We start from the raw sequence: 72,089 nt of genomic DNA on the forward strand, positions 1-72,089 counted from the left end.
GACACAAAAAGATATACACATTCAGACTTGTTTTAATCTAACAATTACATGCAGATTAGAAAACCCAAATAAATGACACAAAGGAGAAGAGGATTCACTTATATATCATTTATAGGCCAAAAAGAGATATAGTCATGCAAGATTGTAGAGATCCACAATACACTAATGAGAGGAAAATAGGTCTTTGCACAATGCATCAATTTCTAAAGAGATAAGGTAGGATGTCATATAGGTTGAGAGGCAAAGGTAATTTACAGTGAATTTTGCATAGCAATATCAAGAAAACAGAGAAGAGTCGACCTTGCCAAAATTTACCAAAATTGCCTTTATAGCTCAGGCATAATTGAGATATTTCTAATTGGAGTTAGTCCACAACCACTATCTTAAATGCTTTAGAGAATAATCATACAACCTTGGGGAAAATCTAATCTTAGTACAGATTCAAATACAATGAATTCCAATATTTTGCCAAAACAGAGCCTTGAGAAGATAGAACGACACCATTAAATCATTCTAACCAAGTAGATGGATAAAACCAAAGATGGTGGAGTGCTTTCCTTCATTCACTGGGTGTAACATTCAATCTAATCTTAGTACAAATTCAAATACAATGAATTCTAATATTTTGCCAAAACAGAGCCTTGAGAAGACAGAATGATGCCATTAAATCACTCTAACCAAGTAGATGGATAAAACCAAAGATGGTGGAGTGTTTTCCTTTGTTCATTGGGTGTAACATTCATTGGAAAGTGGTTGGAATCAATCATGAAGATTGGATCGTGCAAGAAACCCTATCTTTCTTGTTTCTGGCTTTACAAATCAGTGAGGTCAATAGGTCAACTCAGTCAAGCAACCAGAAACCTCCATGTGGACCAACCATATCATTTCCTTTTGCCGCCTCATGGAGTCCTCATAGGTTTTGACCACCATATCACCTTGACCACACCACCCTCGAACTTAACCGTGACAACTTGCAATATTGTTGATTTAATTGCGATGTTAACCTAACTACACCTACCAAACTGGGCAGATCGAGACATGTGGTGAATCCTCGCTATGTCGCTATGACTAAAGATTGAGAAACTTCCTATAGCGACATAGCGAGAGGCTTTGATCTCCCACCATTTGACGGTCCCAAAAAATCATCAATCTTGCCAGTGCACCAACCAATAGAAGCATGGTCCTTTGCCAACTTGTCTGACACTGACCCACCACACCATGGCCCACAAAGGAATAGGCCCACCTACCATGCGTCAACTCGTCGCTTTGTCACTATGAATAAATATTGAGAAACTTCCTATAGTGACAAAGTAACCACCATTGATTTATTTGCATTGGACGGTGGAAGGTATAAACTGAGAACATGTGGCCCACAACCTAGACACATCAGAGGCTCAGCCAATGAAGATTCCACTGTATACCATCTTAGTTTGACTCACCAAAGAAACTCGGACCCACACGGACACGTGGTGTGATGTCGCTATGTCACATGAAGTAATGGGTGTGCAACTCCGCATAGCGACAAGGCAATCACCCTGGATGATGAAAGATCTGATGGTGGGCAAGGTGCAGGTCTGTGGAATATTAAAGTGCGCAGTCACTTAGGAAATAAATTATAACTTGAATTTTTATATAAAATATTTTTGCACCCCACTTTAGTTGAATTTTAAAATATGTAGACTTTACCACGTTTAAATTCAAATATGGCAATTTTGGTGGGAAGGCAAAAATGACCAACATGAACTTTGGATTTAGTTGCATCAATTAGATCTACCATTTTATTTTGATAGTACTCATTGAGCTTTAGTCATAGCATAGATCTCTTGCAAATTACTCTTTATCTTCCTATCCACATTAAGAATATCCTAAATCCCACAAATCTGATTTGGGTCATTCCAATGTATGTGTAAAGTGATGATCTACCATTGATCATCTCTTTAGTCATAACATAGATCTCTTGTGAATTCCTCCTCATCTTCATATTCACATTAGGAATATCGTAAATCCCATCTTTAGATAGATCTTCTATCTATATCCCATTCATTCTTTTGGGTTACACAAATTTGGCTTGGGTCATTCCAATGTATGTATAAAGTGATGGTCTACCATTGATCACCATCTTACATTATATACATACTATTTAATACATTTTTAAAGAAATGAACACTTTTCTCATATGTATGTATATACATATGTATGCATATTGATGTTTCTATGTATGTATGAAATTCACTTTTCATACCAAATTAAAATTAGGTTATATTCTTTTATGTAGAAATGTTGAGAATGTGAAGTTGTAAGGATAAGTTTATGTGAGATCATTACTTACAATGGTTCTTATAATTTTATCGTAGGTATGAGAGATTTAAGAAGAGGTGAAAAAATGATGTAGATGACCTTTACATCAATATAATTGCGGTTGTTAACACAATAAAATTTTATGGGAAATGTTTCACTCAATCCATTATTCCATTTTTATACCATTTCATTGTTGTAATTCATGCAAATACAAATGTATTCAAGTTGATTATCATTTGAATGTAACAATTTTGGGTAGGGTCATGAAGACCACTACAAGTTCATCAACCACAAATTATAGGTAAAGTCTTTTTGAATTTACTAAGGAAATGTAATGATAACAAAACAAATTGCTCTAATTTTTTGTTGTTGGTTTTGTGAAGCGTTATATGCTTCTCAGTTCTTTAAGGTGGTTATAAATTGCTATTGTTTATCATTTGATCTAAATTTTAATATTTTGTTCTATAGTGCACATAAGTGATTACCTAAAATCATTCAACACCTCACTATAGTCATTCAAAAAAAATAGTAAAATTTGAATTTGTCAATTGTATTTTGTAGTTACCTTTACCATAGTATTTAATCAAGGTTTTCATAAAATAGACAACTCTATATTCGTGCATGTATTAAATGTATGCATTAGTCACATGTAGAGAGATATACGAAACATAAACATGCAACCATTCAATATCTTACATAAACATATTTGATACATGACTAACATTCAAACACGAGACACATTGTTGGAACCTCATATTGACTTTAATGATTAGTGATGTGCATACACAAGATCAAATCCACCATAGAAGCACATTATCCATTTTTTTATCATATGACAATTATACATTGATATGATCTGCAAAAAAAATCCCAAAATTATGATGTCCCATTGATCAAAAATTCAAATTTATGACTACTCTAGTCATTTTCCTAGGAATCCTCTCAATAAGGATGAGGCACGTCATATATAGAGGGAAAAACATCTTGTCCACTTTTAGAAATCTTAAGTTTAGGAGAGTTTTGTATCAAACAATACAAAGGACTTGTTAATGTGTTTCTCTAAATAATATTCAACTCAATTTTTAAATAACACCTAGGGGGAGTCCCTTGCAACACATTATTGATTCCTGCCAAGTACAAGATTAAAAAGGTGCAACCAAACTAGGTTCTTAGATGGTAGAGGTTTGTTAGGTGTACTCTCCTCATTGCCTTTTTGGGAGGGTGGAGGTACATTCTACGTACTATTGTATTTGTCTTTTTTATATTTTAGTCTTTTTAAATGACCTTGGTTTTCCTCTTGTGCTCTCTTAGATTGCATGAAATAAATTTAACATGTTTGTCACTTGTGTCAATCATTTCCTCACAATCACCGCCACCTCTTTTCTCTCAATTCAACACATTGGTTAAGTACTCAACCACCTTTTTTGGATCACCATTTGTTGGGGATGACATGTAAAGGGAGACTTCTTCATTGACCAAGTTTGTAATAACTCCAAGATTAGTGGTTCACTCATTCAACCAATCAAGTATCATGGATAAAGTTGGAAAAGTCAATCCTTTTATACTATCAACAAGTTACACAAGAGCATTGTTCTCACCTCATGTTTTTGCTTAACCATTAACATCTTCATTAGGATGACTATGAGTTTCTACCTTTTAGTTGATCTTCCCTTTTGTACAGGTGCCATGGTAATAAGTTAACCTATACCTATAATAAATACATGTATTTACAAACCATAACTATGATTTTACTTGTTTAAGTTGAAGAGTGCACAATAACATATTGTAAGGTTACTTATATATATAAAAGTAAAAACTAGAATAAAAATCTAGAGATTCTAAACCACAATGTATTGTCAATACATTTTATGATTTCATGATGTAACTATGAAAAGATTAAAAAAATTGTAATGATAATATTTCTAAAATTGGATTGCTATGTATAATCACCCAAAATTGGCCTCCTAAAACATGGACTTCTAATCTCAAATATTGACCATAATCATAAAAATCCTAACACAAAATGTGAGTCAATTCTATCATTAATTTGATATAATCATCGAGTCGCAAAATCATCAAAATCAATTAATTCTTAAACATAAACATCATCTAGCAATGAAGTCAATTCAAATAAATTAACTTAATTAAATGTCCTACCACATTATTTAAATTGAACCCATTTTCCATTTGTATATAAACAAGAATTAATTTGAAATTAAAATCTAAGATTACTTAAAAAGTAAAGATAATTGATGAAAACAAAGAAATCAAAATTAGAGCTAATAAAAGCAAAGAGATAAATCATAAGTGGAGGTGCATAAATAAAAAAAATAAAAAAAGTTGTTGCGCATAAAGGTTATATCAATCAATTTTATCTCCTTAAACCGCTCAAAAAGCAATCAATCAAATTCACTTGCATAAATTAATTAAGCTTTGAATGAATTTAGACTCCTCATCACAAATAAATCTTGATTATTGATTCTATTAGGGTTTCTGTGTAAAATTTGGGTTCCCCCTCATTTGATATTTGCAGTTGGAGACTAAAATCATGATGTTTCTACTCTTGAGCTGTTGTGCATCAAATCAATTCAATTTTTTTCACTTTATTTAGTTCATAATTACATATCATATTTTAGCATTGTGCATTGTCTTAGCTTAGTTTTCTTATTGTTTCATATCCTATTTGCATTTAAACATTCAAAAAGAGAGATTAATATGCATTTCATAGAAACCCTCCAAATTATTATTTTCTATAGTCACTTATCATACCCAAAAAAACTGAGAGCATTATACTCGCATTGGTAAGAAGGAAATGAATCAATTTGTATGGTTTTATGTGTTCATTCATCCAATATTATTTGTCTAACCATCCATGTATTGATCTATTGTGTGTATTTGATTGCAGTACTTGTGAGTACAAATTTCACACTAATACACACACACCAATGTTTATTAAAATATGAGCAAATAAATACATCAAACTCAAACCCTTGATGACATACATATAAATTATGAAAGATACACACAATATTAATACAAACACATTACATTTCATATTATATAGTGAGAGAAAGCAAATAACTCAAACCTTTCATGACATGCAGAAAAATGGTGAATGAGTACATTGTCTACAACTACAAATAGGTTGTTTATAGCAAAATGGAATAAATTCAAGTGGAGGAACTACCTAAAAATGTATGTTCCTAACATATAACTATTTTGGAGGAGATAAATACATAACTAGGATACAATTGAAAAAATGATAATAATACAAGTTCTAGAATTGGATTGCTCTAATGATTCTTAACATCTAATGGAAACCACTACAACTTGTATGCATATAACTAATGCATACACTAAATTTAAACATATGATCAAGATTTATGAAAGCATGAATTAAATAATATGTCAATGTGCATTGAAGATATGACAATGTTACAGTTTCTAAATTAGTTGTGTTGAGTACATTGTCACTTTATTGAAAACCAATGTAATTTGTAAGACTATAAGTAATGCATATATTTGATAAAACATCCTAAGATTATTAACTACTCACTGAAAACTTTATAATTAACATGCTATAATTTACAACTCCAACATTGGGAGGAAGCTTTCATTAAATCATTCAAGATCCCATTGTAAAAAATGCACATAATGAACACACATGTATGCAAGCATGAATTGAATAGTATAATAAATGTAGCAACTTGAACAAGCACCCTAATGAATGTGGAGACAATGCTTTAACTCTAAAATATGCAGAGGATATTCAATGCAAACAAAGGAAATTTTCAACGTAAATGACAAAAAAAATCTCTTTTGAAATCATTTGAACGTGGAAATGAGCGCATATATTTGTTGTTGACCATTTTTAGTTTGAAAATAGAGAGAGAGAGAGAGTCAATAATTTGATACAACACTTTCTTTGCCATTTATTTCAGATTTTACAATGGCTTCATCAATTCAATTTTATATTTGATTTTTTACTTTGTCCATTTGTTTACTAGGGAGCCTTATATAAGGCGCTATTATTATAAATTTTGTAAAAAATGAAAATGATTAATTATATTAACAATCCACAATTAAATATAATTTTACAAACACTAATTATAGTGTCAACCAAAAAGCAATTTTTCTAAAAAAATGTCTTAAAATAGACTAAATTAAGAAAACTAAGCAGAAAGCCTAAATGAGTATTAACTAAGATTCTAGAAATTGTTAAAAAATGCAAGAACTTAGGAGACAAAATATCAAAAATATTTTAATAATAATATGGGTAGGTACCATTAGCACTTGGAGTAAATACATGGAGATGTCATAGTATGTGCATTGGGATGTGCATATTGAAGCACACTAAGATTAAAATTATTTTAATTGTAAAATATAATGGACCAATAATTGTAATGATTTGTGAGATAAGGTGCATACGAGAGCACAAGAAACTTTGCTATTATTTTTTTATTGTATCATGCAATGTAGCGATAGTTGTACACATTTATACCCAAACAAAATATTTTAAGAGTTTTGGGTCACTTGTTTGTGGTACTATTCATAAATACTCAAATGATGTTGTGAATAAATAAAAAATCTCTTTTGTTCAACTTCAATTCTACTATAAACATAAATGCACCAATAGCTATACAAATGAAATACATTCCCCTTAATAACATAAATACACATAACACAACAACGAAAAATACATAATAAATTGCAAGAACAAAAACACTATTCTGAAAATAATATCTATGACATGTAGATTTTCATTACAATAATCTACAAGCCAAAGCTACCATATGCCACATTAGAACCATCCCTATCGAAAATCTAAACAATATTTTTAGGTGATGTAAAATTACTCTTATACCCTAGATGCTCATGCATCATATACGCTTGTAGTGTTCAATCATACATAGCATAGTAAACAGTTAGGACCCGTTTGTCTACTAGAATTAGACAAGAATTGACATTTTTTATTCCTAAAAACTTCTAATATGTTGTTTGGGTGCGCAAAATCAAAATTGGAATTGGAAAAAATAGAATTTGGTATCCCCATTTACCCTTAAATCCAAGATTTGGTCTTCCATCTAAATAGGTGGAATTGTTCCAATTCCCCTTTAAATTCTAATTTTCCAAAAACTTAGATTGCATATGAATTAAAAGAGATGTTTTTTTTTAGATCCGCTTTACATCTTCAATCCATCGACAGGCCAGAAAGTGTAATGGAGGAAGTTTTTCCAATATTCAAAAGAGATGATTACCTTTGGAGTCAATTGTATTTTTTTGTATGGATGTTTTGTCAAAAAAATATACACTGTTCTAGAAATGGTCCTTTTGTAAAAATGATTTGAGAAAGAATTGCTCATAAGTAATTGTTTTTAAAAAACAATTTGAGAAACAATCGCTCATTTATAAATAAACCTTTTTCATAAATGATTTGAAAAAGAATCTCCCAATTGATTCCTAGAAAAAACTATTTTACACAAAAATATACATGATTGATCTCATAAATAATCATTTTTTTAATACTACAAGCTGTAAAACATATGTCAACTATTGTTAGCAGATTTTCCTAGTTATTATCTAATGTTTGTAAGTTGTAAACTCTCTGTTGCCTTTTAGAATTATCAATCTCAGTCAATGAATAAGAAACAAAATATGTAATATTTAAATAGAAACATAATTTGCAAGGGTTGTGTCAGTTGAGGTGCCCCATATGTCCCTTTGTAAGACAAACGTAGACTGCCTTTTAACTGACCTAACTTTGATCCACCATTAATAACATGGTTAAAAAGGTTCCTTAATCCTTACAGACAAAAATGCCTCAACATTAGGCATGTGAATTGTAAACGATTGGATGAAATGTTTCTTTCTCTTTCACCATTGGTCAACACGAAATTTGTTTAAATGATTGCCTCACAGGTTTCTTTCTCTTTCTCCCATAGATTCAACTATTTTGGATATGGAAAGTTAGATTTCTATTTTTGAACCAAACAGGTCCAAAATAACAAATTCAGAATATCAAATATTTTTGGGTTTGAACCAATCGGTCCAAAGCTAAATTCTAAAACCGTAATCTAGATTTCAAGTTTCCAAACTCCAAATCTAGAATTTCAAATTCCAATTTTGATTCCTGAATCATATTCTAGCAACCAAACGGGCCCTTAGTGGTATGATGCAATTACGGATTGGATAGTTTGTGTAGTAATTATTGAATAGCTATATGAAATTTTTTGGGGGGGGGGAGGGGGTCATGTGCATGAAGCATACAATTGTTGGAATATGGACTGTACAATTATTGAAACAAAATAGGTTGTTGGTGCTCTTCCCCTAGGGAAACATTTGGTTACATGCTAGGTTGCATGGGTACACATATCCACATACCCAAGTACCAGGTACATGTACACCAAGTATCGAGTACTCTGTGGAGAGCATCATAGCTAAGGACCTTGGTCAAGTGTTAAATATCTCAGGATTTTGTATATGTTGTAACTTGTAATAGCATTTGTAGATTTTATGTGTGTTTCAAGTTACCTTCTCAAATCATATGTGTATGATTTTAAGAGGCAAGTCTTTGTAGAGACATGTCTCTTTATAACTACACTAACATTAACACTCTCTCTTAGTTAGGAAGAATAAACATGTAGATAAATATTACACCATTGACGATATTAAGGAATGACACATCAATCAAATCTTTGATCAAAAGATTTCCATTATATGATATCATATGAGTATTGACCTATCAGAATATCAACACATGATATTCACCAAATATTATTTTGATATCGTATTATGTAACATGAGTATTGGCCTATCAAAATATCAACACATGCTATTCACCAATGACTCTGAGTAATGGCCTATCGGAACATCAATAATTGATATCCACCAAGTACTTAATACGATAATGGCCTATCAAAATATCAAGACAAGATATTTACCAAATGCCTATCATATATCTATACAAACAACTTATAAACAATCAATTTAATGACATCTAACACTTAGTTGTTGATTTACTAGATATAGCCTTTCACGGTCTATTTCAACATTTACATAAAATGTATATCATGATTTAAGTTATTGTAAGGTTGTCACCTTCCAATAACTTTTGCAAATACAAGCGATAATCATTTGGAAGTCGTCACTTCCTCATGATGTACACAAGGGGGCAGGCCAATACAAACATGATATCAAAAATTTAAATGAAGTCACCATGAATACGGTCATGTAGTGTTCTCACAACATCCGTCGAAGACCATGAAACATATCAGAGAATAATGTTTTCACCTCAAACTTATCTCTCATAGACAAGAATGTATTACAAGGGATTGCACTTGAAAATTCTTCTTCATGAAGAAACACTAACCTTTTGACTTTCCTTGTCAAGGTTACTAATAGAGTGCCAAAACTCCTTCCGAGTTTTATATCAACTTTTTAGACCTCTTAGTATAAGGTTGTCTCTGATGAAGTGTTAAACTCCCTCTGAATCAATTATCATCCTTCTAACTCCCTTGCAACTAGTCATGTCATGCTTCCATAATTCCATGCTTGTTTATTACGAACAATTATAATCTCAATTCAAAATATAAACTGGAGTACCTAGTTTGTTGATTCAATGATATCTATCTTTGATTTCCATCTTAATTCCATATGTCAAGCTAACCTGAAATTGTAATCATAAGTTGTGATGGTTCTTTGGGAGTATGGGGTGCATTTATTTGATACTTGTCATCTCTCATAATATGAATGCCAACTATCCGAAGCATGACATACTATGCATATAGAAGCTGGGAGAATCCGTGCTCCCTCACCACATAAGCTACGATGAAGTGGATAATAACTAATACTTAGGGAGATGCATGAGCTGTTACAAACAGTGATTAGTAAGGCATATAGATGCAGAGGAAGCAAGTGAAATTATGAGAAAGCAATCACCATTATAAACAACATGAAAACTGATTGCATTATCGTAACCACCGCTACTGAACTGAAGTCAAATGCTAACAAGTTTTGTGTATGTGATGAATGGGCATCTCGATAAATCTCTGTAGCACGATTTCTCGTCATTTCTGTAACATCAAATAAGCCTCAAATCCCCCAAAAAAACTAATTACTTAGACAACCAGTACGTTTGCTTGCTCAGATTAAAAACAATCCGCTGAAATGTATTTTTGCTTAAAATGTTTTTCCTCCCGTGGAAGAAAAATTTGCAGTTTTAAATAGTTGTTTTCTTTTAAAAAATTCCAGTTTGATGGGAATCAATGACTTTGTTATCCACCACATCATTATCCAAACATGCAAAAATCGACAATAATAGTATCTGATTGATATTCATATTGACCATGATATAATTTCATTTCATTATTTCATAATTGTTACTTTCTCTGATACCATATCTCATTTCATTATTTTAAATATCTCAAGATTTTTCATATGTCGTAACTTGTAATAACACTTGTAGATTTTATTTATGTTTTAAGTTACTTTTTCAAAGCATGTCTCTTCTCTTTTAACTCTCATTAGTTATCAATAACATTTGTTTATTGTTAGAAATGGGGAAGGAGAAGGATGAATCTATTGGCAAGGAAACAATGCTTTCTTTCCTTCATATTGCTAAGTTTAAGGCTGACTCCTCTCTTCAAGGTGACTCCTGGATGTACAATGAGTTAATGAATTTGAAAAGAAGAATGAGAAAGATGCAGTAGAACTAGGAAGTTGACCGAGCTAAGATCATTCAACTGGAAGTTCGGGTTCGTAATATCCCAGATAAGCTAAAGAAATATGAACATAAACTCTGTCTTTTGAATAAAGAGAGTGGCAACAAGATGGAGCAGGTCACTTCAAACATGTGCGCAATTGTTGCTAACTTAAGAAAGAGAAATAATGAGAAAATCATGTCTCCTAGCGAACCAAACAAAAGAACAAGACAAAGTTCAAGAAAGAAGGCTGCTGAGGTAACTGGGGGATTTGCTACTGATACCATCCAAAGCACTGCGGAGGTGAGCAAGGAGGTGGTGAAAATGATCAAAGAGCTGCAATAGCTGCTATTGGTGATTCTGGTAATAGGTCTCTGTTCTAGTGGTGGTTCCGGTAACTGGTCTCTGGTCTAGGTTTTTTACCTGGTTTTTGATCCTTTTGTTCAAACACTAAGTTCCAAGTCCTTGTAAAACCTGATTTTATTTTTTGGTCTTATTTTGTGATTTTAGGTCCTTGTAAAGCCTGATTTTGTAACTATTATACTGCAGGTTTCAGGTCCTTGTAACACTTGGTTGTGCTTACTAGAATATCTTCTACTTTTCTATTAAGGGTTTTGAGTCCCTTCAAAACCTATTTTTACCTTAATCTAAAACATTTGTTTATTGTCATGATAAAGAGTAAGACATATGCTTATATATATGAAGTGCATTTTATTTGACTGAAACTACACTAACATTAACACTAGCACTTGCACTAGGGCAGGTGCAAGTGTACAACCCATAGGTTTGGGGGGGCGACTTGCTTTGTTTTGGTTATCTTTGTGTGCATTAAATATCATTAATATTCACTTTAAATTTGTACGCAAAATATGTAGACACTTTTTCCATAGATTCTCTTTGAAACAAACAAAGTTGAAAGCATTATAGGGAATAAATAGATATAGCACAATTTGAAGGGCTTTCCTTCCATTCTCCTATCCGCTCCCCAAAGAAGAACTTGTTAACTACTATTTTCCTTCGATTCTTGGTGGAGTTTCATGTTAGTTCATATCACATTTTTGTCGTTTGTAGGAAACCAAATTAGTCTAAGGGTATTATATATTGGTTATAGATTATGGTTATATCAATATTTAATAATTAATTAATAGATAGAATAGGAATAATATAAATAGTTATGATGAAATTTAGATTTATCCTTCAATTATTTAGAATCAACAATGAAATTACTATATTTATAATCATGTTATCATGCTAAATGATAAGTAGTTGATATGTGTTCGTTATACAAGTTAAATTGTGAAATTGTAAGAATTTTTAAGTCTTACTTACCATTTAATATTTTGCTTTAGACATTCCTTTAAATGATTATTGTAAATGAAGCTTTTTGAAATTTCATAATATATATTTCTTGAGTGAAATAATTTCTCCATCCTTTTAGGAATCTCTCATCTTTTTAGTTATTAAAATATTTACTTAGTTGCTATTGTGAACTACAATTTTCATCTTAGAAAAATAGTAATATATATTTTGAACTTTAATTATAGTTAATAATCTTATAAGTTTTTTAATAAATTAAGTAGCATATTTATGAATAATAAACTATAAGATGTAATCATATTAACAATTAATACTGTGAAATCATTTTTAATTTAAAATCAATAAAATTAAATTGTTGACATATTCTTGAAATTAATTATTGATAAAATTTGAATAATTACGATTAGAATCAAATGGAGTTAGGTTATGAGACTTTAGACAATTTATATTTTTAAAAATATTTAAATGATTACTGATTCTTATTTTTTTAATTGAATAATAATCTCTCAATTATATTTAGTTTAAGATTTCTGAAATCTTAAATGATGAAACTGTTATTATTTGATTTATGCTTTGTGACAAAATTAAGGTTATGATGGGGGTTTACTATATTCAAATCTTTTTGTGTTATTTAGGTATAATATTTCTTGATTTGACCATCATTCTATATGCACACTTGTAATGTATATATCTTTCCATGACCCAATTGTCACCTGTGGAGATAACAAAATGCGAAGAAAGGCTTCATCGGGATAAAAATGGATCATCTGAATAGTAGCATCTGGATGCCTCGAAATTGGCCGGTTGATAACTTCTTTTGCTCCATGCATTGAACTCTAGAGATCATTCAGCGTCTATCCCATTATAGTTTTGGGGACATGGGAGCTAATACATATAGAGTTTTCAAAATACTCCATCACAGGCTCTTATTGTTCCCCTAATTCTACCCCTTTCACTGGGTTTTGATTCTGGTACTACACCACAAATTTGGGCGTTGTAGTTGGAGGATCATGACATCTTCTCTAGGGGATATAGCTATTCTCTAAGAGCTTCTTCTTTATTGGTATTTTTGGTGGTTTTCATATTTACTCGTGCATTTCTAAATTGCCAATTCTTATAACACATTTGGCTTCTCATTTATTTTTTTCTTTCCTATATGATAATATGGCATTTGGTTTCCTAGAGCTATTGGTAAACCACAAGCTTTTGTCTCCAATGAAGCTCTTGATGAATTACAAAGAATGGTATAGAATAGTCACTAAGGTCATGAAATCAATCTTTGTCATGACCATTTTCGAATATCCACAACGTAGAATGATGTGTTGTTGAAACTGTCACCTTGTTCCTTATACTAAAAGCTCTGTAATGCGAAGCATATTTTTATTTAGATTAAGAGGAAAGTGCAGTGAATAATGAGCAAGGTGTGAACGGCCTTTTCTTGCTGCTGTTTGAAACAAATGCTTCCGTACTCAGCTCTAATGAAATTAGTAACGACAACCATTCTATTCAAATTAAATTATCTACGGTCGACTGAATGGTGGAATAATATGTTGCTACGATGGAGTCTAATACGGATATCTGAATGCAGGTTTTTGAATGAATGGTGAGCGCCAACCGGTCGATGGTAGAGACAATCAACATCGGACATGAGTAAGACATGTTTTTCCCCGAGTGTTTGGTCCATTTGCGCGATCAACATCAGCGGTAAACATGAATGACCGGGAAAAACATCCCAGTGACTTAGTTCCTGTTTCCAAGCTGCAGTGTGAGGAAATTCCGGTGGGCTCTCGCCCACAAGTGAAAGCCTTTTGGCAATTAAGATTTCTGATTTTGTTTTTGATTTTTTGTGTGTATGAGCTTGATGTTTATCAAGCTTAATTCAATACTTAATCAGTATGAAACATTAATTAACAGTAAACTTTATCATTGTTCAAGTCAGAAGTTTATCAGTTGAATTTATAATCTTCTTGTTCATGTTCCGTACCTGTACCCTAAGTAACCAAGTATCCGTGTCCCATGCAACCTTGGGAGCTATACAGTATTTGGAAAGTGGACTGTACAATTATTGAAACATGGTGGGTTTGCTGGTGGTCTTCCCCTAGTGAAAAATTTGGTTGCATGATATAATTATATTTATAACCAAGGCTATCATACTTTAATGCTGCAAATGGATCTGGCAATGCTCTGAGAAATGAAACGAGAAAAGAAGGTGAAGACAATGCTGGAACAGCAATGAAAATTTTAAAAACATATGCTTTATGAGAGGATTCTGATGAATTACATGGAGGACATAACAGAAGATATTCGGCCCGAGAAAAGATATGCGCATTTGTGGAAACGGGCCAATGCCTAATGACATCCTACTAAATTTTACTAGCAAAGAAAAAACCCAAATACAGAGGAGGGTAAGGGAGGATGAAAAACCTCGTAAGGAAGCCATGGCAGAATAGCCAAAAGGTTCACAATCTCTCTTGGAATGTATGAAAAACATGCAATGTCAAATAAATGAAAATCGTTTTATCAAATGTTCAGGGCTTACAGCACAAGCCAAGACATAATATTCAAAGGCAGAAACATATTCATGCATATATAAAAGAGCTTGAATGCATTTAGGAAAAACTAGTTGTCTACAAAAATACAAAATTGAATTTGATGGTAGCAAATTAGCAGTATGTCAAGGACAAGAAAGACTACTATAGAACTAGAAAACGTTGCAACAAGTTAAAAACTTGCATTCATGGTTTTACTTCAGAGTACTTCAAGTTAGATTTCTTGCTTGCAAATTGAACATTTGTTGTAGTTTGAGTTAATTGTGGGCCGGGATGCATTTGTTTGATAATGAACTCTTTTAACCATAACATTAAAAATTTGAATAATATAAAGCAAACCTTGCAAACTAATAGGAGCTGCACATAAAGAATTTCTTGGTGCATTTAGAAGTACCTGGTTTGCATGAAAACACCCATGTCGTGTGTCAAAGAACTACTAATTTCTGTGCTTACCTCTATTTCCACATATCATCTAAGAACTTAAAAAACATATAAAAGGACACTCAAGTAGGAAGAAGCTTCATTTGAAGCTTATTATTATCATTTAGGCAATAAACCTTTCTGACATAATTATTTTGAAAGAAAAAAAATGTGCATACAAAGGAGCCAAAGCTTATAACATGCATAGAATTCAACGCACTGCCTGAAGCTCACCATCTACCACCTCCCTGAGATATGCTTCAACATGCAATCCTTTCATCATACAAAGGAATACTGCATCCTTTCATCACATTCACATGGAAGACATACCATGTGAGGTTCTTTACAAAAGGGTGAAAAAAATCAGGATCTTTAGATATTTACTTTTTGCATTAAGCAGTAACTGAAATGAAGAAACAAGCATCTAATTTTTGAAAGCTTGCTTCTAAATATCATACTGAAGATCTCAAGTGAGAGCTTTTAAAAAATTGTGGAGCTGATTTACAATCTGAACAATTGATTGACTTTTAAGATCTTCCCTTTATGTCCTGCAACGTTCAGAAGCAGGCTTTGTATCAGGTATGAATGATATCCAAACTAATGGAACCAATGTTGCCATTGATTGGATGAGAATACCCAGCGGCAACCGGGAATAGTTTTCAGATGAAACTCCTAGAAACGATACAAGTGCTATACCCAAGTAACCACTCATTATGCTAGCCAAGCAATGCATTGACATTACTAAGGACATGAGGGAACCTTCAGAGCCAGCAGGGCACAACTGTGCAAAAAGCACTGTAAATGGGAGTACTTTGAACTGTGCAACAGCTTCTACAAAAGCTGATGCCCCAAAAATAAAAATTTCATTTGGTATCCCCATTTGGATATTCAATTGTTTTACAAGGATAATATCCGACAACATACATACTGATAGAAGAATCTGCACAGAACAAATTAGCTTTCTAAAAGGGAGCTTCTTTAAAAAGCGGCTGTAGAAGATACTTCCTAACATAAGACCAATCTGTCCAACCACCTTTGAAAGTCCAAAGATACTTGGATCAATTTTCAAATACTGTGTCTGGTAGAAAAACATGGTTCCTGTGAGAAGTGGAATCGTCGCATAAGATACAGCAAAGAAAATAAGAGGGTATGCAATTTCTGGTTTCTTTACAATTTCCACAATGTCAGAAAACTTTCTTGAAAGACTTGTCACCATGGAATTAATCCTCCATTCTAGATCAACTACACTATTTGTCGATGCATTATTTATTGAATTCTTTATAGATGAGAAGCGGTGTAACTTCCTCTGAATCAGGTTTGGACATTTTGTAATCTTAGTTTCCCTGACACTGGCAAGACCAAACGATTCTTCCCTCACAGTCAAGGAAGTACCAACTTGAATAGTCAATAATAAAACAAAAACATTGAACATGGTCCTTGCATCAACCTGACTCACAAAAATCCCACCAAACAAATTACCCAGAACACTGCCAGCAGTCAATGCTGTCCATGCAAATGATTGAAGATCGCCTGATGAAATACCTTTCTGTTTTTTCCCACATTCTGCTACCAAAGCATCAGTGGCCACCTCCACAACCGAGGCACCAAGATTGCTAAGAATAAGAAAGGCTGTCATTATAGCAATGGATGACCCCACAGCTGGAACTAATGCAATTGACCCCCATGAAACCACTTGCAATAACCCTGGAAATTTAGCAAAGCCAGAGTGGAACCTTTTAAGCACACCATCTTTTGCAAAAATCATTTGTCATGAAAATATTCAAACATAAAATTTGCATATAAGACAACTACATAAAAACCATAGAAAAGCTAATTAATCAGATTTTACTTGTAAACTATTTAATAGATGAATCTGATGTTTTGCTTTTCTGAGTACTTGCAAGCTATATTTTATTGACCATGCCACCATTATTAGCAAGAAAATGTTCTACTCAATGGAATATTGTTTCACCCAGGTCAATCAACAAGTCATTTCGAACACTCTTAAATCAGCAAGGCATGTTTCACACCAAATCAATCAATCAATCAAACAAGGGGGTGTTCAAAATCCGATTTCTCCAATGCATGCTTTGAACTACATAATGCAATCAGCAATTCAAATACATAATCTTGCTCCATGTTATGAACATTTGGATTTATTTTAAATACTTTTACAAGATTTTTATGATGCTGTTTCAGTTTTAGATAATGGAAGCTTAATGCATGCACAATAAGATGGGTGATGCATTTACTTATAGTTCAACTATTTTAGATGACCTTGTTCATTTTACTTTAACTTCATGGATGAAAAATGTACCCACGACCCAATATAAATATTGAAATTGTGATATTGCTATCACGATTCTGACAGTGTAGTTTTTGAGTCAAACTCATTGATCCGTAGTTCATGAGTAGTGGCTAACAAGGACCCATCTCTCATGAAAATGAATGGAACACTTATCAATAAATATTGGGAACCAACTAATTGGAGACCAGAACACTCTAGCACTACTGGAACAGAACTTTCATAGGAGCAGGACCATAAGTTGATATACCTGTCATTTGAGGGAAAATCTCCATTAAGATAATTTAGCTTAATTTTGAGACCCAACCGGATTTGCTGGAAATTTGGTAAATATAGGTGATACATAAAGTTGATAACAAATATTGAGTAATTAATCAGGTAACTTATCATGCAAGCTTTCCTAATCTTTTACACCTTTACCTGCGCAAATGATACAGAATGTCACACATTCTAAACAAGGTCTGTAAAGGTGAGGATAAAAGAAGCATTAGCTCTTCTTTGTTCCTCCAACAACTTGCTCATTCCATTTATTGGCCATGTTAAGATGAAAAACTCTTTCATAACTCAAGCCCATAGAGTCAACCTCAAATCTTTGAGCTGACTATTGAAAAGCATGGAACTTATTATCATTAGTCAAGATATTCTTCCGTAATCTTAGAAAATGTCCATGAATCACTGTGCTAGTTTAGGACAAAGCTCATTTGTTTTATCTTGTAACTACTCCTTCCATCTGGCAGCATCTAGAAAAGAGTTCCATAGGCTTATGGTGGCTAATATATGCTGCTATACTCAAAAGGTTGAAGTAGAATGGAAAAGATTCTCTAGTTGGTCACAATGGGTCTGTGAGTTCCAAGGCAGATGAGACAATTTTTTTAGGAGTCCAGCAGAGTTTTGCTGTGGTTTCCAAAGCGTGCCATGAGTAAGTGAGCATTGGACATATAAGAATGTGGTTTCCTTTAATCAATGCCTTGGACATAGCTGCATCAGGACTGCATATGGACTCACTGAATAATGCTACCTGGCAATTCCTTTGTTCTTGGTACAGTCCTGTCTGATAAGGATGCATTTGAGATTCTGAACATGAGTGGGACTCACTGACTGAGGTATGGAGTAGGCTGAGTTTAGCTGAGGATTGTAACAGGTGCCACATTAAATAACGTTTGCAATATCAAATCTTTGGCATTTTCTAGGGGGTGCACTGGTAAGGAGTGTTGATCTAGGGGTTCAGCCTAGAAAGTTAGATCCTGCTTGGAACTCAGACAAGCCATGGATTTTTTAATGGGTTGGCAAACCTGTATAAGAAAACACGAGTTCCTAGTTACAATTGTCTAGCAAGGATTGTCCTTGGTTAATCTTCAGTGTGGATCATCTCTACAGGATAAATCCTGCCAGCGTTGGGGCCATAGCAGAGATTCAGGACTAAGAAGAACAGGCATGGTCTGACAGAGAAGAATGCGTGGGAATCTTACAGTGTGAACTGGAATTGTGCTGAGCATACAGATTTATTGTTGAGAAGGTGAGTGTCTGGAAGTTTGGAGAGCTTGTGGCAAGTATGCTAAGGCATGAAAGGGAGTTGATTGCAGAAAATGAGATTCTCGTAGTTGAGAGCAAGGTTAGCTATCCCAGAGGTCTGTTTGTGTGGCAACACTGTGAGGAAGACGAGGTCTCCTGACTATGGGACAAACTATCCTCTGCATTGGTACAACCGAGAGAGGAAGCTGTGGACCTAATTGGAGAGCAAGGTTGAATTTGGAGCAAGCATTGGATGCAAGGTGGAGGATTATCATTTGAAGAATGGGATCCAAGTGTTCCAAGAGATTCAAAATTAGCATGAGGCTGCAGATCTGAGTGCTAAGTGAAAGCTTTAAGATGGAGGATTAATTTTTGCGAGTGTCGAGCATTATTGACAGAGCCCAACCTACACACAGGTTTTGGATAGTGAATTTACAATTTGGGGCTGTTCATAATTGGATTTTTGTGTGATTCAATGAGACCATCTTCCCCCTAAAATTGGTTGTGGATTCTTGGGTGGCATTGTTGTGTGTGCGCTTGGATTTCCTTTCTTAGTTACTGTTGGTAGAGAAAGAGCTGTAGTTCGTTGTATGGGTGACTTGGAAGAGTTGATAGCACAGTTGGTGCCCGATGGGATAGACTCTACATGAGAGTTGCTGACACCATGACAGGGCTAGTGGCAGACAAGAAGGATTCTTTAATCTGGTACTAGCCAACGAGTTGATGCAGAAATCCTCCTATTGAGTTTGGTGATTAACCTCGTATACCAATATTTTACAAGTTGTGAATTTTCCCGGCAAGTTTTATCATTATTTAACACTTGCCTTAAGTTGTTTTACAAGCTAGAGTACTACTTTCTCCATTGAGATAGAGATTAAGTTGAAATCAATCCCTTAGTAACATGGGGAGTTGTTTTATGACTTACAGGAAGAACTCCTATGTGGTTAGTAAAATTCTTTCTTGTTAAGTGGTTATTATATCTTTCTGATCTTATGATATTTTTTCTTATTTTTTACCATTGTTCACATATACACATAATAGAATAGGTCAATAATAATGTACATCATGGTTTGCAGACTCAGATTTGGAGAGTACTCATCAAGCCCAACGTTTTCAACAAGGCAAAAACTCAAAGAAAACTTGATGAAATTTTGGCAACTTAAAGAACTAAAAACTAAAATCTCTTAAGTATATATTTTTTTTTGTAAAATTCAACTATAGAAAATATTAATTAAAAATTGGCATCTTGAAAGAGAAATGCATGATTTTATAGCAATAACATGTGAAAAACACATTTTAACCAGTGTTTTGCCTGCATCAATCATATTACCCATGGTTTTATGTCTATAAAAATGCAAGAGTTAAACTTGAGAGTACTCGCCCAGGAAAAAAAAAATAGAGTACTTAGCATCTCGAGGAGTACTCGAGAGTTTGAAAACTATGATGTACATAGTTCACTTTGTTCAACCAGCAAAAGTTTTTATACTTTCATATTAAAAAAATAGAGAGTACTCAGCATCTCAAGGAGTACTCGAGAGTTTGAAAACTATGATGTACATAATTCACTTTGTTCAACCAGCAAAAGTTTGTATACTTTCATATAACCTTATGAGAGTATCTGTTGAATCCAATCCACCAAAATAGAGGATCTATGATACTGCAGAACCGCATCAATGTTCTTTTGATAGAATATTTTTTCTCTAACAGGAAAAAGGAACTTGGGAACAATAAGACATACTCACCAAAACAGATCAACTAGATCCTATGAAGTTTCTTGGTTTGTTATAGGTATTTCAATCATCTTCTATGCTTAATGGATTGACCATTGGATAAAAACAAAACATATCCATCAGGGACCATTCAAATTGAAGAGGAGATCATCCTACAATAGACATTATTTATTTAAAAAATTATACCAGTTTTATAGTTATATTTACAGACATATCAGGTTCTCTTTCTTTTCATTAATTTACAGTTATACATACATTTAAATCATAGAAGTTACTAAGTTACTATTATTTAGTTTCCTGTGTACTCTGACCTTACCCACTGATCCCAAAGGATCATATACTAGTCAGGCAAGGACAATTCAATGCCACCAATTCCACATTATGTCCTTTCCTGACATTTGAGATTCCAACACGGAGCAGATTCATAGCTGTTCTTTTCTGCAGTCGTTTCATTTCCACCGAAGTAAACAATCAATTGATTGAGCCAGACACCAGTATGGTGTTTATGGTCATTAGAGGGCATCAGCTCTGTTACCAAGATAATTTCAGCATATGGGATTTTAGTAATGCCTGTAAATGAATATAGGGAGCACCAAATAGTCATCCATGCTTATGAGGGGCTCCATTCTACCCATACAAATCAACTTGAGGAATACTCATTTTCATGTTTCTCTATAGGATGCTTTTCATGCTGGATTTTACACCACATTAAACACGAGTCTCTAATAATTTGTATATTGTTTCATCTCTGCTTATGGTTCTGAACTATTCAAGCAGTTGCAGTTTTAAAATTCCTTGATATTCTGATGTAATTTATATGTTTGTGAATGCACATTCATTACCAAGCAATAGATGAATGTTTGCAATTTAGTTTGTAATCAATATTATAGTGTAAAATCAGTCTAATAAGAAAACTCAGTTTAGGTAGACCAGAACATATTGGAGTCCTCATTTCAGATTGTCAGTGCTATCACAAAGAGCAGGGTGAAGTAAAAAAAGTAAAGGAAACTATCACAAGCTAACCCCAAAATTGGATCCCTAATGCAGATGTCCTATCTTCGAAGTTCTAAGCATGCAATTTGGTGATAGAACACATTGAGTGCCAAGAATAATCTGAGAAGACCTCAAACATTAAGAAATTCCATTCATTTGAGCAAAAAAAACAAGTATAACTTTGGTCCAGCCAAAGAAGTGGATGCAGAAAAGTTCAGCAAGTGATTGGACAACCTAGAGTTGTATTTTGATGTGTATGAATCAGAAAAATGGGGATAAAATAACATATTGAAGGATAAGAAAGGTAAATTATGATCTTGAGTGAAGGAACTGTGTAGCTAATCTCTACTGCATAATAGAATCTCCTATCTTTATCTAACAGTGTTTTAAATCAGCCTTCGGAAAGAGATTTTAACCACTTGACTATGCAGAAGTACCAAGGCTAGAGTGAATTGGCATTCAGAAAATGTAAGGACACTCTGTCAAAAAACTATACAAGAGAGTTCCAAAGATTGCAAAAAGGAATGGGGAATATTACACACAATAAATGTCATATAAGCTGGTATAGACATGGTGTGATACTTAAATTGTAGTGTTCTTGTTCTTTCCATCAAGGTTCAAATCCTGTTGGGGTGCCATTATTGATTGTTTCAATGGGGATGAGGTCCTCTGTTTGTGACCCCACAGGTTAATAGATCAGTATCAAAAACATTTACTCCTTTAGAAACAAAAACAAAACCAAAAACAACCAAATATGTCATCAAAGTTTATAGTGTGTTGCCTGTTGGACTACAAGAAATAAGCAACACTCTTTGAGCCAAAGAATGTTGATAAGCTGCATTGAAGGTGGCACGCAAAAGTAGGTGGAGAATTCATCCAATTCTCCAACTGAATGAAATGGATGCAAAAAAATGGAAATGGACAAGAATGCAGGAAAAACCCAAGAAAGGCAAAAAATAAGCATGTGTATATCTTCCAAGCATGCAAAGGCCACAAGGTCCATTGTGAGGATTGCGGTATTGATAGCTCAACCAAAGACAATTGTTGGAAATTATATCCACATTTCAATCCTTACAAGAAGAGGACACCTATACTGTCCATCCAACAAAGTGAGGAGAAATCAAAAGCAGTACTTATTTGGATGAGATCATATGCCCATCCATGCCAAGAGTAGCCAAAAATGCCATTTGCAAAATGATTGAACACCCTTCCAAAAACCAAACTCCCCCTGCCTCAAATCAAGAGAAAAGTGCAGGTGCAACCAATCTTGAAGAAGGAACAGAACTTTGATCTTTTCTAGCATAATCAGCCCCAGGACTTCAAGAAGAAAGATAAATCATCCTTGCAATCATCTAAATTGACCATTAGAGAAGCATCACTGGAAGGAGAGAAGAGTATCACTTCTATTCAAAGATTCAAGAATATAAGTGAAGAAAAAGAAAATAAATGCACCCGTAGAATCTTCTTCCCAAAAAACTTCATCCTAAGATTCATTTGGTCAATCCATGCTTTAGATTCATCACAATTCACATCCATACCCATTGAATGATTCAAAGAGCTAGTTCTGAGGATATGTTGATAAAATCACACCTGATATGGTGCATCTTGCTATGTGTCAAGTGCTATTTGGAAACCCTTAGTCATAGGAGAGCAATGCCTCCAGAAGACAGTTTAACAAGTATGGGTTTGAGAAATATGGCCAAACCCACAACTTCAATTTTTACAAACACAAGAAAAAAAAACTTTGGCATTCACAAATCGAGCCAAGAGATTATCAGTGAAAACAAATTTATTGTTCTGTTTTTGACAAAAAACTAAAGATAAAAGAGTAGCCTTTAATGGAGGTATGCAGTTGTTCCAACGAGCAAATGAGCAATTATAAATGCTCCAAGCTCCAACAAAAAAATTGAACTCCACTCTGAAGCTCCTCTATCCTGCATTGGGTTATATTACAAATCCATAATAGGAGATAAATGATCATTTAATGTTGGAGCATAATGTCATTGGACCAAGCAGATCTCCATGTGTTTCTTCCACTGTATCGTTGCCTTTATAAAGATGATACAACAAGTTATATGTGGAGATTCTAGATCCCTCTACAATATTAATGATATTATTGACTGATTGCAGCATGCTAATTGTTTTACAAGTTAAATTTGAAATCAAGTTATCATCAGATTGGATTGGAGCATAGTACATACATGACAACTTTTAAACCAAGGTCTGAGTTATATGAAATTTGCATGGCTAACACTTCCATTTCAGCTATGGAAAGCACCGGCTGTATTCACGAGAACGATAAAAAACATACTTTGTCCCTTTAAAAAACATACTTTGTCCCTTTGACTTATCAGTGATTGTCAATTTTAATGAAAGTCTTGTATAAAAGGCAAAAAGGGAAGAGTATATGACAAGCACCCTGTTGAAAACATTGAAAAGTATCACCTTTGCCTCAATTTGAAGAGTGATTTTCCCAAAACCTCTCACATATCTTGGTTACATGATAGGTGTAAGAGAGTTGATATATCCAACCAAACTGGAGGCTACCATAAATTTACCATGACCAACTAATGTACATAGATTAAGAAGCTCTGTTGACATACCCAAACAAATGAGGAAGATACAAAAAGCTCCGTCACTTGGTAAACAGTATTATTTTCAATTATTCAAACAGGGAAAATCAGTCAAGCCCTTGTGTTGATATTCTATAATATTAAGCAGCCTTTTAAAGTGGAGACTGATGTGTCAAAGTATGAAATGGAAACACTTACAAATCAAGGATACGATTGATACCACCAAAAAAATTCTACTTAATTTCAACCATTGCATGTATGACAAAGCAGTGTGTAATTTTTTTTTGATAGATGGCAAAGCATTATATATTACCATCCAGGTAATCAAGTAATTGAGCCACCATCTCATGAGAGATGACACCATTCTACATTCATATCATCAACAGTTGCAGTACCTCGAATCTCCAACAAGACACAAAAGGATAGGAATACTTCAACAATTCCACCTTTGCCATTAAATGCCCCTCCAAAAAAAGTAAAGGATATGCCCATGAGACCAGCCCTAATCAAGATTCAACACTAGGGATTACTATGGAATTTGAAGCCTTGTTTGTAAATAATTATGCATTTATTCATGAATCTGAATCTGATTTTTAAAGTGAATCTGTAAACAAATGAAGGGAAAAACCATCAGGAATACCAAAATAAGGCCCCTACCGGATCAAGGATAGATTACTTTTGAAGGGAATCATCTTTGAATACCAGTAATGGTGATAGGTTGCGATTCGTGAGAGAAAACTCTTCTATAGTGGTTTGTCACTTCGGTGAAAAGAAGACTTTGACCAGCTCAGTAAGGTATATGTATTGATCTACATGCACAAGTATATGGCCCATTAAAATCAAGGTTCTGCATTGTTCTCTACAACCACACGTATTGTAAGTAATGGCCAATTTATTTAATAATGTGATCAACGACCATAGGGGCCAGTTATAAAGTGAAAGATTATTTATTTTAGATGAATGGCACACATCACTAGGAGAGTAAACACCTACTTCAATTAAATTACAAGCAAAAAACTTGAAAAAGGTGAAAGGTTGATTTGCCAAGGAAGCTATGAAAGCGATTTTGTGAAGCTCATTTCTTACGCAGATGTTGGAAACTTGATATTCCTTATTCTTTTGAAGGAGATTCTTCTTCTCAGGATTGTGAGGACGAAGACTCACACGGGCAACATTCTCCACATTGTTGAATATACAGTCTGGAGGATTATCTGGTGTTTTCCCTTAGGAAACACACTAGAGCTTTCATGGTGATTCATTCTATGCTTCTTCTTAGTTTATAGCTGTAGATTTTTGGAGGTTTATTTCAGTTCACAGATTGGAGTGTGAGGGGAGTCGGAGCTGTCATTATCTTGTTTTATGTTGATCGCACCCTTGCCATTGTTGGTCGTGCATGCATAGAGGGATGTGGGTTTTCAAAAACTTCATCAGCTAGAGTTTGGAGAGTTTCTCTTGCTGTTTAGGATCGCCTCAAGTCAAGAGAACACATAGATAACTTCAGTTTATTCAATGGAGGTGAACTTAGGGTGTGGGGTTCCTTTTCAGTGACCCTGATTGCATATTTTCATTTTATGAACATGGGCTATTTTGTGGGTATGTTGGATTTCAATATGTTATGTCATTTAATGATAGGGTTGCTCACAGTTTTGAGAAATTTAGCATATTCAACTCAGAATAAAAACTACAATTTTTAGCTCATTGTATTTCTGAATATTATCGCCTTTTTGAGTTATTAGTTAGCTGCAAGTATTTCTGTTATCTGCACTCAGTTTGTCATTTCAAAACTATTGCAAACACTTTCCAAAAAGAAAAATGAACATGATGGAAAAACAATGCAGCACATTACGCACCTCAATTCATTCACATAAATAACAACATACTGTTTTAAATTAAATGATTGGGAACACTCTACACCATTATTCATAGGCTCGAACTTAGAGAGTACTCAGCAAGCCCTACATTTTCAACTTGGCATATACTCAGTGAAAACTTGACAAATACTCATCAACTTGGAAAGTACTAAAAATTAAAATCTCCTAACAAACATGTATCTTGTGAAATTCAATTACAAAATGGTAAGTCACTGGTTTGAATCCACATACATAGATGCAGGTACGAAAACTCAGTATGTGTGTACGTGAATTTTTTGGGGGGGGCATTTTGGATGCATTTGGGTATGCGCATGTATATATATACAAAAAAAATTAAAACCCTTTGTAAAATAAAAAATTAATTAAAATCCTAGAAGAGGCAGTGGTTTCTTCTTTCCCCTATTGCTTTATTATTCTTTTGTGTCCTTGGCATCTTTGGACTTCTACATATCTTTAAATCTCCCCCATTGATAGGGTAATAGTAGACACAAATAATATTGTTTTTTCATCATTTACATTATTGCTCTTAGTCTTAGATGCCTATAGGATAAGTGGGCATACAAATCCAAGGTTCCTTGTTCAATTGACCGCTTGTGGGGATCAAAAGATCAAACTGGGGTCTTGACCATTAATCAAAAGCTCATAAGTAGTCACAACCTTTCCTTTTGTTCAAAAACAGGTATATTATAGCTCAACAAATCTTCACTTTTTCCTTATGACACTATTCTAAATTAATTAATTATTTGTACCTCTTTGTCACTTTTTTCTCTGAATTAGTATGATTGTGTGTGCAGATTGAACAAGTCCTGAAGAAAAACTTCCATGCCAATTGGGACGATAGCGTACATTGTACAACACATCATTCTTGATCCTGAGTCACTTTCTAGGTTCTCTATTGCTTGTTCTCAATCTTCTGAAGCTATTTTTATTATTTTGTTCTTGTGCTTGCAGTAATTTTTGTTTTTCATTTTCAACTTCATCGAAGTGATTTAAATTTAGAGAGATCAAATTTATACATGGGTGCCAAAAATATTCAATGCAATTAACAATCACAAACAAAACTATGTCATACACTAGCGAAATGACAACCAAACCAAAAGACATTTTGGCACTACCCATGAGCTTACCACGAGCTTACCAAACCAAACCAAACCAAATGGCATCATACGCTAGCGAAATGACAACCAAACCAAAAGACATCTTGGCACTACCCATGAGCTTACCAAACATTGCCGCAATGTTGCATAATGCAAAAAATAAGATGAGCATAAAAACTGACTTGGTTGTGGAAACTCAAAGAGTGTTTGAATCCATGCCCCTTGGCCCTTCTCCTAGATTGTTTCACTTTAATATGTGTTTTTTAAAGTCAAAGAGTGAGTCAAATGGTTAGATGTTGTTTGGGCGCTCACCCATAGCTTGCAGACGCACATCCACATTGGCCTCTAAACACATTCTCCCATGCTATTGCACCCAAATGCATCTAAACCAGGATGAAAGGGCAGGGTGTGTGCATTTGGTAACTTAGATAAAATGTATTAAATAGAAAAATTGACATCTCAAAAAGAAAATGTATGGTTTTATACAAAAAACATGTGAAAAACACATTTTAACCTATAGTTTGACCTCCACTGACGTTATTACCCATGGTTTTTTGTGTCTATAAAAACCCAAGAGTTAAACTTGTAAAAACTCACCCAATAAAAAACAAAGAGTACTGGGCAACTCCAAGAGTACTTGCAGAGTTTACAAACTATGCTTTACACAATAATGTTATCGCAATTGCAACAAGATTATTCACAAAATGATCCCCAACTATGTAGCCACATCACAACAAAAGGGTACAATGTTTATGTTAAAAATATCATCAGAGTTGTCAAAGGGGCTTGGACAAATTTGTCATTGATGTCAATAAAAAAGTTTAAGGACATCATGTTTCCGCTAAAGGAGGATCGAATCGGATGTTATATGCAAAAGTTTTAGGAACAACAGCATAAAACATAGATGGATATATTAATTTCAAGTAAGAAACTCATCCTCAAACTGAGCAAACTCATGTTGTCCTATTTTGGCACCTCAAATTTATCCTATGTGGACCAATCTTCCATTGCATGTTAATAGCATTATGTGGACAAATACATATTGCTTTATCTTAGGCCAACCTCCTTGAAGCTAGCGCCCAAATTAAGCAAACAAACAAAATAAATTAGAATACATTTTTTCAGGATGGGGCTGACCTCCCCTATTTGTGACAGTTATCTTTTCAGGAGTTTAAATAAAATAAAATGTTATAATTCTGATTGGGCCAACCACTTTGAAGAGGTGCGTTAATATAAGAGATCATTTGGAGCTTATTTATTAAATTTTTCATTGAATATTATCATCAGATGTAGAGTAGAAAAAGAAAGACTACACAAAATGAAGAGTTGCATATTTATATTTAAAAACTTTGGAAAATAATTATGAAGGTCATATAGATGAAGTTTGTGGAGAAATATATACAAAACTTAAGGGCCGATTTCTGAGTTTTTTAATGGAGATTTAAGGGCAGATTTTGGTGTGTTTAAATGCAAATTTAAGAATAAATTTATTAGTGAAATTAGAGAAGAGCTTAAGTCAGAAATACGTGTGGAAGCAATGTAATCTTGTGATCAAAATTGTGAGTGTATACATAGAAATATTGAATTGAGATCTATGAAATGAATACTCAGATTTGCCAAGGAAATACTTACATCATTCAAAGCCAGATTTGCCATTGGAATTGTGTGGCAATGTATATCCGTATTCCAATCTTGTAAATACATCACCCATTTAAAAAGTCATGGGTTGGTGCTTACAAAAATTATAAGATTGGTGTCTCAATGGGTTGGTGCTTGCAAAATTTGTAAGGGAATTTGTGTATCCGACAAGTTGACAACTACAAAGATTGTAGGAGATCTCCATACATAAAGCAATATTTGACCATAGTTATATCTTGCAAGATTTTCTATGTATATCATGTGTTCTATTTATGTTGTGTGATTGTTGCATATTTATGTAAATGATATTGTGCAATTGATATGCTTCTAGTATTAAGTTTGAAAAAGTAAATTTAATAACCCCAACCAGTTATAATTTCGTCAAACACCAAATTCTTTTATAATTCAGTTGTTTGACATTTCGTCAAAACCCTTTGCAAGCAAGCTTTGATACCACTAAAATAAACCCTGTTGGCTCTCAAACAATCTGTGTTGAAGAATTGATTTCTGTTTTTTTGTTCTTGACGTTTTGCAATTTTGATACAAGAATACAGCAGCAAACTAGAAGATTTTGCAATAATAATTTCAACTCAAATATTTAGATATTACATAGGGAATATACAGCTGAAAAATTCCAGATCTCAATATCAACTTAGATATTGAGTATATTCACAAAATACTAATAACCCAGTTGATAAAATATCTCATATTATCTAACTCAACAATACCCAAAAAAATTAGAAGTTACAATCCATGAACTTACAGGTAAGACATGCCTTGAAACCCTCTAAAATGAAGAGTAGCAACAACAAAGAATTCTTCGACTAACAAATGCAATTGCAGATTTGGAAAATGTTGCTCCCAAAGTGCAAATAGAAAATAACACCCACCAACAGATATAAATTGGCGCTCAACCAACTCCAAATTAACCAACACATAATTTGATATAACAATTCCAGTGAATCCCTTCACAAATTCTAAACCAACCTCTAGCAGCAAGAAAAAACAATCTTCTCCTTAGCAATAGTTAATATAGTAGGATAAGATAAGACAAATGACAAATCGTATACCTCTGTACAGTTTGCCAAGCAATCTCAGAATTGAATCTAAAATACTTCAGCTGTAGATACCAAACCCTTATACTTCAAAAAGGGCACAAAAATCAGAACTTCAAAAGTGTCACAAAGACAACAAAAAAAGATAAGATAATCAAATAATTGGATGCTTTTCTCATCAAATGTCCTCATATTTATAATCTCCAAATGACACCAATTTCCCAAAAGAACTCCACTTAAGAAGCTTCCTCTATACAACATTAAAATATAATAAAGTGTCATTAATATTATTTATTAGTTGCTTTTGGCTTCAAAAATGACCTTTTCCACCATAACTTAATATTTTGACACGTAAGGCCACTGTTTCTTGTTCCCAAGATTTAAAGCTTTTAGTCTCGGTTCCAACGAGCTATGATATTGAGGTGATCGACCAACAATACTTACAAAAATAGAAACCTTGGCGTATTTAGATGAATAATAATAATAATTCACCCCTCTTGCGAAAACAACTCAAGAAGCATCAAAATCAAAATCTGACAAGACCAAAGTGATCCTAATGATGAAAGACGATGAATGAACTTGATAAGGTGACTTACTATAAATAGACGCTCCCTCCAAGATTCTTGGAGCCCAAACTAGAAGTCTGAAATAAAAACTGAGAGCATCACCCAACTCCTCTAACTCAACTGAGATCATCGAAACCAACAATTTGACTTACTATAAATAGAAAGTCCCTTAAGTGGAGCCAAAACACAACATAGGTTGTTGAAAAGCCTATAACCCCACAACTGAGACCCTCAAATCCCACTGTCAGCTCACGAGGGTTGCGATGGTGAACTAACCAAGCCAACTGCAGGAACCCACTAAAAGTGGTGACATTACAGTCCTCCCTCCCTAATATTGCTTGTCCCCAAGCAATCCTAGAGCAAAATGAACATCACAGTTCACCTGGATCCCAAAGGTAGAAGTGCGAACTATCCCTATTATGTATAAGCAACTCCTGTAGCACCAACACCCAAATAACAAGCATCAATATCAAAATCATCTGAAAATTGACCCTAGGCGCTAATGAAGGCAACAACTCATTTGAACTCAACCCAATTGAAATACAAACTCTGTCCACACCCAAGTCCCCATCAAACTGATACTCACACCCAACTACACTGTGGAGATGGTAACGACCATAGGTACCTGAAATACTATCACCAACTCCAACCTCTACCAAACTGTCTTGGGTGTGTAGATACTGCAAGGGGTTTAACTTGTAGCTTTCAATCCCATCTGCAAAAGATGGTGCTAACCTATCCCATAATGGATGGTATGAAATTGGAGCCAACCCACACCGATGTGAAACCTAGTCCTCTACCTGTGGGTCAAAAGAAGAGTGATGAGGACTCCTCATAGTGTAATGCTAATAAAAACTCCCAATCTCTATCAAGGGCTCATCATTATCAAATTAGGAATCAAAAGATGGCTCCAATCTCTAACTTTGAACTATTGGTCAAGCAAGATCCTGGGCAACCCTCTCAGCAAACCCAACCACAAAATCCCTATTGGGAAGCATTATAGCCAAGGTCTCTACAATCTTCTCCACCAATCGTCATATAGCACGAGAGCCTTGAATGAGAGTACCCTCAAATACTCTGTATAAATCCTCTTGCAAATCTGAGCTCTCAAGCAAATACTCCATGAATGGCTCAATACAGTAGAAACTATATGTGGAAGCATCAACTTGCTCCCCCACAATCCACAACTGATCCCTCTGAAAATGTGGCACTGCCAACTGTCCAATGTTATCACCTGTATGAGATAAAATAGATTCGCTTCCCACAAAAGGAAGCACATCAACATGAAAGCTCGACTCCACTGATACTCTTACCTCATCTGTACCTACTACACCCATATCCTGGACAAATGTGTCTACCACATCATCACGTCCCTCATCCCCAATAATGGAAGCAAACTCACCACCAATCACAATATGTATCTCAATAGGGTCTGAAGTTGGTGCCAACTGAACCCGCTTTAACTCCACGGTAACCTCATCCAACTGTGATTGTGACTCTTGAAGAGCCAACTGAGTATACTGAAGAGAGTCCACAATCACCTCAAGCTCCTGAGTGAGCTCAGCCACCTCCTCCTCTTTCTCTAACAATGTCTAATAACAAGTGCTACCCCACTTGAGAAGGTAATCCTTGTTAGCAACTAACTAAGAGTAACTATGCTTCAAGATCTCGACAACCTCTCGAAGCACATGAACCTCTCTACTAGGGAAAAACTACCATCACCGTGCTCATCTGACACAGGAGCACCCGAACCAGATGTAGCTAACATCTGATGAAGAGCATCACAATGCTCAAGAGCTAAAGAAATGTCACTATCACTCACTTTCAACTGACAAGTCACATGATGCCTCTGTAACCTCTGACTCCTATGCAAGCTCCTTGTCTCACTAACTGCACTGTGATAGGAAACTAAATCAGAACTACCCACCACAAGATTTCTCCTACGTATGCTATCCTCCTCGCACAACTCTACATTTGAGATACAACTACTATGTACCTCATCCGAAGAAATGGAAGCCCTCGCATGTCTTTGCTTCCACCTCAATAGTAAGATCTTGTAAACATCGATCCTAGGACTCATCCAAAACCTCCTTGGAGTCATCACCCAATATCTGACAAGGGGTATCATACCCGATTCAACTCATAGCATCATCCAACAAATCATCAGAGGTATCCATACTATCTGCATCCCCACCACTTGATAGAGCCTCAACTATCATCACCTGACTCTATGTCAAGCTGTGAATCAATAATGCAAAGCATGAACCCACTTCTACTGACTTTGTTGTAACACCCAAATAACAAAAATCACAGCTGGGTGAATCCATACGTGCCTCGGTCCCACCTGAGGAAGCAACTGCCTCCTACATTGAAGCAACACTATGACAACTCACATACAAATCTCCAATAATAATCCCCTCCTCAAGAGAGCATGAAGTATCAGTAGTAACAACTACATCAACTGTCTCTACACTACTTGCAACTATAGCTCTAGGAGCCTCTAATTGTTGAAGCTCAGTGCTGCTATCCTCCACTGCCACTAACACAACCACGTCCCTATGAAATAAATCCAACATCAATATTGTGGATAGGACTACCAGGTGTCATACTAAATATAGGTACATTTGCATCATGGACACCTATCGAGGAAAACTCAAGCCTCCTTCTTGCTGACCTTCTAAAGGCAGAAACGTATCTGGTGGCTCTCTTAAATGTCTTTGGATTCGACAAGCACTCAGCCAACCTTTGTTGATGAAGCTTAAGTTTCTCCATATACTCTCCTACAAAGAATTCATTTACGTGCTCATTACTCCACCGACTTCTAGAACTGTCAATTCTCCTATGTCTGTCCATGGCTAGAGAATGCTAGAGTGCTGGTCACTCCAAATGCAACAACAAATCTGAAAATGAAATAACTTTCCTACCCCAAAGGATTGCAGAAAATTGCTTAGATACCACTATAATAAACCCAACTGGTTATAACTTTATCAAACACCAAATTCTTTTATAATTCAGTTATTTGACAATTCGTCAAACACTTTGCAAGCAAGCTCTGATACCACTAAAATAAACCCTGTTGACTCTCAAACAATCTATGCTGAAGAATTGAATTTGTTTTTTTGTTCTCGAGGTTTTGCAATTTTGATACAAAAATATAGTAGCAAACTAGAAGAATTTGCAATAATAATTTCAACTCAAATATTTAGATATTACATAAGGAATATAGTAATCATAGATGTGAGTATCGCCAATTAATCGGCGATACGAGATAAAATCGCGATTTTTTGGGGCCGGCGATTTAGTCGCCCCAAAAATCGCGATTTTTTTTTGCAGATTTTTTCCAAAAAATCGCAGATTAATCGCCTAAAAAATCGACCGCGCCCGGCAGTCACATAAAGTGACGAAAAAACACGTTTTTTTCATTATGTTTTTACATTGCTTAGGGTGTTTTGGAGAGGAGAGGATAGAGAAGGAGTTCTTGGCAAGAAATAGGCAGAATCAAGTGCATTTGGAGGCCTTTTGATTCGATTTCTTCGTTACTAGGTAAGTGATTTGAATCTTTGTTTTTTGTTTTTGCAAGAGATTGTATTTTTTTTTCTTGCATGTAAATGGATAAAAATACATTCCTAATTAGTTAGGAATGCATTTGATGAATGTAAGCAAGATTAAATGCATTCATTTGCATTTTTTTCCATTCTAGATCGAATTTATGCTAAAAATTTGCCCTTTTAAAAAAAATTTGAAACCCTAGCAGCTAGTTTGTTTGAATGTTATTTGGATTTCAATTTATTGGTGCTGTTATTGGAATGTTGCTTGAATTCTTTGTTTAACTGTTAACTTTGATCTTGTTATAATTTATTTATAGTTTTTTTTAAAAATTTGTATGTGTAGGCAGCCCGCAGCAGTTTTAAATGGCAGACAAATGGCCATTGACTCCATGCCCCTCAGGCTACATTGGCACCAGGCCAAAGAATGCGAGAGATCAAGCATGGAAATATGCCTATGAAGCACCCGATGAACCAACCAAAGTGATTTGCATTCGATGTGAAAAAGTAATATCCGGGGGCATTTACCAGTTCAAATATCACATCGCAGGGATCTCAAAACATGATACGAATCCTTGTGAGAATACAACAGAAGAAATAAAAAGGTTTGCAAATGCCTTGCTCGCAGCTGGAGAGCAAAAAAAATTGCAAAAAGAGCGAAATAAATTGCATGTCAGGGCAGCCATAGCAGAGACCCAGGGCAGTTTCGTTGATGTTCAGGAGGAGGAGGCAGCCATTGAGAGCATGGCTGGCTCTTATCGTGGGCCGCGTGTCCACAAACAGGGTGGTTTTTCTTTCACGAGTTCCACTCCCACTCCCACTCCTACACCTCCTAGCACTTCCGCACCATCAGGATCAGCAGGTGCTTCTGGGATAGGGAGCTATTTTGTGCCGAGGCACACACCTGGTGCACAACCTTCATTAGAGGCCACTAGATGGAATAAGGAGGTCCATGACCAGTTGGACAATGCACTAGTAGATTTCTAGGTTTTCAACAACCTTCCTATTAGTGTTGTTGACAGTCCCTATTGGGAGGCTTTGGCCACAGGGTTGACAGTTGCAGGAAAGGGGTACAAGTCCCCTTCTCGTTTTGTGTTGGGTGGCAGGTAAGTGAATAATTTTATTACACTCGATTTCCTTTTAATTTTTAACTTTTTACTTAGTTCTAAATTTTAATTAATTTATCTAGAAATTAGAATGTTGATTACTAAAGTCTAAATCAATTTTAAATTACTAAGAATCTAAGACATAACTAAATTTTGTTTTTGTAGGCTTATTGGAAATGCTGTTGAGAGGGCCAAAGCATTTGTTGAGGAACAGAAACAAGAATGGACAAAATTTGGTTGCACCATTCTTTCTAACGGGTGGACGGATGGGAAGAGCAGGACCATAATTAATTTTTTGGTCTGCTGTAATGATAATGTGGTGTTCCTGAAATCAATCAATGCCTCCAACAAGGTAAAAAATGCTCAGACATTAGCATTGATGTTGGAGAACATGGTCTTAGAGATTGGCATTGAAAATGTGGTGCAAATCATCACAGACAATGCTGCTGCATATGTATCAGTAGGTAAACCGTAATTTTATGTTGCATGTGCATTGTGAATTTCACAACAAGAATTTTTAATAGTTTGATATATTTGAAAAGTTGGAAACTAATTAGTATTTGCTTTTACAATTGGCAGGAAAACTCCTACAGCAGAGGCACCCCACTCTCTCTTGGACCCCGTGTGTAGCACATGTCCTTGACCTTCTTTTGGAGGACATGGGCAAACTTGAGTGGGTCACTCCAATTGTGGAGGATGCAAGGCGGGTGACAAAATACATATACAATCACCCATGGGTCCTTAGCCTGATGAGAGAGCACACTGATGGCAAAGAAATTGTCAGGCTTGCCGTCACAAGGTTTGCAACGATTTTTTTGACATTGCAAAGCATTCTCGATAATTTGGCTTCTTTGAAGCAAATGTTTGTTTCCAAAAAATGGCTTGCTTCCACATTTTCAAAGAAGAGTGAAGGAGAGAATGTTGTGCGGATTGTGTTTGATAAATATTTTGAAGATAAGGCTGATGAAATAGTAAAGGTAACTATAAAACTTTAAGTTATAGTTTACACTTTACAACTTTATAACATACTAAGTTTGTAACTCAAGTAAATAATAATTTTGTAACTTGTCAACTAATTTCAAATTTATATTGCAGGTGTCTAAGCCTTTAGTCAGAGTTTTACGTTTGGTTGATGGAGACCAAACGCCAATGGGTGAACTATATGAGGCCATGGACAAGGCCAAAGAATCTGTCAAAAATTACTACAAGGGGGAAAGCATCAAATATGAACCCATTTGGCAGATCATTGATAGAAGGTGGAATAATCAGCTTCACCAACCCATTCATGCAGCAGGATATTTCCTCAACCCACGTTTTAGGTATACTGTAAGCTCATTCTTACTCAAATTTAAGTTAACGAAGACTTGAGTTCATTTTGCTTTCGTAGGGTGTTGGGTGTGTACTAAAATTGGAAGACTTATTTGTTTTTGGTTTTTGGTTTTAGGGCTGATGGCACATATGCAGATCCTGATGGAGAGGTCATCAGAGGCCTAAGTGAGTGCGTCGAAAAGATGGTAACCAGCGAGGAAACAAGAGATAAAATCATCGCTGAGCAGGAGATCTTCACTTCAGCAGGAGGCAAGGTGTTCTCCACTTCTCTCTGCAAGAGAGCAAGGCTTACACAAACCCCAGGTAATACATTTGCAAACTTCTGAATCTCAAATGCTAAATTAATATTTATGTTTCATTTTTTGTTGTCTATTAGTATTTTCTAACTTGTACAATTTTTGCGATGCAGTGGCTTGGTGGACCACTTGGGGTGCAAGCACTCCAAATCTTGCAAAATTTGCTCTCAGAATCCTATCACAGCCTTGTAGCGCATCACATTGTGAGCGCAACTGGAGTTTGTTTGAGGCCATCCACACAAAAAAGAGAAACAGGTTATCCCAAAAGAGGATGAATGACATGGTCTATGTGCAATATAATCTTAAATTGCGCATGAAAAAGGCGCAACAAGATCCTCCTGGGCCAATCGATTTGGATGAGATAGATCCTTATTATGATTGGACGGCACAAGAGCAGGCTCCCTTATTTACACAGGAGGACATCTCCAATTTGGAGAGGGAGGCCGCGGAGGAGGCTGCGGAGGAGGAAGGGGGTGGAACTGGATATGACATCGAGGAGGGCGATGATGAGGATGATGACATTGAGCTTACTGCAGAGGACCTTGATATCTTGCGCGCAGCGAATGTGGAGATACCGACATCTAGTTCTATAGCTACACCATCTCCTGCATTGGCACAGACACAGACACGGGCACAAACCTTGCGGGGTTCTAGTTCTAGAGCTTTACCCTCTCCCGCACTCGCTAGTAAAGTGACTGGGAAGAGGAAGATGTAGTCCTATATTTGACATTTGTACTTATTTGTAGTCATGTTGATGTGCTTATTTGAACTCTTTACATTTGACACTTTATTTATGAGAATACTTCTCATGTGTTGTGAACTTGTTAGTTGTTAGTAATTTACAACTTGTCACTACTTACTTGTTAGTAATTTACCGATTAATAACTCTTTTTGCATTGATATATATCTAAACATGATTGTTTCTTATGTATTGTTAGTAATTAAGTCATTAGATGCAAAAAAACATTGAATTTTGTAAAAAAATCGCATTTTTTTATTAAAATTTAGTGGTTTTTTAGTTCCCAATTTTTTCCCCGATTTTTTCCCGATTTTTCCCGATTAAACTTTTTCAGGCCTAGGCGATTAATCTCCTCAGGCGATTTTTACATCAATGATAGTAATATACAACTAAAAAATTCCAGATTTCAATATCAACTTAGATATTGAGTATATTCACAAAATACCAACAACCCAGTTGATAAAATATCCCATATTATCTAAATCAACAATACCTAGAAAAATTAGAAGTTACAATCCATGAACTAACAGGTAGGACATGCCTTGAAACCCTTTGAAATGAAGAGTAGCAGCAAATTAGCAACAAAGAATTCTTCGACCAACAAATGCAACTGCAGATTTGAAAAATGTTGCTCCCAAAGTGTAGATAGAAAATAACACCCAACAATAGATATAAATTGATGCTCGACCAACTCCAAATTAACCAACACACAATTTGATATAACAATTCCAGTGAATCCCTTCACAAATTCCAGAACAACCTCTAACAACAAGAAAAAAATAAACTTCTTAGCAACAGTTAATATAGTAGGAGAAATGACAAATCGTATGCCTCAACACAATTTGCCAAGCAATCTCAGAATTGAATCTATAATACTTTAGTTGTAGATACCAAACCCTTATACTTCAACAAGGGCACAAAAATCAGAACTTTAGAAGTGTCACAAAGACAACAAAGAAAGATAAGATAATCAAATAATTGGATGCTTTTCTCATCAAATGTCCTCATATTTATAATCTCCAAATGACACCAGTTTCCCAAAAAGCACTTAAGAAGCTTCCTCTATACAACATTAAAATATAATGAAGTGTCATTAATATAATTTATTAATTGCTTTTGGCTTCAAAAATGACCTTTTCCACCACAACTTAATATTTTGACACGTAAGGCCACAGTTTCTTGTTCCCAAGATTTAAAACTTTTTGTCCCAATTCCAACAAGCTATGATACTAAGGTGACCGACCAACAATACTAGCAAAAATAGAAACCTCGGTGTATTTAGATGAATAATAATAATAATTCACCCGTCTTGTGAAAACAACTGAAGAAGCATCAGAATTGAAATCTGACAACACCAAAGTGATCATGATGATGAAAGACGATGAATAAACCTCACAAGGTGACTTACTATAAATAGACGCTCCCTCCAAGATTCTTGGAGCCCAAACCGAAAGCCCGAAATAAAAACTGAGAGCATCACCCAACTCCTCTAACTCAACTGAGTTCATTGGAACCAACAATTTCACTTACTATAAATAAGTCCCTTAAGTGGAGCCAAAACACAACATAGGCTACTGAAAAGCCTATAACCCCACAGCTGAGACCCTCAAATCTCACTGTTAGCTCATGAGGGTCGCGATGGTGAATTGACCAAGCCAAATGCAGAAACCTACTAAAAATGGGGACATTACAGTAAAGAATTGTATTCTACTAATTCACCAGCCCCCTCTCATTATAATCATGCACTCTTGAATATATTAAAAGATTTATATTGTAGATCATTTATTCAAAGGCAACTAAACTATAAACTGTTACAATGTTTTTCTATCAAAATTAATTAAAACTGAAACAAGGCTTAGACCCAAGACAATTGTCAATTTCAAGAAAAATCCATCATATATATCATTGATTCTACCACTACTTACGATAAAAATAAACCTCTATGTAAGACCGCTCCTTTAGCCAAAGAGATGTACCTCCAATGTTTTCATTGCTTGACCTCCATTGATCTAGGGATTTTCAATGTTCATCCTTTGAATGGGATGCTTGAACCAGTGCTCACAATTATTTCAAATAAGGACTTGGTTGATGTGTTCAAAGTTACTCCCTTCGCTCCAAATCTGCAACCTTGCAATCTTGAGAGACCGAAAAGGAATGTTGAATTGCACAATGGTCTCTGTCATGGATATTGTACAGGGAGTAGTTTCTTGCACTTATTAATCATTCTTTTCCTTCACATCAAACTAGCAATGGCATCGTTTTGTCCAAAAACAAACTTTGGAGATATGGGGTTCCCTACAACCTACAACTATCCTTAGCTTGTATAGCAAGGAGCCACTTGGACTTGAAACCCTAACCACTACATTAATAGCAGTTGTTGGCTTCGTTGTAGTGTGTGCTACTAGGCATCCATGAGGTTGGACTTCAAGTCAATTGAGATGAATGTCAATGCAAGGAGGAATCTCATAGCGAGACCCCTTATCAATTTGTGCATAAATGGTGTTCTTGATATTCACAATGGAAGATGAAAAGAGGGAATGGAAGTGGCAAGAACACTATAGTTTGAAGGTCAGTAGTGTTTTGAAGGTTATAGGTGTTTTGTGCTTTCTATGTGGAATCATAGTTTGGAGGCGAGGTAAGTTGGAGGAAGCAAGTCCAACATTTGCACTAAGCTATTAGATAGCTCAAGGTTTGACAATGAGGTATGACTCCATGCGAAACTCCAAAGATCTAATAAAGAAGTCAAAGAGTGGAGTGGTTAGATGCAATAGTAAAGGAAACTTTTGTTACAAGCTAGAGTTGCTATTACACCAAAAGATCGACTTGTCAATGCCCGATACAACCACTAGACTTATAGAACACAGGAGACGGTTAAGCCATGTCATAAATCCTGAAGAGGAATATTGGCAGCTAGTCCAACAATCTCCCCCTCAGCGTTACCCAAGAGATTCGAACTTGTGACCAAGCTCTGATACCACTTGTTACAAGCTAGAGTTGTCGTTGCACCAAAAGATTGACCTATCAATGCCCAATACAACAACTAGACTTATAGAACACAAGAGGCAGTTAAGGAATGTCATGAATCCTGAAAGGGAACATTAGCAGTTAGTCCAACAACTTTGTAGTCTTGAAAAGGATAGAAAGAGAAATATTTTTATAATAGACATGTTAGGTAGGGTAAGTCTATGACTCCAACCTCTCATATAGACTTAGGAGCTTTCCAATGCCTTCACCATTAGAACTCTTGAGGATTTATTTCAGTTTGTATTGGAATTATAGGGAAGGAATCACAAACAAAATGGGATCAAGGAAGATGTAAGCATTAGGAAAAGGTCATTTTGGTTCTAGGGATAACTTTAAGAAACCTCTCTCAAGAAAAATATGTAAAACGTTGGCGAATTCAACATTTAATGTGTAGGAAAAATTCCTAATCGAGGACAATTTTTTAGTTCGAGGCAAGGGAGAAAATTATTTTCTATTGGCAAAATTTTACTTTCCGTATCAAAATTTAGTAATAATTGTGGAAAATTAAAAAATAAATTGACACGTAAATAAACATACGCGAATTAATTGTTTTATATGGCACAAAATATTAATATAGTTGGCTAATTTGTTGGTTGCTATAGAGAGACTATTTAATTTTTTGGTGAATTTACAGTCACGGGTGGGCTATGGCCCATATGAAAAGTGTACATTGTACAATGTACTTGTTGTCTACTAATCCATTGGATTCAATTAATATGTGTCCATTTTGTTGCCAACTTGGTCATTGTCACTTTGTATGTTATCATTGTTATGGTCAAAGGAATTGATTTGGACTGTTGATGTAAGATATATCAACGACCTTGACTCTATTTTGGCCCTAATCTTAAGCCTTATAACATAAATTCTAATTCTTCCCGAAATCAGGACATGTGTCCCAAATCCCAGAATATAAAATAGTTGACTAAATGAGGGTAGTTGGAGACACGCCTAAACATACTTTGTAGCATCTTCCCTCATGTCATTGAAGTTGGGAAGTCTAAGGGGCAAGGTTCACAACAAACAAAAATGTATACAAGGCAATAAAATTGTCACATTGAAATATCCTAACAAACAAATTTTATGAGAAATATTTTCAAAGATTTATCACAAAACCATGCAAGTTATAGGAAATTTTGAACCTTATGCAAATACTATGGAATTTTCCTTTATTCACACGGAACCCACTTACATCAAACAACTGAAATGTCTACTAGAATTCACCATCTATTACTGATTGCAACAATTGGAGTTTTTACAAAGAATATAAACAAGCTCTTAGATACTAGATCGCACCACCATTAAAATGAGTTCAATTGTTTCTTTATCAATTGTTTAGTAATGATAAACTGGGCACATGCATTGTGGTACCTTTGCTGATAGACTACTCACAACAGACTGTGATTTCAATAAAATTGTATTTGCCCTCACAATTTGATGGCTAAATGATTCCTTTAAATTTTGAAGTTGAACATTGTGATTTTGGCTCAACATTGAATTACATTCTGTCAGAAACACTGCTGCAGCCTCCTCGGTAACCTATGATTAAACGAAAAAGCACTTGCTAAGGCTTGGGGTTGCATCCAAGCATGGAATCTCCAAGGTTTGCATCCTGAGAAGGTTTCTTGGGAAAGAAACTTATAGAGATAAAATAAAAATCAAACATAAAAGCACATTGAATGAGCCCCAAACCTCAGTTAATCCTCTTATAAAAATTCTCCCACTAAAAAGCATTTGATTTCCTCCCTATTTTCTGCCTTTAAACTTAGGCATTTAATTAACAATATTTGCCACTCAAATATTTTAAAAGTTCACCATGTGGAAAACACCTAGGAAAATTCGAGTCATAACTTAATTTGGCCCCTTTTCTGACTTAAAGTGAATAATTAAAAGCTAAGAATTTAACTTAACCTTTTTGCTCCTGTAATTAATTATTCAAATTTCACAGCATTCTCTTATTAAGTTAATGCTTTTGCCTATAAGGAGAATAAACAATAGACTATCATTGTTATTTATTTATTGACGTGCTTGGTAAAAGGGGGACATTATAGTCCTCCCTTCCCAGAGATTGAGGGGAACATTATTGTCCTCCCTCCCTAGAGATTGCTATCCCTCAAACAATTTGCACCTGCATGCTAAAACCAACTGCCTGGATCCCATATCAACCTCAGGAACACTGCTCCACCAGGTTGTTGCGCTGCTCTGATAATAACAATACTATATTCGGAGTTGTGAAGCAACTCATCACACATGCTTTGAATCTTCTTTACATCTTCTAAGCTATGATGCACAAAGTATACCCTCTAACTAGTTGCATAATCAACCCTTGTCTCATGACTATCTGTCCAAACTTGAATGCCAACATTAGGAGACTTCATAACAATATCTTCTTTATAATTATGGGCTGCATGTTTTTGAGGATGGAGAAATATGCCACTGCTGTTATAACAATCAGCCCTCACGTCTTCAACTTTTACAAGCACTTCTTTATTGAAGACTACATACTCAACAGTTTTAGACTTCTCTACATTAGTTATTTCCTAAGTAAGGACTGAAAACTCACGAGAATGAGAAAGTAAACCATTGTGCTTCCAAATCAGAATTTTGACCTCCTCTTTGCTTTCGCTGGAATCTTAAAACACCTAATTTTTACTCTACTCATTTTCTCTGTGAGTGATTAAAGGTGGTAATGTCTCAAATAAATCATCTCCAAATGGTGTCTCAAGGCTGCAAGGAATTTCTTTGTGACATTTTTCAGTTCGTCCATCAACATTTTCAACTTTTATATATCTAACATTGTCATTTTGCATCATAGAACTGGTTGCTATAGAGTATTGAATTTCTTTTTGTCTTTCCTCTCTTTAGGCTGTCCAAAAAGGTCTTCTAGTTATGAGTTGTATCCATCCTCAATAATGCTTGAGTTATTCTATCTTCTGTTGTCACCAAATGGTCTTGCAAATCTTTCCATACGAAAAAAATGTTCCCCGTTTTCTGAGTGTCCTTTAATCTTGCTTTTTCTTCATGTGTACAAATTAAGTCATTCTTGAAGTCAGCTACCACACTAAAAGATGAATTATAATCACCCAAAGAATCCATACCATTATTATCCATATCAATCTCATGCTTTACATCAAGAGAAGTCACACTTATCTCTCTAATAAAATTCTCTTGTGGATCTTCTTGCAAAAAAGATGAAGCCTCATGTGAGTCTCTCTCCAATGCTTTCCTTTTGTCCTCAAGAACCAAATCTGTATGTTTGTCAAATTCTTCATGTAAATTTTTGCATACTTCCTTTAAATTTTCATTATTCTTATGTGTTTGTTTGAACTTGAGGATGATTATTCTCCTCTTTTTGGTATAAAACAGGTTGAAGTGGTCTATATGAAACTGTTACAGAGGCTCTAGGGATTTTACTATGCCTTCTACTACTCTCACTTCTTGACTTTCTCGATTGTGAATGGTCCAATCTTATCTAACCCATGGTTGTAATTTTATTGTCCTGTAACTTTAAGTGTTGTAAGATTTGTTGCTGTTGTTGGTAAAAGGTGTTCAAGAAATCACTCCACTGATTATTTAAATCTCTTAGTAGGTTTTCACTTCTCTCACCCATTTCTTCGACAATGAGGTTATCCTTACCCTCATTTTCTTGAGGTGTTGACCTGTTCTAGTATAATGTCTATGTAGTCCTACAATCTTGGTGCATACTGCATAGAATTGATTCAAACCAACTTACAGTAACCCAATTTCACAAATTGATCCATAGTACCATGCAACTTCAGAGTATCCACCAAACTTATATGCAAAACAAATCCAATCACCGGATTAATCAAAACTAACATGCAATGAAAACCCTCTTCATAAACTGCATCTAAACTGACATGCGAGAGAAGCTAACTCGCATACAATTATTTAACTTGACATGCAACTAAAAATCTTAGCATACAACTGAGAAATTTTCACATGCAATTGAAAATCCTGACATGCAACTGAAACCCTCACAAGCTAGCAAGGTCACTGTGCTCTAATACCACTGGAATATCCTAACTAGCAGCTCTTATGAGAAATACAAATAATTTTGAAGACTTATCACAAAAATCACACAAGTTACAAAATTCGCAGATATTATGGAATTTTCCTTTATTTGCATGGAACCCACTTACATTAAACAACTTGAAATGTCTACTAGAATTCACCATCTATACTGATACAAGCAATTGGAGTTTTTACAAAGGATATAAACAAAAAGCTCCTACATACCAGATCACACCACCATTAAAATGAATCCCATTGTTTAGTAATGATAAACTGGGCACGTGCATTGTGGTACCTTTGCTGATAGACTGTTAAGAGCAGGCTGTGATTTCAATACAAACTGTGATTTTCCCTCACAATTTGATGGCTAAATGATACCTTAATATTAGGAAGTTGAACATTCTGATTTTGGCTCAACATCAAGTTACAATTTGTCACAACACTGCTGCAGCCTCATCTGTAACCTGTGATTAAATGAAAAGGCACTTGCTATGGCTTGGGGGTGCATCCAAGCATGGAATCTCTAGGGTTTACGTCCTGGAAAGAAACTTGCAGAGATAAAATAAACATCAAACACAATAGCATAATGAATGAGCCTCATATTACAAGGTAATTGGTTAATATTTGCTTGATATTATTAGAGACCGAGAGGTCAATATTTACAAAAGAATAAAACGATATTTCTTTAGGAAACAATTGTAAAGAATAGAAACATTCTATTCTAGCTAAAAGAAAGCTAAAGAAAGCTAAAGAAAGCTAACAAAAAACTAAAGACTAACTAATATTAGAAACATTCTATTATTTACAATAGATTACAAATAAATAACCATTAACTAATAATAAAAGCTTATCTATTATTGTAATACCCTCCCTTAATGGTTAATCTATCCACAACACCAAGCTGCTGAGTTTGAATCTCTGGAAAACCGAGGGCAAGCTCTTCTGAAGCAAGCTGAGAGAGAGAATGCACATTTAAGTGCCCATACCATTGATGCCAAAGTGTGCAAATTGCAAACAGAAGACCACCGAGCAGCCATAGCTAAGTCCTGAGGATCACTAGAATCAGTAAGTCGGAAAAGACCATAATCCTCAAGACCCGTTGCAACAATAGACTGAGTCTTCCTATCAATGATGTTGCACTGATGTGAACTCAAGGTGACATCCAACTGTGGAGAGTGTTGCAGCAACTGACTGATTGAGAGTAGATTTAGTTCCATTCCTGGAATGTAGTACACATTGAGGAAAATGGGATTCCTCCCAGCAAATTGAATCTGAATGTTGCCTTTACCGGCAATGGTGTACTTTTCTCTTCGACCAAAAATAACAAAATTTGAATAAGGTTGGTAGTCAGTGAACCGGTCTCTGTGATGGGTGAAATAATGGGAGGCAAGAATCGATGTGCCAAGCAAATGACTTCACACGATCTACAAGTCTTTTAACCATGAAGGCATAAAAGGAAGATCCCATTTGCTCAGTGTGCTCTACACTGTTTTCTTTGGGTTGCGAACTTGATTTCTTAGATTGGGCAGCTAAGTGTTTGCAACATTAAACCTTTATGTGACCAAACTTGTGGCAATAGTCACATTGAATGTTCTTCTTCTAGGAACCTTCTAAATCTGGAGCAGAGGCTTTCTGCTGAGAAGACTGCTGAGACTTGTCTTTATCCCTTTGAAAGGATTTGGCAGCAAAGGCTTGCTCTTTGGAGGTGGAGCTGGAACTACTACCAAACTGTTGTCTCCAACGATCTTGTTGAAGCAAAAGTGTGCAGAGATTTGTGAACTTTAGATCAACACCAGAGGAAGTGATGTTGAGAGTTTTGATAAAATGCTCATAGGACTTAGGTAAACTCCTAAGAGTGATGACCACAATGTCCTCTCCCTCCATCTTACGACCAAAGGAAAGCAACTGATCACGGATTTCCTAATCCTATTCAGCTGAGCCTGGAGCGATGTTCACTTATCCATGATAATAGAAAATAGAGTGTTCTTCAAAAGGAAAGCTTTGCTTTTGTTAGAAGTCTCATGAAGATTCTTGAGATGTGCCCAAATCTCGACAGTTGTCTTGTCGGATGGAATTTGAGAGAGTTGATCGTCAGCTACAGATAATTTGAGAAGCATCACCACCTCCCGATTATTCAAATCCCATGTATCCTATTTAGTACCAAGGGCAGTCAAACGCTGTGTAGCACCCAGAACAATCTGATCAATATTTTGATATTAAAAAATATTTGCTATTATCTGCTACTTCAAGTGCCATAATTCAAACTATTGAATTTTGAAATGCTCTCGAGAAAAATATTAGTTAGAGATGCCATAATATGTTTTTCAATGAAAAAGCATAAAAATCTATGAAGGCATGTACTTTGAAGCAAAAAAATGAAAGACCTAGAAAATTTGAAGGGGTACCCCAAAGAGAGCTTGAAAAACCTAAAAAGATTATGTCGTCAATTTTTGGGTCCGCTGGCTCAAAAATTGAGGCACCTAGAAAAAACAAATGACAACTTAGTTGAGATCTCAAAAACCTCACTAAGAATCTGTAAAATGCTTTTTGATCCGGTAAAGAAAATTAGGGTTTTGAATAAGAACGGCCCTGCTGCAAAAAAAACCACAAGAAATGGCAGAAATGTGCAGAAAAAACAGGCGACAGTTGCAAAAAATGACTGTAAGAAACAAATATCATAGAAAATAATTTCTAAAAATATGCTCTGATAATTTCAAACAAAAAATTATAATATTTTTCGAATAATTGGTAAATATTTGCTTGATATTGAGAGGTCAATATATACAAAAGAATAAAACGATGTTTCCTTAGGAAACGATCATAAAGAATGGAAAGATTCAATTCTAGCTAAAAGAAAGCTAAATAAAACTAACATAACACTACAGACTAACTAATATTAAAAACATTCTAATATTTACATGTTAGGAACCTGTGTGTTCCTTCTGTTTATTTTGTTACAGTAGAGTTGTTGGACGCATATGCTTTGTAAGTCGTCCCGTGAGTTTATTTTATTATCCCACATGCATAGGTAGTATTACTTTTCTAGATCGTACCCAGTATATAAGAATAGGTTGAGGCCCTTGATGGGCACGGACGAATTTATTGTATTGAGCTTGCTCAAAGGAGGTTACCCCCTCGAAGTGGCCTGCGATCAGTAGATTTATTCTGAGTTCTGCTATCACTTTGTATTCTGTTATTTCGAGCATTCTCACGGTATTGCTATAAGGAGGTTCTTCTCATCTGGTATCAGAGCACTCTCTTGGGCTCGCTGGGTGGAAATTACATCAAATTTTTTTTCTGTCGTGGCCTTCAGGTTCCTCTCACTTCTAATATCTCTTGTTATTGCAATAACTCTTTTCCGTTGCTCTGTCTGTGAGTGAATTTTTCTAAGTAAAGTGCCCCCATTGGCAATCATGACTTCAAAGCTAGAGCAGGGATGGATAAAGCAATCAGCCTGTTTGGCTATTCGTGGATCAATGAAGTTATGAGTGCTACCAGAATCAATGAGTATAGTAAGAGGGATCTTCTCATTACAATAGATTACAAATAAATACCCATTAACTAATAATAGAAGCTTATCTATTATCGTAATACCTCAGAACCCAATTGATCCTTTTATAGAAATTCTCCAACTAAAAAGCATTTGATCTCCTCCCTATTTTTCATCTTTGAACTTAGGCATTTAATTTACAATATTTTCCACTTAAATAGTTTAAAAGTTCACCATGTGGAAAACGCTTAGGAACACTTAAGTCATAACTTAAGTTGGCCCCTTTTATGACTTAAAGTGAATAACTAAGAGCTAAGAATTGAACTTGAGCTTTTTGCTCCTTTATATAATTATTCAGATAATTATTTGATTGACTTAATGCTTTCGCCTATGGGGAGAATAAACAATAGGCCAGCATTATTGTTGGTTTATTTATTAAGTGCTAGGCTAAAAGGGGACAATCCACACATATAATAATAATACACATATAATTCCAAATCAAAAAGCAACTGCAAAAGACTCAAGCCAGGTACAAAAGAAGCTATGACCAATAAAGAAGCACAGTAAAATTGTAAGTACATGACATGGTTTGGCTCCATTTGACAAAGGAAAGGATAGAAAGAGGAAGGTCAGAAGTTTAAGAAAAAAAATGAAAGCAGAGTAGTACATTTCTTGCATAGAATAATGCAAGTGTTCCACCAAATCAAAATGCAACTGGAGAAGACTCCAGCTAGGTACAAAATATCATTTGATCAATATAGAAGCACCATATGTTGCAAATACATGGCAGGGCTTGGCTCCCTTTGAGAAAGGAAAGATTGCAAGGGGAAAATTTAAAGAAAAAATGAATACAAGTCAATTCAATTCTTGCATAGAATAATAAGAACACACTGCCAAATTGAAGAGTAACTGGAGGAGACTCGAACCTGGTACTGCACAAAGTATGATCAGTTTAGAAGCACCATAAGTTGCAAGTACACATGTTTATGATCCATTTGAAACTGTAAAGACTGTTAGGGAAAGGTCAGAAGTTTAAAATTCTTTGATACAAACCATTTGACAAAGAAAAGATGGCAAGAGAAAGGTCAGAACTTGAGGCCTCTTAGATATGAACCATTTCAAACTTGATATAGTTCAAGAAGTTGATGAAACTTCTTTCAAACTCAAACATCTTACTTACATGAATATTCATCCACTTTTAATGCTAAGCATCTAAGTTGTCAATTTGGGTATGGGTACAAGTACAGATACAGGATATGGGTAGACAGACACGGCAATTTTTTTTTACCTTGAGTACAGGTAGGGTACATGCGTGTGTGTGTTCAAACATTGAAGTTTTAAATATAAAAATTAGACTGATATTTTATAAATCCATAGTTGCTAATTAAATTATAAACAAAATACCTTGTATATCATAATGTATCATAAATTGCAATAATTAAAATACTCACGTCTCAAAAAGTCATTACACAATGAAAATTCAAATTACACGATATTTGATATTCATATTTTCTTCATCAGAAGCATCATACATAGTCTTGTGTACTACATATTTTGCTTCGAAATATTTAAAGGCTTAATACAGTCATTCACTGTGTATATTCATACAGAGATTTGATGAGTATTGACAATAATGCAATTTTTACTTCATATGCATGCACATATTTTGATAGGCATTTCTTAGGTGCCCAAGTTCGTTGTGGGTCCTTCATAGGAGGACCTGCAGTGAACCTGAGCACCCGGGAAATACCCAAGCCATACCCAGAACTGTACCAGTACTAAGACTCAGGATTTACTAGTAGTACTTGGTAGTGTAGCTAAGCATTTCAAGCTCTATAAACCAAGCAAATCAGAGGAGTCATAAGGGCCAAAATGCTCCCTTCTGAGCAGAGAAGACTATAAACCCAAAGAAGCAAAAGAAGTGGATGAGGACACAATTCAAATCAGAAATATTGGATTGAATTGAAGTCAAATGGGATTTTCTGATGGGAAGAGAATGGAAGAACTATTTACAGATATCTAGGTATGATCTGGAAGGAATAAAGCATCATCTCCACAAAAAGTCAATACAACCAATTTTCCAGACATTTGCTTTACATGTGTTCAAACAAATTCGACTTCAAGCACAAAGTGCAGGTTGGAGGTTGATGATCAATGGTTTAAAACTTCCAACCTGACAATAAATCATCATATAGTCAGCCAAAAGACTGAGGTTATAAGTTGTTAAAAGAAATCCATTCAGTTTTCAAGATAGAATCAAGCATAAAGATTTCACAGATTAGCAGAACGTTCAAGTAGCCATCGACACTCACTGAGGAATCTATAGTAATCTATAGTAATAGATAAAGATTCTTCAATATGTATGATCCTATAGTACATAATTGTACTATATCTAGGCCAAACTTGATTCTAGCTTATTACGCATACCAAAATATTTGCTAATATGGGAGCAGCTTGTGGGTGCAATTCCTTGTATCTATGTGTAAGAATCCTCCTCCCTCCAGTAATAATATCAAAAGTTGTCTCAGTTTCATGCCTTGTGGGTTCTCTGTAACTTCTGCGTGATATCTATGTGATCTTAATTATCTACATGTTATGGGACTTCTTCTGTAAGTGTAAAGAAAGCTTTCTTTACATGAAATGACTTATAACTGAAAAGAAATGGAACAATAAATGATATATGAACCTTAAGTTAAAAAGACAAATAAAATGAATATTGTTAAAAAACCTTAAAGGGAAGAACAATTATATTTATTAAATAGTTATTAATGACAATCATTTTGAAAGGGTGTAATGGTTCAGAAGAGGCCCTTACAAGATTATATTAGCATTTATGTGAGACGTGGAAACAACATGGAGGTGAAACAAGGAAGAAGGTGCTTTCGTGGGCTATGGGCTAAGGAAGGGTGTATAGAATGTGTCTAAATCAAGGTACAAAGTACAACTTGGGATTGTCCTAGCCACGGCTCATGGTGGGTAGACATGGTGCATAGGCACATGCTGTGTCCGTACAGTTTATCTGGATTGTACCACAAATTTACATACTCTAAGCAGACATCAAGAGAATATTACAGCCCATTCCACAAATATTTACTCTTTTTTTCCACAAGCCTTGTTAAATTGAATGTATATAGTTCCAACTCCAACCCTTCATTTATGTGTTGAATACGTGTCAAACGATTTCACCAGATGGGATCTTCAAATTAAATATTTGGTTAAGTTTTTCAATTTCTTTTTTCACATGCACTTATTATGTAACAACTACACTCATTGCTTTTTTCAAATGTATTTTACAGTTCATATCATTATAGGTAGAACACCTCAAGTTCAAGTGTATGTAGCTCTAGCATGTATGTCAAGGCTATTCTGACCTTGTGTAAAAGTGAATAGTTCTACAACAGAGAAGTTTTAGAAATTGAACTCAACTTTGCTCATATTCCTTTTTGGCTAGTGGTCTCTTATACAAGGAGGTTATCATCAACATACAGTATGAACGAGCAATTGTAATGGTGAAATTTGTATATCTGCACTATTTTCCATTTGGTTTGGTGTCCATCTTGGGAGGCTAGTTTTACTATGATTGTTCTGTCTATTTAAAATTGACCCCCTGAATTTTTTAGGGGCATTTGTGTGCCCCTGATCTACAGGTCTGAGGATCCCTTTCATGTCTTAGAATTGGTAAAATACTATGATATTATAATTAGAATGTGTTCGTCAAAAATGACACAACGTTTTTAGGATGCAAGACCCGGCAAGGTTCTACTTTGCATAGGATGAGACATGGGGACATGTCAAGTTTTACTGGGGAGAAACAACCTTGACAATTTTTTCTATCACATGGAAATCGCTAAGAATTGGATATCAGGGCACACCACACTAAAAGCTATTTGCTACAGTAGCATATCTATACAATGCAATTTCACCAGCATCAATACTCAACTAATCCTCAAAACTCTTTCTAACAGATACTTGACAGCATGTATGTGTTTTTAGGGATTGATTGTGTTTGGTGGATCACAGAGTGTGATCCGAAATGTTGATGCAAAAGAAGAAACACAATCAATCCCCGAAAGCACATACATACAATTATAATGGATTGTGGATAACTCCTATCTTCAGATACTTGACATATTTAGAATCTCTTAATTCTGCAACCCTTATGGATCTACTGAGGTATGCATAAAAATTGTTTGCATTCTTTCTTTGATTTCCATTTTCCTTGACATAGATACTGTACACCAATTTTCAATATAATCAATTTAAATTCGGTATTCTTTTTAGATATTGTCCAGAGGATGGAATCATTGGTGAGCTATTGCTTACTGTGTAGACACATCTTTACGATGAACAGAGATAGTCTCCACATCTCTTCATCAGGGACTGCTAATGTCATTCATTGTAATTTTGAATACTATACGAAACTGAAAATGTGCCCAAAAGTGAATTGAATTCATTTATGGCATACAAGAATCATCTCAGATGGGCTTCAATTTTGCTCTCGAAATTATATTTTAGGAAAATGAAGTCATATTTAGAAAGTCATCTGCCAGACACATAGAAATCACAGTTCTGTATACAACATAGAAATAACAGTTCTGTATCGATGGACAATCTGAAAGAAGCACTACGCATCATAACACCCACAAATAACCCAGAAACGGGATAAATGTTACCTAAGGTCCAAGAGTAAACATCAATGTTTGTTTCACATAGATGAAACCTCAAGGAAAATAAATCCTATTTAACCCAGAATTAGAAATGGATACTCTGAATCTTTACAATAAAGGAAAGTCACGGAAACTTTGGGGCGGCTTTTCTAAGGAGACAGAGAAACTATAGTAATAGGTGGAAGAAATCGTGGAAACAGAGAGTTTCCAAGAAATTTAAAATCTGAGTTGCATCTACCAAAATTTCTAGAAATTGCAAAACTGATTTTGTGACATGAAAACTTTCCCGATGTCTTGAGTCGCTCTCTTATTTCCAGACATCCCTATAAGAAGGAAATGCTGCAGGATCCCCAAAACAGACTTCTAGCCTACGGATTAAAGCTAATAGCCAATAGATATTATAGTCTTCACAAGTTGGCGAGCTGTGAGCTCCTTCAGACAAAACAGGCAGAGACAAGTCTTTGGAGAGTTCTAAATGGGCATTAAAATAGTTAAAATTTTCAGGAAGATGTCATTCAACCAATCCACATACATTAGCATTATTCGTCAAAAACATAAGGACTCAAAAATAATTGACAACCAAAAGGAAAACTGGTTACTTCAAAGAAACCAAAGAGAAAAGCACAAAAAGTATAAATTCCACCGACCTCCTAAGACAATGTACGGCAAGCGGTGAGCACCTCCAATGTACACAGCATCAGAGAATATACCATATAGAGGCTTTGCCACCATTGGCAAGTTAACTGTGTTCAGAAGAAACTGCAAGGTCCTTGGATTTACCATGAGTTTGTCTTTCAAGTAAAAATTCATACCTAACCATGGAAATCCCCTGAATCCCTGAATCCAATACCCAACTGCCAGCAACACTAACAAATCTGAACCGTAATTCCTCCTCATCCCCGATAACCATCCACATGATGACAATGACAAAAAATCTCTTCTACTACGTGCAAACTCTAGGTATGGGAAACTCACAAACTTTCTGAGTTTTTCTATGTGCTCTGCTCTGACTCTGAAAGGCTTTGGGTGTGGATTTGGTATGTGGGCACTTGTAAGAAGTGGTTTTCTGGTGTGAAAATCCTTGTTGGTGTTGAAGCAATAGGCTATGGACGGGCTTTGAGTTCCCTTGGGCTTGAAGATGACAGATGTAAGGGGAGTGTGAGTATTTTTGTTGTGAGGAGTGGAATGATGATATGGTGTGTTGAAGAGAGGTACTGTGGCTCCTTGGGAACCCACTCTGCACCACCCTGGCATCGCCTATTCCTTTTCTGCGTCTGCTGATGGGTGTGTGAATTATGATGATACTAAAATGCCTTGACCTGGATTTTCTCTCCCTTCTTGAAGAGGAGTTTGCAGTGGTAGATTCCTGAGAGCTGGCGAAGAATCTGGAGTGCACTGAGAAATTGATTTTGCGCCGTCGATGAGGTCGTACTGGCATCCCATCCGTCCTGAGGGAAGCCTGCATATGAAGTCATTCTCGGTGAACTTTGTATTAAGTGATCGTTAGGAAATACAATGACATTCGGAGGATTCTCTTCTTTTGTCATTTTTGTGTTAAAACGTGACGTATGCATGCTGAATGAACGAAGAATGAAGGGTTTGTACTAGCATGTTAATCTAAGACTACAAACTAGCACTTCCAAGCTTCTGTTTTAAAAATGTTAATATGAAAAATCAATTAAAAAATAACATGTATAAAGAGCTAAAAATAAAAATAAAGTAAAATAATTATGAAAATTTAAAACTAAATTAATTTAAAGTCTATTGACTTAAATATATGAATAAAATAGTCATTTAAAAAATATCTTAGTCAAAAAATCTAAATGATCCAACACTAACACTTGCAAGCTTTTGTTAAAAAAAATAATATGAAAAATCAATTAAAAAATAACATGCAGAGTGAAGAGCTGAAAATTATAAAAATTAAAAACTAAATTAATTTAAAGTCTATTCACTTAAATATATGAATAAAATAGCCATTTAAAAAATAGCTTAGTCAAAAAATCTAAATGATCTAGGACTAACATTTTCAAGTCTTTGTTAAAAAAATTATATGAAAAATTAATTAAAAAATAACATGGATATAGTGAAGAGTGAAAAATAAAATAAAATAATTATAAAAACTAAAAACTAAACTAATTTAAAAAGTCTATTGCTTAAATATATGAACAAAATAATCATCTAAAAAATATCTTAGTCAAAAAATCTATTATGAAAAATCACTATGAGAATTATAGAAAAAATATGAAAAACTAACTCCTCCCACAAATATTCTATTGGCTAGACTAAAAATCAATATTTAAATTGAAAAATTAAACTAATTTGAAAACTAAAGTAAAATAATTTAAAAATCAAAACTTCAATCAATTTTAAAAATCAAAAGTTAAATAAACATGAGTCAAAAGTGGAGATAACACTAACTAATTTTCTAAATAAATAGAAAAAAAGAGAGTTAAAAGTGGAGATAAATTAAAATTCATAAATTAAATAAAATCTTACTTAAATAAATTAAATTATAATTTTAAAAAAAAAATTATGAGTAAATGGTCGAAGCCTTGCGTTATATAAAATAAAATAAATTGAAATACATAATTCTCCGGTCAAATGGACACTGGTAGGAAAGAACGGAGCAAGAAAACCTCTAGTCTTGTCCGGGACTAAAGTCGTATATTATACAATTTAAAAGGGGCATATCTTAATTTTTAAATAAATAAAAAATATGATGAGATATGAAAATTAACATGAATTCTACCATGAAGAATTAATCTCCTTTCAGTATTTGGTTTGTATACTTGTAGCTTCTTATATCTTTTGCAATAATCCTTCTATTAGCCTGCAAATCACATATATCTTTCTTTCCACAAATATTAGCATTGTTAGACCAACCTGATAAAATGAAGTGTTTCTACAATATTTGTAATTGCCTTTTCTGATACATATTTATCGCATTTCTCTCTTTATCTATATATAATTTATTATGCATTGGTATACTTAGTTTTTGACTTATCATTTTTTTCTATTCTATTCCTTTAAATGATTATACATGTTTATAGTTTCTGAAGTAGTGATACCGATTTATCCAATCAAGGTTAGTTGTATTCAAGGTGGAATAACATTATCGATAGATTCTTTTTTGTTTTTTTCTAGTTTCTAACTATAATTGATAGATTTGATTCTTTATTTGTTTCTTTCCCATTTTGATCTTAATACGTTGCCAATTATCTCATCTTTTAATATTGTTGTTAACTTTTCGATTAGTTTACTTACAATTATATATTAAGAAAATTTCCCCGTTAGCTCCCTTATTTGCTAACTGATCTGCTACTTTATTACCTTCCTAAAAAATATGCATAATCTAAATATCTTTTATACGATCTAGGAGATTTAGAACTTCTTCCAATTTAGAATTTAGAACCCAGTTAGGTGTCTCCCTTTTTCTAATAGCATTTAAGATAATCTATGAATCTCCTTCAATAATCAGTTTTGAAATGTTGAGCTCCAGGCAGATGTGGAGACCTTCTTGAAGGGCTTCTAATTCAACAAGATTGTTAGTGGTTGATCCTATAAATTTAGCCCTTTTAATGATCCACTTGCTAGATTCATCGTTAATGATGCATCTTATCCCAGCAGTACCAGGATTGCCTCTCGAAGCTCCATCAAAATTTAATTTGGTCCATCATGTTGAGGGTGGATTCCAACAATATTTGCTTCTGGCCTTTTTGTTCTTTTTTTGATACATCATCGGGGGATTGACTAGGTTTTCCCAACTTTTTCTCATAAGACCATCCCATTTTTTAAATGATCCTTCCTCTATTGGAATCTTTCTAAGATGAGAGTTTAATGTTTCAACTATACATGCTTCAATTTTATTAGTTATCTCACATGCCATTATCTCTTGATTACGAAATATTCTTCTATTCCTTTCTTTCCATATTTCTCAAACAAGGATAGAAGGGCAAATATCTTAGGATAAACCACAAAAAGAAATAAAAAACTACATGCAAATATAACCAATAACTAAAAAAATAATAGATCACACAGAAATGAACACAAGGCACCAAGATTTAACATGGTTCACCCAATCCTTGGGCTACGTCCACCAAACAGCAAGTTCGATCTTATTACAATCTAGTGATTACAACCTGATTACAATCTGTAATCCCTTACAACTCAATACCGCCACAAGAACCAATTTCGCATCACAACATAATGAAAAATACCCAACCCTAAGCCCTTTTATACAAGTATTAAACCGCTTTAGGGTTATAACATGTCGGCCATAATATGTTGGCTACTATTTATGAAGTATGTACAGTACTTTCCTGATCAGTCACCACAATCTAACAATCTCCCACTTGGGGACTGATCAGGCTCCACACTAAACAACAATCTCCCACTTGGAGACTGATCCTGTAGCAATACCACTACCACATGGGGCTCCCACTAGATCAAACCACCCTGGACTCTACTGTTCTTTTATTCATGTTCAGTCTAAAAGACCAACCGAAGCTGAAGAGGAGTTCAACTTCTCCCTTATTACAACCTTTGTCAACATATCTGCTAGATTGTCATTGGTATGTATCTTCTCCAGCTTTAACTGTCCATCCTCCAAAACTGACCGAATGAAATGGTACCGCAACTATATGTGTTTGGTCTTAGAATGCAGAGCTGAATTCTTAGCAAGATGAATGGCACTCTGACTATCTGTGAACAAATAATTATCCTTCTGAGAATGTCCCAATTCTTCCAAGAAGAACTGAAGCCATATCATCTCCTTGGCTACCTCTGTAGTAGCAACATACTCTGCCTTTGTAGTGGATAGAGCATTAATCTTCTGTAACCTAGAAACCCAGCTCACGGCTGCCCCACCAACAGTAAAGACATAACCTGTAGTACTCCGCCTGGTATCAATATCCTCAGCCAAATATGAGTTAACATAGCCTTGTAAATCAGTAGTAGAGCCCCCAAAGTGTAAACACTTATTGGATGTTCCTCTCAAATATCTGAGAATCCACTTGACAGCATTCCAATGCTCAAATCTTGGATGACTCATATACTTGCTAACGACTCCCACTGCATGTGCAATATCTGGCCTAGTGCATACCATAGCATACATCAAGCTTCCTACAACTGAAGCATAGGGTACCTTGGACATCTTATCCTCCTCTTCTTGTGTCTTGGGACACATTTCCTTAGTCAATTTCAAATGACTGGGTAAAGGTGTGCTGACAGGTTTAGCATTCTCCATAGAGAAACGTTGCAACACCTTCTCAACATAATCAGCTTGAGATAGCGTCAATGTTTTGTTCTTCCTATCTCTGCAAATCTTCATACCAAGGATTTGTTTTGCTGCCCCCAAATCCTTCATAGCAAATGCATGTGCTAACTGGCGTTTCAGCCTCTTAATATGATCCATGTTAGATCCAACTATAAGCATATCATCAACATATAAACATAAAATAATGTAGCTATCATCATCCAACCTCTTAAAATAAACATAGTAATCTGAATGACACCTGTTATATCCATGCTCATGCATAAAACTGTCAAATTTCAGATGCCATTGACGAGGTGCTTGCTTCAAGCCATATAAACTTTTCTTCAATTTGCACACTAAGTTCTCCTTACCTTTGACCTCAAAACCCTATGGCTGAGCCATATATATTTCTTCATCCAAATCACCATGAAGAAAGGCTATTTTAACATCCATCTGTTCTAAATGCAAATCTTCAATAGCCACAAGACTTAAAACAGTATGAATAGAAGTCATTTTAACAACAGGAGAAAATATCTCATAAAAATCAATTCCCTTTTTCTGTGCAAATTCTTTTACAACTAACTTGGCCTTAAATCTTTTCTTACCTCCTTCCTCTTCTTTCAACCTGTAAACCCACTTATTCTGTAAAGGCTTTTTACCTGCAGGCAACTTGCACAAATCCCATGTCTTATTTTTCAGCAAAGAGTCCATTTCATCTTTCATTGCAGACTCCCACTGAATCTTAGTATCCACCTGCACAGCTTCATCATAACTTTCAGGTTCACCAGCATCAGTAAGTAAAATAGAATACAAAGAGGGAGAAAACCTTTGTGGAGGTCTAATTTGCCTTGTTGACCGTCTAACATTCATTGGTGTGTGTGGTATTTGTTGTTGCAGTTGTTGCACATCATGAGGAATGGCTGGAACATCAGCTTTTGGAGTATCATCCATCACTACATAATCATCTTCTTTCTTCTCATGTTGCTGCAACAGATCTTTGTACAACACTTTCTCATTGAATATGACATCTCGAATTCTAACAATTTTAAGATTTTCAAAATCTCAAAACCTATAACCAAATTCATTAATGTCATATCCAGCAAAGACACATTTCTTTGATTTAGCTTCTAGCTTGGTTCTATTTTTAGAGTCTATATGAGCAAAAGCTTCACAACCGAAGATCTTGAGAAAAGAATAACTCACCTTCTTACCAGTCCATGCTTCCTCTGGAATACCATAGCCCAAAGGAGTAGAGGGACCTCTATTAATCAAATATACTGCAGTATTAACAGCCTTTCCCCACATGTGTAAGGGCAACCCAGCATGCAACCTCATGCTCCTTGCGCACTCCATTATAGTCCTGTTCATGCGTTTAGCCACTTCATTTTCCTGTGGAGTCCTTGGAACAATTTTCTTTTTACGAATACCATTATTGGAGCAATAATCTTCAAATTCATGACTGCAATACTCACCACCATTATCAGATCTGAGACATTTTAATTTCTTACCAGTCTCATTTTCAACCAAGCATTTCCATTTCTTAAAAGTTTGAAATACATCATATTTCTGTCTAAGGAAATAAACCTATACTTTTCTAGTTGCATCATCAATAAATGTAACATAATAATGTGAGCCACCAAGGGAAGATACCTGAGCTGGTCCCCATACATTTGTATGCACAAGCTCTAATTTCTCCTTTTTGTTTTCCTTCCCAGTCTTTACAAAACTCACTCTCTTTTGTTTTCCATACACACAACTTTCACAGAAATCCATATTCACACATTTCAGACTTCATAAAACTATCTTTGAATGAAGTACTTTCATACCTTTCTCACTCATGTGCCCAAGTCTATTGTGCCACAGCGCTGTATCAGAATCTACAGTAGCTATTTGTTCTCCCTGCTCAACTGCAACAATTTGATGCAGGAGCATCTTGCATTGGAAAATTATTGGAAAAAAAAAAGTTGAAAAAAAAATTAAAAAAATAAAAAAATTTGTGGAGGAGAGAGAAAGTGACGAAAATTAAAGGAAAAATAATAATAAAAAATTAAAAAGGGGAAAAAGGAGAAAAGAAAGAAAAAGAGGATTTCTATTTTCGAGGTGCATAGGTGGCATAATAGGAAAAAAATAAAAAAATAAATAGTTGTCATTCCATTTATCGAGGTGTGTGGGAAGAATTCTAGAAAGTTATGAATATTGTAGAAAGTTTTGGAAGTTGTAGAAGGTTGTGGAGGAATTCTAGAAGGTTGTGGATAAGTCATGCAAGGGGTGGTAAGTGCCTATTTAAGCAAAGCATATGAGCATTTCTAATCAAGCTCAAGTGGAAGCTCAAGGGGAAGCTTGGAGAAGCTCAAGGAGTAACTTGAGAAGTGGAAGCTTGATGAGGAGAAGCTCGGGAAGTAGAAGTTGTGAAAGGTGAAGCTTGGAAAGCTTGGAAGGCTTCAAGGTGTGAAAGAGAAGGAGGAAGTGAAGAGTGAGGTTTCCTGAGTCTGTAGACAGAGCACTGAATGTGAGGCAGTTTACAGCAGGATTGTGATGGACTTGTAAGTGTGTAGACAGAGTGCCGAATGTGAGGCAGTTTACACTTGGATCTTGGATTAAGTTTGTGAGAAGAGCTAGTGATTGCGGTTTAGAAACAAGGAGGTTGTTTGGTGGCTTGCGAGCACAAGTTGAGATCTTGGAGGTTTCTACCAGAGTGTCGATCTGGACTAGCTTGCATTTGGATTGGATCTTGAGAGATCTTGTTGCATTCTTTGTCATGAGTTGGTAAGGGTGGTGTGGCCCTTCATCAGTGGTATCAGAGCCGTATTTCGTCAGTGGTATCAGAGCGTACCTTCACTAGTGGTATCAGAGCTGTCCTTCATCACAATTGTTCCTGAACATTCATTTTTCTCTAAAACAATCAAAGTAGAAGGAACAATATGACCTGTACAAAGATATAAGGTGCCTACTTTCACACCTTTTTCTACTACAAGGGAACCTTTTGAAACCTTCCAATTTTTATCATTAAAAGTGACTACACAACCGTCATCACCGAGTTGCCTTGCTGCAATGAAATTTTTACTTAGTTTTGGAACATGTCTTACCTCATGTAGTAGCCAACGATTCTCATTCTGCAACTTAATCTTAATTTTTCCCTTTCCAACAATCTGACAGGGTTCATTATCCCCTAAATAAACAAGCCCAAAATCCCCTTGGACATAATCAATGAAATAACCTCTATGAGGTGTAGCATGAAATGAAGCACTAGAATCTAAAACCCATGAATCATCAACACTCTCTAAAGACAGAAGCAAAGCATCCTCTTCAGATTTGTTACTTACCACATTTGCCTCCTTGTCTCCATCTAATTTATCTCCTTCATTTTTCTTTCGATTCCAACAATCTTTCTTTTTGTGCCCTGGTTTCCCACAGTACCAGCAATCATTTGGTCCTCTTGATTGAGACCTCCTCCCCTTTGATTTTCCACGATTTCCAGAGTTACTTCCTCTTTCAGTCGTTCTGCCCTTGCTTTGTGCATTCAAAGCACTTCCTGATGTAGATCCACCTGAGGATTTTCTACGAGTTTCCTCACTTAAAATAACACCAATCACATCATCATATTTTAGGGTACTAGATCCAGGAACATAATTACTCACAACCATTACCAAGCCATTCTAGCTTTTAGGTAAAGAACACAAAATCAAGAGAACCCTAATTTCTTCATCAAAATTGATACCCACAGAAGATAATTGACTAGTAATAGTATTAAACTCATTTAAATGATCTGCAACAGATCCACCTTCTGCCATTTTCATATTAAATAAACGCTTCATGAGAAATACCTTGTTTGAAGTGGAGGGCTTTTCATACAGTGTGGCTAGGGTTTTCATCAAATCTTCTGTCGTCTTTGCTTTTGTAATATTAAATGCCACCGATGGTGCCAAGCATAACCAAATACTTCTGAGTGCCTTTCTATCCAAAAGATCCCATTTAGCCTCTGACATAGTTCCCTGATTCTTGGCTTTGCCTTCCAACAACTTCCATAAATCCTTCTGATATAGATAGTCTTCCATTTGCATCTTCCATAACTAGAAGTTCTGCCCATTAAACCTGTCAACCCTCAGCTTACCCTCATCTGCCATCGCTCCCACTCAACCATGAGACTCCCACTTAACCGTGACTAATCAGGAAAGTACTGTACATACTTCATAAATAGTATCCGACATATTATGGCTGACATATGGCTGACATGTTATAACCCTAAAGCGGTTTAATACTTGTATAAAAGGGCTTAGGGTTGGGTATTTTTCATTATGTTGTGATGCAAAATTGGTTCTTGTGGCCGTATTGAGCTGTAAGGGATTACGAATTGTAATTAGGTAGTAATCACTAGATTGTAATAAGATCAAACTTGTTGTTTGGTGGATGTAGCCCAAGGATTGGGTGAACCATGTTAAATCTTGGTGCCTTGTGTTCATTTCTATGTGATCTATTATTTTTTCAGTTATTGGTTATATTTGCATGTAGTTTTTTATTTCTGTCTGTGGTTTATCCTAACAAGTGGTATCAGAGCCTGGTTTTGGCTTGGTCATGGGTTCAAATCTCCCCAGTGCCTTCCCGACCCACATAAGCACCTGGTATGCGCGTCGAGGGGGAGATTGTTAGGTGATGCGATGCGCTCCCCTGCCCACAGGTGGTTAATTATGTGGTGTTCCTTGTTCACTAACAGTCATGGCTTTTGGTGCAATGGCAAATGGGCCCTACAAAATATTCCAGATGTTACCATAGATACCTCTACTATTGTCTGTGGGCTAACCCCTAAGTAGCTCATTCAGAGTTTTAGGCAATGGCACGATCTATCTCAACATATGTCGAAGCCATTCCCAACAATTTTTGTGTATATGAAAATCTATATAAAAGATGGTTAGTGTCTTCGTTGTCATTCTTACATAACACACATCTAGATGGCCCCTCAATGTCCAACTTTCTAAGTCTGTCAGTAGTTAGAATCCTATTCTGGGAGATGGTCCACAAAAAGAAACCAGCCTTTGGAAGATAAGAAGAATCCCAACAAAGTTTAAGGGGAGTGTACTCTTCTTCCCATCTTTGAGACTAAATGATTTCTTTACAACCATTAACCATTTTTCATGTTATACCTTCCATCTTTTGATGCTGCCCATATGAGTTTTTCATTTCTCATTAATTGTTTTATTTTTCTTTTATTAATGATGTTTTTATACACATTTTTTATAGTTGGTTCTAAGTTAATATTATCTAAATTTTTCCATTCCCAACTTATACTGTCATTAATATCTTTTTTGATTTTATAATTATAGACTTTACTCCCCCAGACTTTGACTAATTGTTCTTTAAGATCAGCTGGGATATTCATATTGTCTAATGGGGGATTCCCATCCCAAGAATCCTCCTAGAAGAGAGCTTCATCCCCATTTCCAAAATCCCAAGTGAGATATTTACTAATCAAAGCTCTACTTTTAATTATGAAATTCCAGCTCTCGGATCCTTTAGGAAGGTTCCTCATTCTAAACAAAGAGTAAGGGTCGGATGCATTGAAGTATTTATTATACATAATTTTTGCCCAAATTATAAATATTTTTTAATTAAAATAAAATAATTTAAAAAATAAATAAACAAACATCAATAACTAATTAAGTTTAGTAAATAAATTTAAAAATAAGAGTTGACAATAGAGATAATAGCTAATTAAGCTAAATAAATAAAAATATTATAATAATGTGAGATATCTTATTGATTTATAGGTATAATTTTTAAATTAAATAAATAAGAAAAAAATAAGAGTTAATGTTCTAGATAATAGTTAGTTAAATTAAATAAATAGAAAAATAAGAGTTAACAATAGAGTAAGATAAAAATTGATCGAGAAACAATTAATGACAAGGGCTAACAATTTTCTGGCCAAAAACTTAATTTTATGGGAATAGAGTTCTCACACATAGCCTATCAGCTAAATAATGAATGATTGATTTTGATTACATTTTTTTGGAATAATAGAGTGCTTGAATTTATAAATATTGGAATTTATCAATTTAGGAAGTTTTAAATTTAGAAAATAGTTTTTGGAATAAATTGGAATTGTTTGGTTTATGTAAAAGATGAGTCAAAAGACATATTTTTTGTGTTTGGTTCTATTAATCTAGTATTGGAATGCCACCTTAAAATGGTGTTGATCCATTATTATATCTAAGAAAATAATGCTTTATATTTCAATGGAGAATGTGTTAATGCAACTCACTTAATTCTGCAAAATTTTCCCTCAACTATAGAACTTAAAAATAAACTTTCCAGAAGAAGTTGAATATGTATGCCCCCAAAAATCTAAAAATTATGAAGAAAAAATGCTATAATTTCAGAGAAAATTTGAAATGGACAAATGAAATATTTTAGAATAGACTTCTAAATGGTTTTATTGCTGAAATAAGCTTTATAACTAGCATTCCACAAACTGTGAACAACCCAAAAGTCAACAACCTTGTCAGTGAGAAACATGTAAGTCAGGTTTGAGGACAAAATATTCAAATTGTGAACAAAATTTGTAGCTAGCATGACAACAAGTGAGCATGTGAAAAAAATGAAAAGTTTATCAACACTCAATGACCAAAAAATGGAAACAAAAAGTTATTTGATTCTCAAAATCCATAGAAAATAGTAGAGGTTGCAAGAGACTAAGCTACAGAGATATCAGACCAATCAAGAGCATATAAAAGGCTCAAATATGAAATAGCTCCTCATAGCGATAACACCCTCTCCAAAAATGCCTAGATTGATAACACCTTAGAATTGTGGACTTGAAATAATTGTAAAATTTTGTTTGCCACAATGCACATTTAAGTGAATTTGGAATTCATTTTCCAATTCTAGTGTTTTAGGTGGAAGATTAATATTCTGGTTTTGAGGTTAAATTAGAGTTTACACATTCCTATTTCACTTTCATTTTTTACTAACAAACATCAAATATGTAAATTTTGCAATTCAACAATATCAGTTCCATCCCAATTCAACCAAACAATTATACCCTAATAGATCAAGAATTCAAGAATAATGCACAAGGTTGTTTTTAAATTTGTTTATTATATTACAATCTAGATAGGTAGGGAAAAGACAATTTGAGATAACTATTGCCCCCTCTCTTCAAATTCGTATCAAAAGTGATGCAGTGCAAGGCAGGAGAATCCCAAAGGAGATGTCCTAGCCCCCAACAAATAACACAATAAAAATACAACAACAATGCAAGATCTGCCACCAAATCACGATAATTTATTCATAGATATAATTGATTACATGCAATGTATCGGGCTATAAGACCTTCCTAGTTGTGACCAAATACAAAGCAAGTAATAATTTTGCAAGATCCCTCAAGATTGAACCCAAACACTAGCTAGTCCAAATTCATGCTCTTGTAGAAACCTCCAAGGAAGATCTAAGCTTGTGCTCACAAGCCCATCAAGAAATCTCTTTGTTTCGCAAGCCTCAACTACTAGTCCTTCTCAAAATTTGCTCCTTTACCACCTCCTCTTCTCCAAGCTGGATGAATAATCACAATCCTGCTTTAAACTGCCTCACATTTGGTGCTTTGTCCATACTGCTTTAAACTGTCTCACATTTGGTGCTTTGTCCATAGACTCAGGAAAAACTTGTCCTTCAGCTACTCTCCAGACTCACTCCTCCTCCTCTGAATAAATAATGACTAAAGACTTCACCACACCCCCTACTTATACCCAACTAAGCCACAAGTTGGCCCAGTAAGCTACAAATTAAATATCCCTTTCATTAACTACTTAAAGAGCCACAAGTCGGCCTCCAACATAAATTAAATACCAAATGCCTTGGCTTAAAATACTTATTAAATACATAAAAATTAATTACCCAAGGCCCAAATAGGTCCACTCAACTCCACAAAAATCCCTTAATCATGCAGGATAGCCAACTACCCCAAGATGCTCCTACATTAAAAAGTGTCTTTAATTCATTGTTGGACTGAAATGGAACCAAAATTAGGACTCAACTTTATCACAAGAGAGCTCATATCATTCAACCTTGGATGATAATAATATAGAATGTAGGTCAATTACAATGAAAAAGGAACTATTGGTTGCCAAACATCAAAATATCATGGAATTTCTTTCACACAAAATATTTTTCTTAAGTTGGATATTTGGACCAATTTGATATAACATATCAAATGAAATATCACATACAAATTGTAGGCAGACATATTTTTATGTTATTGTATGTGCCAAGGCAAGAATGATAGGTACCCATTAGTTGGACTAGTTTCAAATTTACATAAACCCTCTTGTAAACAAAACTATTCCAATTAATAGGTCCATGGCATGTCTGCTTTGACACACACAATAACATTAAATTATATACACTTAGAATTTGTATGTGATTTTTCATTTAATCTATTCCTATTAGTTTGATCATAATATCCAACCTACATGAGCAAAATATTTTGTATGCAAGAAATTTCAAGATATTTTGGAGTCTGGCAACAAATAATTACTTTTGATTTATGTAATTGATCTGACATTCTACATTTTTATCATCTAAGGTCATGACATGCTCTATTGTAATAAAGTTGAATTAGTGGGAGTTTAATTTTATTTTAGTCCAACAAGTGAGTAAAGAAATGTACTTTTGTAGGGATTTGAGGAGAGGTGAGCATACAATTATTTGTTGTGTTTAAGCTTTGTGTATTTCCATTTAGGCTTCAACATCATATTTTCTTGCACATTTATATTTAGATCCCTCAAAAGTTGTAGAATTTTATAAATATGTGTAAATGAAATTTAAATATTTTATAAAGGTGTTTGAAATAATCCAAATTTTCTATGGCATTGGAATATCTGTAAAATTCTCATTGACAAGGTTTGAAATTTGATTTGTACCATTTAAATTTTTTTGCATGAGAATCTCTATAATATGTCTAATTTTTTATAAATTTGTGTAATTCATCTAAGTCTTTATAATTGAATGATGGATATAATTTGAAAAAAGTAGTTGAATCCAATTTCTTATCAATTAGGTTTTGCAATGGTTTTTAAGTTTAATGTTCCTCCAAAGGATTTAACCTCTTAGTCACACATGATTGTTTCTACCTAGTTAATACCAGTAGTGCTAAGCTTCATCTCATTTCTCTCAAATATTTTCCCACCTTTTTTTGGCAAAGGCTCAATTATTTGTAATTAACTTTTACAAATTCAAGCAATTAAGAAAAATCAGAATTATTGTATCTTTTCATTGGCAACTCAAAAATGACTATCATTTGTTTTAAAAAGATTTAATTTGTGGTGTCCAATCTAATTGACATGATTCACACTAAAACTTTGAAGTGACATTTTTTTATTGCAATCAATCTTGACTATTGAATCCGAGAGGGGGTGTGTCCTTGTTTGGTGTGCACTTTTACATTTAAAATTCCCTACTTTTACTTGATTGCAATAAATTAACATAAGTATGCATGAAATTCTACTAAGTATTCCTTCATGTCTATTTTATTTCTATCAACACAAAACTTTAAGATTGAACTTGTGTTACAAAAAAAGGGTTGTATAGAGTAACAAGGGCAATTAAAAAAGAACTTTCTTTGATGATATTCATAAATTTAGAGTTGGCAAGGCTTGTAGGATGTATAGTCTTGGTGTTGAAAAGTTGTCTAGGGCATTGGGAGATAGAACCTTTATGGTTTTTTAAGACATACTCGTGAACCTGATAGTGCCTTCCAGGGTTCAAGATCTTCAAGACTCCTTTTAATCTAGTTAAGGAAATGTTCTCCTTCTAGAGATATACAGTCTTTATGCTTTCATGAGTTATCTCTTCATGAGAGAAAATGGGAGGGAGTGATTGAGAGTCCTCAAAAAATTATTTGACCATAGTAATGTAAAAGACACCAAATTGATTTTTCCTAAGACCATATAGCATGCATATAGATCCCTATAGAGGAAGGGATTAATTTTCCCACAACTGCTAAATGGGTTCACTTGAAGGTGCTTTTATTTTCCTCCTTGTAAATATTATATGTTTTCCTTTTTGTTGTGTTTCCTTTGGTTGGTGTGTGCGTGTTGTTGTCTCCCTTTTTTAGTCACCCTTCCTCCACTTTAACTATGTGGCCCCATGGATAATGTGTAAATTTTTTTTCAAAATATTGGTTCTCTTCACCCTTTTAGTCCTCATCCCTATTTATAGCTAGTGTTAGCTATGGTTTTTAGACCCCTCCATTTCAAAAATTTCTTGTTTTGCTCATCCCTTAAGTCACTAGATCTCCCTCTCCATTATTACAGCTTGTGATGTCTCTGTATCAATAATTGTGGTAAGTTCACAAGTTGCAACTATATTTAAAGGTTCCCATGTCTCTATGACTAAGGGACTCTATTTCCCAATTGCTTGTTCTTATAAGTTGGAAACCCACAACCAAAGCTTTGAAACTTCAACAAGTAAGTGTTTTCTTGTCGATGAGATTTTTAAAAAAAGGACATTATGAAATTACTTTGCATTAAATGAGGTGATCTAGATGCAATCTTTCAAATGAAACATATTTCTTGAAAATGGAAAAATTAAATCTTTTCATGAGATGGTAAAATTCCTCCTCGAGCACCTTACTTTCTGAAGATCATCTTGCAAGACTTTCCAAATCTAAATTTCTCTTTTGCCAAGATGGGAATTCCTTTGCCAAAAGGATATAATAACGAAGAACTTAAACATGTATTTCAATGTGATCTTATGGAAACATAAATGGATGAGAAATTTAACATTCTTTCTAGCATTCTCATTACTAACTGGGACTTGAGGACTAGCATTGCCCATTATGAGAGTGACTTTTACGAGTTGGAGTGGGAAAGAGAACATGCAAAGTTTGGCTTAATCTTGGCCTAGGCAGAAGAAGACAAAGCTCTAGACTTTATGATGAAACTCCTTAATTTTCTCCATGTGAACATGGAAGAAGACAAAGAGGTAGGAGATGAAGAGGACATGGAAATGAACCAAAAAGGAATCGAATCATTATGTTTCTTGCAAATAGAAGTCTGACAATTTCTTTTGTAATCATCACTTACTATTATATAAGGGAATTTTTTGCAAATGTAAAAGATGGAGAAAAAAGAGAAAGATATTATCTAAAGAAGGCATAGTTTTGGACTTTTATTTGTTATGTAAATGACTGTGTTCTTGTTTACTTTATATTAATACATACTAAAATTTTGTGTTGTCATTCTCTAGGCCTCTATTTCCACATGTTCTATGAATTACTTTCAAATAATGTTCAATGTTGTGTATTGTGTTATCTTTGAATAACGTCTATGTGTGCTACAAGGTTATTTCTCTCATTCATACTATGAGATTCCTTATATAAATGAACTTTGTTTCATAATCACTTACTTTTTTGGTAGTATAGTTTATTTACTTTACATGCATGGTCATATATCTTCACTTTCTAGTTAAAATCACATAAGTTCTCTATTTTTGTATATCTTACATGAGGGAGTTGTACCTCTAAAATTAATAGGTGAGTTTGGTGTAATCAGGCCTCACATTTGTCTATTGTAAGTGTTCAGTTACATTTTCTTTGGGTCTATGGAGTCATTTGTGTATTTGAAATTAGAGTAATACCACTTTAACATACAAATTTTCTGGTGACTCTATTAGGGAAGAACACATTTCACTTGCCCATTGGGTATGCTTTGGGTGTCGGGGGTCTTCGCTCGAAGCCCCTTGGCTGCTTTGGGTGCCAAAAGGTCTTGAGGAAAGCCCCTAGGCTTTCGTTTTGGGTGCTAGGGGGCTTCACACGAAGCCCCTTGTCGGCCCAAAATTTTTTTTAAAAAATTGTTTGATATAAAAAACAATTTTGCCTTCATTTTAAAAATCAATATAGAAAAATCTTATAAGGAATTTGTTGTTTTTGAAGAAAAAGGAAGAAGACTAAAGACAATTTGAAATATTTTGATAGTTTTTTGAAGGACTTGACAATTCAAAATATTTTGATAGTGAGAAGAGAGAGAAAGTAAGAAGAGGGAGAGAGTGTGAGGAAAGAGAGAAAGTGAGATGAGAGAGTGAAGAGAGAGAAAGTGAGATGAGAGAAAGTAAGGAGAGAGAAGTGAGAGGAGAGAGAGAGTTCAAGGAGAAAGAAAGTGTGAGGAGAGAGAAAGTGAGAAAAGAGAGAGTGACGAGAGAGAAAGTAAGAAGAGGGAGAGAGTGTGAGGAGAGAGAAAGTGAGATGAGAGAGTAAGGAGAGAAAAAGTAAGAAGAGAGAGACAGTGAAGAGAGAGAAAGGAGAGATAAGTGAGAGGAGAGAGAGTTCAAGGAGAGAGAAAGTGAGAAGAGAAAAAGTTGAAGGAGAGAGAAAGTGATGAGAGAGAAAGTAAGAAGGGGGAGAGAAAGTGAGAAGAGAGAGAAAGTAAGGAGAGAGAAGTGAGGAGAGATAGAGAGTTTAAGGAGAGAGAAAGTAAGAAGAGGAAGAGAAATTGAGAAGAGAGAGAAAGTAAGGAGAGACAATGAAGAGAGAGAAAGTAAGGAGAGGGAGTGAGAGGAGAGAGAGAAAGTGAGAAGAGAGAAAGTTGAAGGAGAGAGAAAGTGATGAGAGAGAAAGAAGAGGGAGAGAAAGTGAGATGAGAGAGCGAGGAGAGAGAAAGTGAGAAAGTGAGAAGAGAGAGAAAGTAAGGAGAAAGAAAGTGAGAAAGTGAGAAGAGAGAGAAAGTAAGGAGAGAGAAAGTGAGATAAGAGAGCTTGAGGAGAGAGAAATTAAGGAGAGGGAAAGTGAAGAGAGAGACTTCAAGTAAGGAGATAGAAGTGAGAGAAGAGAGAGTTCAAGGAGAGAGAAAGTGTGAGGAGAGAGAGTTGAAGGAGAGAAAGTATGAAGAGGGAGAGAGTGTGAGGAGAGAGAGAAAGTGAGATGAGAGAGTGAGGAGAGAGAAAGTGAGACTTGAGAGAGAAAGTTTAAGGAGAGAGAAAGTGAAGCTTAGAGAGAAAGTAGGGAGAGAGAAGTGAGAGGAGAGAGAGAGTTGAAGGAGAGAAAGTGAGTTGAGAGAGAGAAAGTGTGAGGAGAAAGAAAGTGAGAAGAGAGAGAAAGTGAGGAGAGAGAGAGAGAGAGAGTAAAGAGAGAACATTCTATAAAAGAGAGAGAGAGAGAGAGTGTTTTTCTAGATATTGAAGGTAGTTTTTTTAAATTAGTCATCTAGAGTTTTAAATCATTTTTGTTCTCTACATCTAATCCTATTGTTGGTTTTCTGCATCTAATCATATTTTTTATTTTTATTGTTTATCTACGTAGCATTTTATATAAACTAAACATATTATTTCTTCCATTGACTACAATTTAACAATATTTTCTAGCATTTTAACTAAAATACAACATATAAACATAAAATTAATTAATTTATACTAAAAATAAAAAAATACCCATAAAAAACTAAATATTCATTAAAAAAACTACTAATAATTCATCAAAATCAACTAAATATTCATAAAAAATAACTAAATAATAATTAAAAATACAAAAATGAACATACCTGGTACGTTGAATACTCAAAGGAGGTTTAAGATGGTAACTCATAATGATGATGCAATTGAAGACATCATAAAGTTTGCTCCAAGCCCTGCTACAAAACCCATTGTCGTGATAATAAAAAGTGAAATGGCAAAATGACTTTTAAAAAGCCATTTTTGGACAATATTTAGGGTTAAAATGGGCTTCAAACGAAGCTTTATGGGCTTCGAACGAAGCCTTATAGGCTTCAAACAAATTCCTCAATTGAACCCTGTAGGTGCACTTTCAGTACACCATTTTAAAAACTTTTAAAGTTGCCACCCATAAAGAATTTCTTAAAATTGTCCTCAGTGTGTTTAACAAAATTTCTATGAAGGATTGAATTATTTCTGAGTCGAGATATGCAAATGTGGAAGCAAATAGAAGCCAAAGTTCATTTTTCCACCATGGAGAAGCACTTTTCTAATTTTCCACAATGGAGAA

The 72,089-nt window shown here is 34.8% G+C and overlaps 3 protein-coding genes and 1 long non-coding RNA gene across 4 annotated transcripts; 3 read left to right on the forward strand and 1 right to left on the reverse strand.

Annotated features, from left to right (window-relative positions):
• Positions 1-13,011: 13,011 nt before the first annotated feature.
• Positions 13,012-14,248, forward strand: LOC149555479 (uncharacterized). Its single transcript, XR_016365314.1, has 2 exons — positions 13,012-13,377; positions 13,903-14,248. It is a non-coding gene; the product is annotated as an uncharacterized LOC149555479 (long non-coding RNA).
• Positions 14,249-15,371: 1,123 nt separating this feature from the next.
• Positions 15,372-54,345, reverse strand: LOC149555480 (putative folate-biopterin transporter 7). Its single transcript, XM_089829535.1, has 2 exons — positions 53,496-54,345; positions 15,372-16,987 (listed from the first exon to the last, which is right to left on the reverse strand). The coding sequence occupies exons 1-2, from the start codon at positions 54,100-54,102 to the stop codon at positions 15,825-15,827; spliced, it is 1,770 nt and encodes a 589-aa protein (XP_089685661.1). The 5' UTR covers positions 54,103-54,345; the 3' UTR covers positions 15,372-15,824.
• Positions 34,006-35,560, forward strand: LOC149555481 (uncharacterized). Its single transcript, XM_089829537.1, has 2 exons — positions 34,006-35,274; positions 35,440-35,560. The coding sequence occupies exon 1, from the start codon at positions 34,535-34,537 to the stop codon at positions 35,153-35,155; it is 621 nt and encodes a 206-aa protein (XP_089685663.1). The 5' UTR covers positions 34,006-34,534; the 3' UTR covers positions 35,156-35,274; positions 35,440-35,560.
• On the forward strand, positions 35,759-37,719 carry LOC149555482 (uncharacterized). Its single transcript, XM_089829536.1, has 4 exons — positions 35,759-36,251; positions 36,370-36,593; positions 36,719-36,906; positions 37,013-37,719. The coding sequence occupies exons 1-4, from the start codon at positions 35,934-35,936 to the stop codon at positions 37,612-37,614; spliced, it is 1,332 nt and encodes a 443-aa protein (XP_089685662.1). The 5' UTR covers positions 35,759-35,933; the 3' UTR covers positions 37,615-37,719.
• Positions 54,346-72,089: the final 17,744 nt, after the last annotated feature.

This window comes from Cupressus sempervirens, chromosome 5 (genome assembly GCF_028749045.1).
Source record: "Cupressus sempervirens isolate cs-2001-9-10 chromosome 5, ASM2874904v1, whole genome shotgun sequence".
NCBI lineage: Eukaryota > Viridiplantae > Streptophyta > Pinopsida > Cupressales > Cupressaceae > Cupressus > Cupressus sempervirens.

Coding starts and splice junctions, on each gene's coding strand:
- LOC149555482 (XM_089829536.1), top strand. CDS start 35,934: ATGGGCAAACTTGAGTGGGTCACTCCAATTGTGGAGGATGCAAGGCGG. Junction 36,252..36,369: donor AGGCTGATGAAATAGTAAAG/GTAACTATAAAA, acceptor TTTATATTGCAG/GTGTCTAAGCCTTTAGTCAG. Junction 36,594..36,718: donor TTCCTCAACCCACGTTTTAG/GTATACTGTAAG, acceptor TTTTGGTTTTAG/GGCTGATGGCACATATGCAG.
- LOC149555480 (XM_089829535.1), bottom strand. CDS start 54,102: ATGCCAGGGTGGTGCAGAGTGGGTTCCCAAGGAGCCACAGTACCTCTC. Junction 16,988..53,495: donor GCCGTACATTGTCTTAGGAG/GTCGGTGGAATT, acceptor CTAAATTTCCAG/GGTTATTGCAAGTGGTTTCA.
- LOC149555481 (XM_089829537.1), top strand. CDS start 34,535: ATGGCAGACAAATGGCCATTGACTCCATGCCCCTCAGGCTACATTGGC.